The sequence below is a fragment of the Cannabis sativa genome, chromosome X (genome assembly GCF_029168945.1).
Source record: "Cannabis sativa cultivar Pink pepper isolate KNU-18-1 chromosome X, ASM2916894v1, whole genome shotgun sequence".
Taxonomy (NCBI): Eukaryota; Viridiplantae; Streptophyta; class Magnoliopsida; order Rosales; family Cannabaceae; genus Cannabis; species Cannabis sativa.
Window position 1 is genome coordinate 67264311 of NC_083610.1, and position 72089 is coordinate 67336399.

General features: G+C 31.7%; 2 protein-coding genes across 3 annotated transcripts in view; one reads left to right on the forward strand and one right to left on the reverse strand.

Moving 5' to 3' along the window:
• Positions 1-16207: 16207 nt before the first annotated feature.
• LOC115713775 (uncharacterized) lies at positions 16208-27650 on the forward strand. 2 transcript variants are annotated; one of them, XM_030642260.2, is made up of 39 exons: positions 16211-16483; positions 16729-16805; positions 17044-17143; positions 17273-17380; positions 17520-17636; positions 17869-18019; positions 18384-18631; positions 18733-18921; positions 19051-19127; positions 19232-19349; positions 19676-19759; positions 19885-19977; positions 20068-20169; positions 20330-20398; positions 20661-20756; positions 20936-21043; positions 21307-21420; positions 21538-21621; positions 21742-21870; positions 22237-22435; positions 22522-22662; positions 22797-22840; positions 23253-23336; positions 23435-23503; positions 23578-23654; positions 24155-24224; positions 24557-24706; positions 24798-24863; positions 24941-25085; positions 25198-25262; positions 25351-25416; positions 25589-25682; positions 25953-25989; positions 26099-26156; positions 26245-26355; positions 26470-26537; positions 26959-27025; positions 27128-27196; positions 27303-27650. In XM_030642260.2, exons 1-39 carry the CDS (start codon positions 16403-16405, stop codon positions 27393-27395), a joined length of 3918 nt encoding a protein of 1305 aa, XP_030498120.1. In that variant the 5' UTR covers positions 16211-16402; the 3' UTR covers positions 27396-27650. The 2 variants fall into 2 exon arrangements, 1 of the variants encoding a protein (XP_030498120.1); XR_009684762.1 differs by lacking the exons at positions 25589-25682; positions 26470-26537; positions 26959-27025; positions 27128-27196; positions 27303-27650 and having other exon boundaries at positions 16208-16483; positions 26245-26299.
• A 43577-nt stretch (positions 27651-71227) lies between these two features.
• The window catches only part of LOC115713788 (catalase-2), a 3274-nt gene continuing 2412 nt past the window's right edge, over positions 71228-72089 (reverse strand). Inside the window, exons 5-8 of the mRNA XM_030642272.2 lie at positions 72025-72089; positions 71800-71867; positions 71609-71702; positions 71228-71502 (exon numbers count right to left, since the gene is read on the reverse strand). The exon at positions 72025-72089 is cut by the window's right edge and continues 25 nt beyond it. Coding sequence (XP_030498132.1) covers positions 71443-71502; positions 71609-71702; positions 71800-71867; positions 72025-72089 — 287 coding nt within the window. The 3' untranslated portion in view covers positions 71228-71442. The remainder of the gene's footprint in view (positions 71503-71608; positions 71703-71799; positions 71868-72024) is intronic.

Here is a 72089-nt window from a genome sequence, read left to right on the forward strand (position 1 = left end):
CCTTAAATCTAACAATCTCAATAGTTCAGAGGAATTTTTAACGGCTAAAAAAGTTCAGGGGTCATGATTTGGTACATGTCAAAGTTTGGGAGGAAAAATTACTAATTAGCCTTATTTAAAATTTATTATATTATATTCATTTCAAATATATAATATTAATATATACACATATTCATATACAAAAATAATTATTAAAACTAAAATAATTAATAAAATATATTTAGAGCAACGAATAATATTCTATAAATGTCAAGCAATGAATAAAAAATTTTAAAGCAATTTTAAAATTAAAAAAAAATAAAAAATAAATTTACAGTATCCGTTGTAGCATGTTTTTAGTACAATTTTTTAAATTTTTTAAAATTTCTTTATTTTAAAAAAACTGTTACGAGTGATGGGTTAAATGCCAAGTGAAGATGCCAAGTAGGATGTGAATTGGGATTGCCACTTATGTACATGGCATGTATTTATTGTGATATATTTGGTGGGAATAATAAGATGATGGATATGTAGTGGTACAAATTCAAATGAGCATTGCTATTAGGTACCAGCAGTGCCTAGCATCTTCACGATATGTCGCGTTGTGATTGGCTAGCGATATTCCGTAAAAACTATTATATTAAATTATATGGAACCCAATACTTAATTTGATCAATAGCGATATTGACACATAAGAGGTGCTAGACACCACTAGTAACTTTTAGCATTTCTCAATTCAAATAATGTACTTAAAATATATTTATGGTTTGTTGTTTGTGGCACGCAATGAAAGAATTATTGAGCCAATCGTCTTAAAACTCTTCCAACAACAAACCAAAAACTCACACTCTGGTTGTGAAACCGACACGTACTGCCACACGGTCCCTTTGCTACTCACTAGAAAATATATGGACATAAAGGCATTTAAATTTTAGAATCCTTATTTTTAGAAATATGTAAAAAAAATAAAATAATAAAGAGTATTATAAGATTCAAATTCACACTATTTTAATGTATTATACACTCAACCAATCAAGTTATGAATATTTGTTGTTTATAATGCATTTAATTTTATTTAAATAAAAGTCTAATGCAATTTTTTATGGGAATTTTGATTTTATATGCTTAAATAATTAAAAAATTTTATTATTATACCAAAAACTTAAACCATAAAAAAACTATACTTTTTTTTTCAAAACCCCAAAAATACCCCCCTCACAATTCTCTCTCTCTGCATCATCTCTCTCTCTCTCTCTCTCTCTCTCTCTCTCTCTCTCTCTCTCTATCTCTCTCAGCCAACTCTCTCTCTCTCAACTCACAGTCGACCCCAACGCCACCCACGAACCCAAACCCCATCGGACCCAAACGGCACCCACTCTCGGACCCAAACGCCACCCACTCTCGGACCGAAACCCACTCTCTCTTCCTCTCTCTCTCAAATCGCAGAAAAAAAAAAAAAGTTTCACAGCCGATGGTCGGACCTTGGGGTCCGACCAATCGGACCCATCGGACCCCAAGGTCCGACCATCAGACCTCTCTCTTCCTCTCTCTGAAATCTGAAAAAAAAAAAAAAAAAAAAAAGTTTCACAGCCGATGGTCGGACCTTGGGGTCCAGATGGGGTGCGACCAATCGGACCCCAAGGTCCGACCATCGGACCTCTTTCTTCCTCTCTCTGAAATCTGAAGAAAAAAAAAATCCCACAGCCGAAGGTTTCGTGGGTGGCGTTTGGGTCCGAGAGTGGGTGGCGTTTGGGTCCGATGGGGTTTGGGTTCGTGGGTGGCGTTTGGGTCCGACTGTGAGTTGAGAGAGAGAGAGTTGGCTGAGAGAGATAGAGAGAGAGATAGAGATGATGCAGAGAGAGAGAGAATTGTGAGGGGGTTATTTTTGGGGTTTTGAAAAAAAAAAGTATAGTTTTTTTATGGTTTAAGTTTTTTGTATAATAATAAAATTTTTTAATTATTTAAGCATATAAAATCAAAATTCCCTTTTTTATTTTCTATTTTAGGTCTTTGAAAGGTGTAGACCTAAGCACGAGTTTAGTCCGCCTATACTTAAGATCGACCTTACTAGACACTCATGCAACTTACATGTATTTCAATTAAATTCATTTTTTATTGCAATAATTAATTTTGAATATAAACACTATTTTATCACCAAACATAAATTTAGTAATATGAAATAAGTATATTTTGCACTCTATATTTATTTATTTTTTTTTTATATTGGGATGGAGCTTTAAATATGGGATTTTCTTTTTGTGGAGAGAAATGTGAAACTACTAAAATATATGTGGGATTTATTTACTGGTGTAAGTAATAGGTAGTTATTACAGTTGGTTTTTTAACAGTTTTTCTGTTATGTTTTTCCCACTCTTGTACTCTTGTTTGACCTATATATAAAGGTCATTTTTCTTCTGTTATTTCTGTCAGAGGATTGAGAGAAACAGAGAGAGGTTTGAGTGTTGTAATAGAGCCTGAGATCATGAAACTCAGTAGCTCTCGAGTGACATATGTGGGTACTGTAGGAGCATGACTCCATGAAGTTTATACCTGTAATCTCTGTTCTCTGAGCTGATTCTAATAACAACAAGGCAAAGCCTCAAGGCAGTTCCTCCCAAGGATTAGATCCAAGTGTTAATTCACTTGTGATTGAACCTTGTAATACGGTTGTGTTCTCTCTTTTATTGCTGCTGGTTTATTGTTTGTCTTTCTGGTTTATGTCATCTGTTTTCTGGTTTTATTTTGATCTTGTTTATGTTCTTGAATGGTGATTGAATCACCACAAATGGTATCAGAGCACAGGTTGCATTTGAGGATTCAAGAACTGTAAAGATCAAGCTTGAAGAACATCAATGGCGACAGCAAGATTCGAGATCGATAAGTTCACCGGAGTTAATGATTTCGGTCTCTGGCGTATCAAAATGAAAGCACTGCTCGTGCAACAAGGCATTATCAATGCAATTCTGGAACCAGCTATCAAAGAAGGAAATGAAGAAAAGAAAGTCTCCCAAGAAATTGAAATGAAGGCTCATAGTGCAATCTTGCTGAGTTTAGGTGATGAGGTTCTTCGAGAGGTTGCTGATGAAGAAACTGCAGTGGGCTTATGGAATAAACTGGGATCAATTTACATGAAGAAGTCCTTAGCTAACAAACTTTATCTGAAAAAGAAACTCTACACCATGAAGATGGAGGAAACCAAAGAACTTAGAAGACATCTTGACGATTTCAATAAACTAATCTTGGACTTAAATAATATAGGTGTCAAGATCGATGAAGAAGATCAAGCTATACTCCTACTCAGTTCCCTGCCTAAGAACTACGAACACTTTGTAGACACTATACTGTATGGTAAAGACACACTTACCATGTCTGAAGTCAAGGCAGCTCTCAATTCAAAGGAGATACAGAAGAAGGTCGATGACAAAACTGAGATTGGTGGAGAAGGCTTATTTGCCCGTGGGAGATCAGATAAGAGGGATTTCAAGAAATCAAAGAATGGACACAAGTCCAATTTCAAGAACAGAAATACTGCTGGAAAGAAATGCTACTATTGCAAAAAGGAAGGCCATTTCAGAGATGATTGTTACTTGCTAAAGAACAAGCTTAAGAGAGACAAAAGTAGGGACAGAGGTGAAGCTGATGTTGCATCAAGTGGATATGATTCTGCAGATGTTCTTGTTGCATCTAGTGAGGATTCTGGTGGAGAATGGATACTAGACTCGGGCTGTTCCTTCCATATGACCCCAAACAAGAACTTGCTCTCTGATTTTGAAGATAATGCTGCTGGTACAGTACTCTTAGGGAACAACAAAGCATGTAAAATTCAAGGTATTGGCTCAATCAACATGAAAATGCATGATGGCATCATTCGATCAATTCAAGAGGTGAGGTATGTTCCTGATCTTAAGAGAAACTTATTGTCTATAGGAATGTTTGATAATAATGGCTATGCTGTCAAAATAGACAATGGCACACTAAACATCTCTAAAGGCTCTCTTGTAATAGCTAGAGGTAGACTCAAGAATGGATTATACTACTTGAATGGTACTGCAGTAACAGGGACAGCTTCACCAGCCATAAATAATGTCAAAAACAACATTGAGTTGTGGCATTTGAGACTTGGTCATGTCAGTGAGAGGGGGCTCACTGAACTTGACAAACAAGAGATGTTTCAAGGAGGTTTAAATGGGAAACTTGGCTTTTGTGAGGAATGTGTGTATGGGAAAAGCTGCAGGGTAAAATTTGCCACTAGTCATCACACAACCAAGGAGAAATTGGCCTATATTCATTCGGATTTATGGGGACCATCTAGAATCAAAACCCTTGGTGGTGCTAGTTATTTCATTAGCATCATAGATGATTTTTCTAGGAAAGTTTGGGTATTCCTATTGAAAAGCAAGGATGAGGCATTCAATGCCTTTGTCAATTGGAAAAAGCTGATAGAGAATCAAACCAAATGCAAAATCAGAAAACTAAGAACAGACAATGGTTGGGAGTATTGCTCTAATCAATTTGATGCATTTTGTAAGGAACATGGGATAGCTAGACATCTCACTGTTAGAGATACACCTCAGCAAAATGGTCTTGCTGAAAGAATGAATAGAACTCTCATTGAGAGAGTAAGGTGTATGTTGAAAGGTGCTGGTTTGGATAGGTCTTTTTGGGGAGAAGCTGTTAAGACAGCTTGTTATCTAATTAATAGGTGTCCTTCAGTCCCTTTGAGGTTTAAGACTCCACAAGAATTATGGACAGGTCATGTACCAAGAATTGACCATTTGAGGGTGTTTGGATGCTCTGCTTATGCTCACTACAGACAAGACAAATTACAACCTAGAGCACTAAAGTGCATGTTCCTAGGTTATCCTGATGGAGTCAAGGGATACAAGTTATGGTGTCTAGAACCAGGGCACAAGAAATGCATAATTAGTAGAGATGTGGTGTTCAATGAGGAGGAAATGGCCATGAAAAGAAGGGTTACTGCTGGTGCACCAGTAACCAGCAGCCTTAGTGATCAAATTAAGGTGGATTCAACCACTTCTGCCCCAGTTGAAACTACTGAAAGTAGTAATATGGACAGTTCAGATACTGACACTCATTCCAGCCTTAGTAACTACCAGCTTGCTCGAGACAGAGAAAGGAGAACAACCAAGGCACCTGACAAGTTTGGTTATGCTGAATTTACAGCCTATGCACTAAGTGTTGCTGAAGATATGGAGAGTGATGAACCTTCAAGTTACATGGAAGCCATTTCTGGTAAACATAAAGTTGCTTGGTTGCATGCTATAGAGGAGGAGAAACAGTCCTTAAAGAAAAACAAGACATGGACAGTGGTGAAGAGACCTGAAAACCAAAGAATAATCAAATGCAAGTGGCTGTTCAAACAAAAGGATGGTATACCTGGTAGTGAGGGACCAAGGTTTAAAGCAAGACTAGTTGCTAAGGGTTTCACTCAACTTGAAGGTGTGGATTACAATGATATATTCTCTCCTGTTGTCAAACAAACTACCATCAGAGTTGTGTTATCCATGGCTGCTAGATTTGATCTTGAGGTGGATCAAATGGATGTTAGAACTGCATTTTTGCATGGGAACCTAGAGGAGAAAATCTACATGGAGATACCTGAGGGCTATGATGAGAAACCTGATCAGGTATGTCTCTTAAACAAATCCCTTTATGGTTTAAAACAGGCTCCAAGACAATGGAACCTTAGATTTGATGAGTTTATGTTGAAAATTGGTTTTTCAAAGAGCAAATATGATACTTGTGTTTATTTCCACAATGGAATCTATCTACTATTGTATGTTGATGATATACTAATAGTAGGGAAAGAAAGATGTGAAATTGAAAAGTTAAAGTCTCAACTTAGTGTGGAATTTGAAATGAAGGACTTGGGGCCAGCAAAGAAAATTCTAGGAATAGAAATAAAGAGAAATAGACCTCACACCATAAGTCTATCACAAGGAAATTATCTCAAGAAGGTAATTGAGAAGCTTGGCATGAAAGAAGCCAAACCTGTGACAACTCCCCTTGCTCAACATTTTAAATTGTCACAAGATCAGTCCCCTCAAACTGAAATTGAGAGAAAACACATGGAAAGCATACCCTATGCTACTGGTGTAGGATGTCTTATGTATGCTATGGTGTGTACTAGACCCGATTTGGCTCATAGCATGAGTGTTGTGAGTAGATTTATTAGTGACCCTGGTGAAGAGCATTGGAAAGGGCTGAAATGGATATTGAGGTATCTAAAGGGCACTCTCAAAACAGGTCTTGTACTGGGAAATGACAATAAATTCAAGGACAATGTCTCTGGTTTTGTAGATGCCGACTATGCTGGGAATTTGGACACTAGGAGATCTTTGTCTGGTTTTGTTTTTACTGTGTTTGGAGGGTGTGTTAGCTGGAAAGCCAACCTACAAAAGGTTGTGGCCTTATCCTCTACTGAAGCCGAGTATATGGCTGCAACAGAGGCTGTGAAAGAAGCCATTTGGCTAAAAGGACTGACTTCAGAACTGGGTATTAATTCAGAAAACTTGTTTATTCATTGTGACAATCAAAGTGCAATCCATCTTATGAAGAATCCTATGTACCATGAAAGATCTAAACATATTGACATCAAGCTACACTTCATTAGAGATATCATTGCCAGCAAACAAGTCAAAGTAAAGAAGATAAGCACCCATGAAAATCCTGCTGATATGTTCACTAAAGCAGTCACTAGTGAGAAGTTCAGGTTATGCCTGAAGCTTCTAAATATTGAAGACTGCTGACCCTTCAATCATGAAGGAAAATCTTATTGATGGAACGGTTTTGCCTTAATTTTTTGTTGCTCAGAGATCTTACTTACCCAAGTAAACAAATCAGGTGGAATTTGTGGGATTTATTTACTGGTGTAAGTAATAGGTAGTTATTACAGTTGGTTTTTTAACAGTTTTTCTGTTATGTTTTTCCCACTCTTGTACTCTTGTTTGACCTATATATAAAGGTCATTTTTCTTCTGTTATTTCTGTCAGAGGATTGAGAGAAACAGAGAGAGGTTTGAGTGTTGTAATAGAGCCTGAGATCATGAAACTCAGTAGCTCTCGAGTGACATATGTGGGTACTGTAGGAGCATGACTCCATGAAGTTTATACCTGTAATCTCTGTTCTCTGAGCTGATTCTAATAACAACAAGGCAAAGCTTCAAGGCAGTTCCTCCCAAGGATTAGATCCAAGTGTTAATTCACTTGTGATTGAACCTTGTAATACGGTTGTGTTCTCTCTTTTATTGCTGCTGGTTTATTGTTTGTCTTTCTGGTTTATGTCATCTGTTTTCTGGTTTTATTTTGATCTTGTTTATGTTCTTGAATGGTGATTGAATCACCACAATATACCTATAATTACATATTTAAATTTGAACAATATAATAAAATTGTTATTTATAATTTCTGTACAGAATAATTTTAATTATAAGGCACCAGATAATTTTATAAAAAATATAAGATACTAGATAATTTTATTATTTCTTTTTATTGAATTTTTAAATTAATCACAACTATTTAATAACAATTTAATGACTAAAAATAAATGTAACAGTCATGACTACAAATTTGATATAATCATTTAAACCTTCTATATATATTTTTAATAAAAAATGCAATTCATTAAAATAAATCTACTGTTACAGAAAAATTAAAAAATCGTGGATAAACATCTGTTCATACACTCTCTTATACTAGTCACCGTGTGTGGGTAACACCATTCGCAAAACGCAAAATAACACTGCAAGAACCACCAACAACAATAACTAATAAAAAATTATATATATATATATATAAATATATTGTATATATTTATATATATATACTGGAATATGACCATAATATACATTGATATTTTTGGGCTGCTAATATCATCATAAGGTAATTGTTGTACCCCTAAAATTAGTTGAATATTAATTTTAACAAAGTGTGACTCGAAATTATTGGAAAAAAAAAAAAAACAACAACAACAACAAACAATTGTAAGTGTTTTGTAAATGTGGGCAAACTTTGATTTTATTAGTTTGTCATTGGAATTGTATGATGGTGATTGTTTTAGTCATTAGAAAACAAATAATTATTGCGTGATATTGAGTAGCACTACTATATTAGAAAACTAATTTTTTTGGTGTGATTTTTCCATGGTGTGTGTGTGAAAATGTATTGAAAAGTTTCAACTTGTCAGAACAAAATGAAGAAAGCATTTGAGTAAGTACTAATTAACACTAACATTAACATCACCAATACCAAATGGACCAAACCGTGTTGAATTAATTAAGTTGATCATCCACTTCTTCTTACTACCCTCGTGGCAAATAAGTAGTTCAGTGCGGTTGTTGTTCAACCATTAATGTTATTAATACATGTTCCACTACCTCATCCACACGATAATTCTATTTATATACACATTGTGACGTGATGTGAGAGCTCTATTTAATAGATGTGGTTGCGGACTCTCAATTTAAACTGAGGGGGACGTAATTGTAAGATATATTTGAATTCATGATTTTTATTCTATATGTAATTTAGTTTAACCATTACACCAAGATTAATATTATATTTATAAAAATTATCTTTTATTACAAATATATGTCGTAATTAACTAAAATGTATTTATAAAGGTGTTCATCCAATTTAATTTATACTTTTTTGCTCATAGTGCATCCGATTCGCACTAAGTACAGATTTCATTTTTTGAATCCAATTCAATCCGCACAATAGCTCAAATTCAATCTAATCCAATCCGCAAAAATACAGATTGGATCGGTTATTTTGGATTTGTTACTTTTTAATATTAAATTACTAATATCTATGAAAAAAAAATATTTTTTATCACATAACTAGCAACAAAATAAAATAAATTATAGTTATTTTATGTCTTCAATAACACATTAAAATAAATAAAATAGCAAATAACAAATTCAAAAGAATAAAAAAAATTGAATATATAAAGAAATATTTTATTTTATTTTAAATTGTATGTACAAAAAAATTATATATAAGAATAGAATATACATTTGATCTATTAAAATTTGAAATATAATTGTAGTATATGTATTAGACTTTTAAATTACTATTTTCTTTATATTAAAATATTGTTTGTATATATAATTTTTTAATTTTTTTATAAATATGTGTAGATTGGATTAGATCGGTTACTTTTACATGTCAATCAACATTCAATCTGCACAAGTGTGAATTTTGAATTTTCCAATCCAATCCAATCCGCACAAGTGCGGATATCCGCGCTTTACAAATTGGATTGGATTGGATTGGATCGTGCAAATTGAATTGAATCAGCTATTTTATGAACACCATTATGTTTATATAATTTTTTTTTTTTTCAAGGGAGGTGATTATCCTGTCTCGCTTCTATATGGGTCCGCTCCTGACTACGCCTATATATGAGATTTAAGATAAAATTAAATTTTAGGACCCTTATATAAATATATTAATTATTATCAAAATAATAATTTTAGTACTTTTGGTGTAGTGTGGTAAAAAATTTTGAAACTCGTAAAAGCTTTAAGGTCCAATACGCGATACAAAAATAATTAAATATTTAAATATTTACAAATAATAAAAAAATATAAATATATATTATATTAAATGTGACTGTATAATAAAAGTGTTGTTCTCTTTTTAGAATATTACAATTTAAATTTAAACTTACTATACATATCTTTGTTATCTTTTATCTTATATTAAATGTGTTTTATAACCTCTTAAAAAAAAATGTTTTATAACATAAAGGTTTTTTTAATATTGCAATTAAAATTTAAATCCATTACATATATTTAAAATATATATATATACATATTTCTATTTCTATTATCACTTTTTTACCCAAAAAAAAATGTTTTTATTATTATTTAAAAAAAAAAAAGTGTATGACATTTCAAAAACAATGAAAAGTATTATAAAATTAAAAGTATTACAGTAATTAAACTAAAATTATAATTAACAAAAAAAAAATTGAATTTTATTATGATTTATTTTTATAAATAACACGTAAATTAAATATTTTTTAATAAAAAATAATTTTTTATTGAATAACATCCAAAAAAAACTAATTATACAACTAAAAATATATATAATTAAAATAAAAATTAAGAATATAACTAAGTATAAGTACATTGCACATAATATTAAACTAATACATATGTGTATATATATTTATAATTTTAACATGTTGATTATTTTTAATTAATTTCTAAAAGTAAATGAATAGAGTTAAAAGACATAAATATATAAATTAATATTTATATTTTGATATATTATTAAAATGATGTGTTTATTATAAATTTTAATACGAATTTTTTAAAAAATATCAACATGTTTAAATTTTGTTTATGTTAAAATATGTTGATTATTATTACTATTAATGTTTATAATATTATTATTAATTTAATATGTTTATTATGATAATATTTTCAATATAATGTGTTTAATATTTATTGATATCGCTTTTAGCCAATGCCATTAAATCAATTAAAGTGATAAGAATAACTATATTAATAATTTAAGAACATAAACGACATACGAAATTTATAGAGGTTCGGCCCCTTAATTTGGTAATAGCCTACTCTCCTTTTTATTGTATTGCTTATGAAAGAATATTAAGATCACAAGGTCTCACCAAGTAAGTTTTTCAATATCTCTCTAAAAGGTTACAAGTATGTTGCAGAGTGTTTTCTCTTTGTAAAGTGCATAAAAAGTTGGCCCCCTCAATAGTAAATTAGCCTCACTATTTATATGGGAGAAGGAATACATTTAGTCTCAAAATAATAAGAGAAAGATCGGTGCAGATTTGAATATGAATCCCACGATTTTCTTATTTAGTTCAGTCAAATCTCATGAAAATAGAAATTTTATATTGGTCTTAATTTTGTGGAAACGGTTAAGGGAAGTATACTGAAATATTTTCAACGAATTCCTCAGGTTGGACATTCGCGTTACGCAGCTTGCTTGCATCGCTCGACGCGAGGTAAGATTTTAAGCGCGCTTGGGTGATAATCACTTTGAGCATTTATACTTCAATTTAATTCGGCATTGTCTTGCCTTGTCGGTACATCCTGGTGCAACACTCTGTCCAGTGTCAAACTTTCATGCCACGTGTCATCTTGCCAAGTGTCACATTATCCGTGCAAATTTCGGGATAATATTTTCTCCCCAAGTCCACGTGAGAACTTCTGGTCGTACGGGTACTTCCTGAACTTACACGTTGCATGGCTAGGTGACACGCATTTGTACCCACGTGCCTGCATGATGGGACGTTATTCCTACCCAAGGTGTGCAAATCTCTGTCTGTCCTTTCAAATTTCTACATTAACTGCTTTCCCTTGGAAACTGCACTTTGGAGATTGTGCACTGACAGTTACACAGATCCCCGTATAATGGACTCTTCACTTTTTGGGAGGGGAGGGGAAATCAACATTTTAAATTTAATGACCATTATACCCCTCAGTGACCTCATAAATAAGATCAAAAAAATACTCATTTGTAATTTTTTAGCCATTTGAAGATTTTCGGAGCAAGGAGAAAGAGTTGTTCTTGAGTAATCTACATTGTTCATCTATGATCGGATCGTTTTTGCCAAGAAGTTTTAGCCAACTAAAAAAGCACTGAGTAAGTAACTTTTCCTTGCACTTTTACAATTCCTTGTTTGTTGCTCTATGAACCATACTAGAATGCATGCTTGCTTTTATTTACTATAAAAATTTAGATTCTCAAATTTAGTTGATTGAAACTAATCCAAATGTTGACTATCAGGGTCGATTCGATTCGTGCTAAGTCTTTACGTGTGTTTTTTCTTCATCCTATTCTCTTGCATCTCTTTTTTGAGGTTTTAGAGTTTTTTTTATTATTATTTTGGGTTTTCAAAACCCTAGAATAATATTTCAATGAAATGGATATCGTTGGAAAGATAACTAAAAATTGATAACTTTGTGTGAAATTGTCTTTTTTTTATTATTTTTATTTATGTTTGTAATTTAAAATAAACAAATAATAATAATGATAAAATTATTCATCTTTTTAATTTATATGTAGACAATATTATATGAAAATAACAATAAGTAAATATTATAAAATTCCAAAATTTATTAATGTGGATCTCAGTCTCATACTTGCCATTGGAGGATCTTGACTGAGATAGTAAACTTAAAGAGTTCACAGTAAAATGAAATTACAAAATCATCAAATTAATTATTGCTAATATTATCTACTAGTATTATGAATACATGTAACTTAGATTCGAGTTACTAGTGTAGTAAGACACTTTAATGGAGGTTTCTATACATACAAGAGAATGTAGAATTGAACCAGTAATTTTGTTAATACTCATTTAAATACTTGATCATAGTATTAATGGAACACACCAACTGTTCCAATTCTCTCTCTCTCTCTCTATCTTTTTTACACGCTAACTTTTGTTTTAGCTTTTTATATATAAATATATATATATATATATATATATAATAAGTGTATATTTTATATAATTTTTTTTCTAACACTTTTTCATTCTCTCACAAAATTTTATTTATTATTATTTTTTTAAAAAAAATACAAACACTTATTATATTTCTTTTTCTTTTATTTACATTTTTTTATTATTCGCACTCAAACTATTTCATATTATTTTTTTTAATTAATCACATTTTATAAAAAAATCTTAATTAATTTCTTTTAACCTTTAAGTCTTTTACTTTCACATTTTTTCTCATAATTTTTTTAACAGTCTTTCTTTATCCTAAAAAAAAATTGAAAGCACTCTTCTTATATCTTTCTCTCTTTTACATGATTGATAAAAAAAAAGTGTTTTTTTTTTTATGTTTTGTAGTTTATTCGAAGTTAATTTATGAATGATTTGTATATTTTAACAAGGTTGGTGTCTTGATATTTTTCTATTGATTTATAACTGTCTTTTTGTTATTTTATAGTTGTTTTATAATTTTTTTAATGTTGTTATTTATTTGTTTAATAGTTGCCTTTTTGTTATTTTTATGTGTTTTTTTTACAATTGTTGTTTAATTTATGTACATTTTTATGGTATATATTTTTAGTTTATTCAACACAATTTTTTATTGTATATATGTGTGTATTTTTTTGTTATTTTTATGTTATTTTTAAGTGGTTTTCAAAATATTTTTTGTTCAATAGATATTTTTTGTTGTTTACTTATTCATGTGTATTTTTTTATGATGGATAATTTTAGTTTCTTCCTAACAATTTTTCTTTGGTTGTATGTGTATTTTTTGTAGTTTAGATGTAATATTTCAGAAATTATAATTATATTTAACTGGACATATTTTATGATTATATGGATAGTGGAGTAAGATTATAATCTTACTTAAGCTAATTATGAGTTGATTAGTGTAAAATTTAGTAAATGAATAAAATAAAGCGTAATTCATTAATTACGAAGGTTTTATCGGATTATGGGGGTATTATAAATACCATTTTCAAAATAAAATATTTTCGGGTTCGGTAGCTGTGAAAACTCGACAGAGTGGTCAGAAATGTCACGACAATATAAGATGAGTTGTATTGGTTTATACCGAACTAGTTAAAATATGTTAGATGTCGGTTAAGTCGGGAAGCAAAACAAATAACCAAAGTACCCCTAGGTTTTTTATTTTAGACTTAAGTGTTTAAGGAGGGGTAATTTAATCTTTTCACTAGGTTAAGGTTTTATCTTATATGGATCTATTTTCTAAGCTGAAGTAGAATTTATAAAAAGTTTATAATTATTTAATTTAATTGTTAATATAGGAAATAAGAGATAGAATCCAAATTAAGAAAAAAAATCATACAAAAACCTTTCTAAAGACTCTCTTTACCCTTCGAACCCTAGGAGCAGTTGGTGAATCAAGAGAAGTTTCATCACGATTCAAGGGATTCTAGTTGGATAAACTAGTTTTATGGGCAGTACAAGTCTAAATGTAAGTTCTTTACTCTTTGATTTTCTAAGGTTTGGGTCTGTGTGATTGCTGGAGTTTAGACATGTTTTTAGGTTTAAATTGATGATGGTTTAAGCTTGGATTGAATGGATTTTAGGGCTGTTAGGTTTGAGTTGGGTAAATTGAGTTTAAGAACTCAATTTTCATTCAACTATGGTGTTTTGGCTGTTTTGATGAATTGCTAAGTATTGATTGATTGTACACATTGTTTTTATGTTGTTGAATTATTCTGAGAAGTTTGAACATGTTTGATGGAGTTTTGGATCGGTTTTGGTGAAGAAAACCAGAATTTTCTTACATGCCAAAACTGGTCAACCGGTTCTACAGGTCACTGGTGAACCGGTCGACCGGTTGGCTAGCAGGAGAAAATCCCAATTTTCTTCGAGTCTGGTTTTTTGCTTGGGGTGTTTTCTAAAACCTAGTTTAGGGTATTTTAGAGATGTCTAAGCTATTTTTAAGCCAGTAGGGGTTATGGTTGTCCGATTATGAAATTAGGGTTTAATTTGGAGTTCGATTAAGTTGTTGATCAAGTTTTGTTGTCATGACATAGGACCCGAGATTATCGAGTTTTGTTCCACTCAAGTCGGTGCGCACACCTGATTGTTGAATTGAGGTAAGAAAGTTAATTGCACCGCTAAGCATGTTAAGTGAGGAACAATTATCATCGTTTGTGACTCGATTATGATCGAGATAAAGATACGGTCATTACTGTTATTGAGAATGGGTAATTACTTGCCTGAAACTGTAGATAAGTTTCTTACTTATCGGTTGCTTTATCGGGCAACAATAGGGACATATGTAGCTCGTGTGTGACGAGTGGTAAGGATGCTTTATGAGGCATCAAGAACAGTTTGTCTTATTAGACAAATAGTTATTCATGTAATGCGTGATTATGTACTGTGTAACCATTTATTGTGAATGATGGAATTGTATGCTATGCACTCTTATGATATCTCGTGTTATATAATGTTTGTTCTTTATTTGCTTTCTTGCAGAGTCATTGTGACTCATGGATGCTTCGTGGTGCAGGTAAAGGGAAGGAGAAAGTGGACCAACTATAAGTTAGAGGTCTCTTGGCGATGTACATATCAACTGCGATGTCTCGGCTTCTAGTGGACAGGGTCTACCCTTTTGATTATGTTTGTAAATATAACCCTATTTTGTAATACTGGTCTTGAGACATTTTGTAAAAGTTCATAAACAAGGGATCCCCAAACCTAGCAGTATTTTGATTATGAAATCAAATTTTAGTTTAATCTAAAAGTTTTAATTACGCCACACTTTTCTTAAACTAATAGGTTAATGATAAAATTATTTATAAAAGCACACACATGGCGTCTTTGTGGGACAGGACTTTATATTAGATATATATATTTAATTTATTTTTTGACACATATTATTAAAATACAATGATTAGATTTTTTTGATTTATTTTTTAATTAACACAATGTGCTATGGTAAATATTAACATATTAATTATATATTACCCATTATATTATATACCTCATCTTAAAATCATATGGTTTATTATTTTTATTATTAATGTAATTATTTTATTTAATTTTTAAAAATAAATTATCATTTTAACTGTCACTAACTTAAAAAAAAATTTAAGTACGAAATTATAACAACAATTTCTATGAAAAAAAAATAATGTAGTAGTAAAAAAAAAAGATAAATTAATTTATCAAAACTAAATAAAAAAATCGTAATACAAAAACATATTGAAGAATTAATATTATTTTGCATATTACAATTAGGTTATTGTTTTGTTATTTTTCGTTACTTTGTAGTTATTATTTAATTATTTTAGAGTTGTTTTCATGTTATTTTAGAGTTATTTTTTTTATTTTATTAAAATATAATATTTTTTTAATTTTAAAACTTTAACACAATATTTTTTTTTAAATTTATTAGAGTATAAAATGTGAAAAAAAAAAAAAAACTTATTTTGTGACAGTAAAAATATAAAAATGACTCCAAAAAAAAATATATTCTTATAACAATCCAATTTATTTTTAGATTAGTGTTAATTTTTTTACATATATCTTGTTGTGACAGTCTGACAAACTGCTAAGCGTTAGAAAACAAACTGCATTGAATTTACGAAACTGTCCCTTCTGCTTCCACGCCGAAAAAATGATTAAAGAGAAATAGTATGATTATCGGACAAACTGGCCGAAAGCAAGGATAAATTGGTAATTGCGTTAACATATTGAAATCCCCTCTTCGAGAAAGGGAATTTTTTCTGTTTACACCTTCGCCAACGGGTATTGGAGACTCTTATTGTGACTGAGTAACTATAAATACGGATTCTCAACCGTAGAAGACATTGGTCATTGGACTCTCTCTCTATAAAGGTCGCACCAGCTAACTTTTGCTTTGCTTACTTTCTCTCTCTAGTTCTTCTTCTTCTTCTTCTTCTACTTTTCAACGCCATTGATGACCGGAGCGGGAGCTTCATCAACGAAGAGGAGAATGAGGAATCGTTTAGGGCTTTTCCTTTCTATTTTTGTATTTCAGGCATGCTTTTTCTGTTTTCCCTCACCATCACCATTATTCCATTTCTTTCTCTCTGTAGCTAGTTATTACTGGCTTCATTTTTTAAAAAAAGAGTTCTCTAAATTCAGTTTCAGAGAGGATAAAACTGAAGATATTTTTTTCTGAAAGAAAATATATCGAAATCTTATTTGTTTAATAAAGAATCTTTATTCTGGATCTTTCTTCTAAGTAAATTGTACTGAATTGTTGAATATTTATATAAACAGGTCTTATATATTGAAAGTTCAGCAAACGCCGAGAGGTCAGAAATGCGGTTACTTTTGACACCTAATGCTGTTACAGGGTAACTCCTTCCTTTAATTTCATTTCCTTTCTGCTCTCTGACTTGATTTATCGCTCACTATTTTGTTTCTTCGCTTTATTAGTTGATTATATTCAGTATTAAAGAAAATATGACTGAAAAAAGCTTTTTGTTTCAGTATATTCCCTTCTTTGATGAAAATTAATTTAGTATTGTGGAAAAAATTATCTTAATCTGATTATTATTATTATTTTAATTATTTTTTAACGTTGCCGTTTAGAGAGAGGCATTCAGAAGGGTATTGTGCTATGTATGACATTTGTGGAAAACGTAGTGATGGCAAAGTATTAAATTGTCCTCGTGGTTCCCCATCTGTCAAGGTATTTATTTATACATATATTTTGTAGAAATATATATCTATATATATTTGTATATGCATAAATATATATTTTTTTACTATTAATTAAAATGGTTAAAAGTTTTACTTATCAATATTTTTAATATTACAGCCAGATGATTTGCTCTCGTCCAAGATCCAAAGCTTATGTCCTACCATTACTGGTAATGTTTGTTGTACAGAATCTCAGTTTGACACCTTACGGACTCAAGTTCAGCAGGTAAGATTCATTCTCTCATCTATTCAAAATTAATACTAATATTGTATTGTTACTTAATAATGAGTTCTTTCTTTTGTGTATTTTATTTTGTTGTGTGATTTGTATATATGATCATATGTATGCATAATGTATCGTACAGGCGATTCCTTTTCTTGTTGGTTGTCCAGCATGCTTGAGAAACTTTCTGAATTTGTTCTGTGAGCTCACCTGCTCTCCAAATCAAAGTCTATTTATCAATGTTACTTCTATATCCAAGGTCTGCAGTTTCTTCCTGTCTTTAATACATTTTATTATTGCTTTTATAATGTTTTTGAACCAGCTTCATGCATGCAAACCTGCAGTCTTTTGTTTAATTTCTTTTATTATTATTGGCAAATCCTTCTGAAATCCCAAAGAACATTTTCGATAACATTAATAAGAGTTTTAGTGAACATACTTTTTAAGTTCTACTACGAATATTAAAATTAGTTTTTTTTTCCCATTTTCAGGCTAGTAACAATTTGACCGTGGATGGGATTGATTTTTATATAACTGATGCTTTTGGTGAAGGGTTGTATGAATCCTGCAAAGATGTGAAGTTTGGTACCATGAATTCTCGTGCTCTAGAGTTTATAGGCGCTGGAGCTCAAAATTTTATAGGTAAACTCTGACCCTTTTGAAGATTACTTGCTAGAACTGCATCCCCGCAAATAAGTTTATCTTTTTTCGCTCTCTTCTAGTGCCATATTCAGTCTCTTTATCTTCTATGATGTTTCAAAATTAAAATTTGTATTGAAAGGGGTAAAGCCAGTTGCTAAAGTACCTTCATAAGTATTTTTGTAACTTACCTGTGCTGCCAAAGTTAATATTGTATATGGTCTCAAATTGGGATGACTTTTTGGAAGGCATCTTTTGATGGACGATTCTTTTAGTTTGTGACAGCTTTAAGCTATTCTCCTTTGGTCTTTGCAGTATTGAGTTTGAGTCCTTTTTTTTTTTAATACTTAACCTATGATATTTTCAGAGTGGTTCGCTTTTATCGGTAGACGAGCACCTGCTAATGTACCAGGTTCACCGTATGCCATAGCATTTCAGTCAAATATTTCTGAGTCATCTGGAATGAAACCTATGAATGTATCTACTTATTCGTGTGGTGATATATCACTGGGATGTTCATGTGGTGATTGTCCTGCATCTCCAGTCTGTTCTAATTCAGCTCCTCCTCCTTCCCATAAAGAAGGCTCCTGTTCAGTGCAACTTGGATCTGTCAAAGTGAATATATCTCCTCTACCTTCATATTTGAAAAACTCTTGTAGTTACGTTAGTTTGCACACCACTGATACAGTTTTTTTAATTTTTTTCCTATGATGCAGGCCAAGTGTATTGACATTGCTGTAGCTATCTTATATATAATTCTAGTTTCTGCATTTCTGGGATGGCGCTTGTTTTATTTGAATGGACAAAAGAAACCTGCCTCTAGAACTAAACCACTGTGGAATACTATGGAAGGTGGTGAACTCCATTCTGTAAACCGACAGAAGGAAGAGAATCCATCGATTCAGGTGCACATACTGATATTTCTTCTCCATTTTTTGTGTACTTTGTTTAGATAGAGTTTCGCTTACTTATTACTTGTTTGTCCTGTTTCTCTCTGTATAGTATAATCTAACCAATGGAATTTTTTTAATTAGATGCTTGAAGATGCTTCTCAAAGTAGAAATGGAGTGCAACTTTCTCTCGTTCAAGGTTACATGTCCAATTTTTTCAGGTCACTGTCTCTGTCATCATTCAATCATAATGATTTCTATATGCCCAGCTTTTGAATGAATTCACAAGAATGATTTTGGATGACTTCTAACACCATATTTCCAGGTTGTACGGAACATGGGTTGCAAAAAATCCAATCATAGTTTTGTGCTCATCTTTGGCAATAGTTCTTGTTCTCTGTTTGGGTCTAGTTCGTTTCAAGGTGGAGACACGTCCTGAAAAGGTTTGTTGTAGTACCAGTAGCTTTATTTTCTATGCACTTTTTCAATATCAAATAATATTCATGTAGCACTTGATAGATAGAGACTTAACTTAAATGACATTATTGGAGTTTGAGAATCACTTATGTAGTAACACATTTCGATAGTTGCTTATGCTTATATTGACAAGGCTTCTGAGGTCTCCTGCTTAATCTTATTCCTCATGTATATGGGCTATTATATTTTAACTTGACAAATTTGTGCATGTACTTGTTGTACTAAACCTTATATAATATTGGTTAATGTATTTTTTCATGCCTTTTCAACATTGCTGTATTTTCTGTTTCAGCTGTGGGTAGGGCCAGGGAGTAAAGCAGCTGAGGAGAAGCAGTTTTTTGATAACCATCTAGCTCCTTTTTACCGAATCGAACAGGTTCTAGAAAGCAATCTTTTTATGTGTTTCATTAAGTTGGTTGCTTAATATTATACACTGCCACATCCTCAAGAAGCAAGAAATTGTAATTTTCCATGATCTTAACACTTTATGTTCTTTCTCAGCTTATATTAGCAACTATTCCTGATGCTGATGGCAAGTCGCCAAGTATTGTGACTGAGGCAAACATCAACTTACTTTTTGAAATTCAGAAGAAGGTATGTGTTTATCCACCTAGTATGATATCTTACGTAATCTATTTTTCATGGTTTTTAGCTGGCAAATTTTATAGATTAGTTGTATGCCAGGTAGATGGACTCCGTGCTAATTTTTCTGGATCACCAGTATCTCTTGCTGATATTTGCATGAAGCCACTGGACCAAGATTGTGCTACTCAAAGTGTGCTACAGGTAGAATTTTTGCTTGGCTTATTTGAAATTTGATTTTGAATTCTAGGTTAGATAAAAGTCAGAAATGCTATATTTATTTCTAAAAAGAAAAAATCATTTTTATGCTGTTCTTTTTCTCTCTCATAATTAATAAATTTCCCCTTATAATTCTTGGTGACAGTATTTCAAAATGGATCCTGACAATTATGACAATTTTGGTGGAGTTGAGCACCTCAAATACTGCTTTGAGGTACTTTCTACTTTCTACCATCTCCATGTACATGACGTGTATTGAGATATGATGGACATTTTTTGTTTTAACTTTTGGATACATCAAAATGTTTTTCTTTCTTCCAAATAAGTTGCAAAATTCTGGAATAATCATTGATACAGAAGTTTAATTCTATTTAAAGCATTTCGGATTTGTTGAAGGCTTTACTAGTTTCCCAGCAAGAGTATGCTGATGCTCCTTGACTGGCATATCTAATTTTATTTGTTTAATGTTTTTTCAGCACTACTCCTCTGCTGATAAATGTATGAGTGCATTTAAAGCACCACTCGATCCTAGCACTGCATTAGGAGGTTTTTCAGGAAGCAACTATTCCGAGGTAATTTTTTCCTGCTTGTTTACTTTTTAAGATTTTTAAGCTTTTAAGTGGTAAGACATCCCCAAGTACTTGGAAAAGAAGAACACTGGCACATTGAGTTATGAAATCATCTAGTTTTTTATATAATTTTTTCTTGCTTTAAGTCGTGAATGATCATTTTCATTTTTAATTTATGACAGGCTTCAGCATTTATGGTAACATACCCTGTAAACAATGCTGTGGATAAAAGAGGGAATTTATCTGAAAAGGCAGTAGCATGGGAAAAGGCTTATATCCAGATGGCAAAGGTTTGTTATTTTCCTTCAGTCATTCCATTTGTTGAATTATTTTCACAATGTTGAATTTCATACAAAATATGTAGCATTCTTTATCGATCCATATATTATTTATAAATTCTACAATTGCAAATTAGCTTAGTCTGGTCTTCTATTATAAATTGCTCTACACCTGAAATGGCCTATATTTGTGGCACCAGTCATTTGTCTTTTATAAGAAGGTGGCACCTTTTCAGAATTTTCATTTCACTTATTATCTATCTTGTCTATGATAGGATGAATTGCTGCAAATGGTGCAATCTAAAAATTTAACGCTGTCCTTTTCATCGGAAAGTTCAATTGAAGAGGAACTGAAAAGAGAGAGCACCACAGATGCCATCACTATTGTGGTGAGTGTTTTTTCTGCATTTTATGCTAAATTTATTGTCTTGTAACATGATGTTGTTTTATTGGAATGTACTTTTCAAGTAATTTCTATTCCTTGATGCTGCCTTTTATTGCTATAGATAAGCTACCTTGTGATGTTCGCTTATATTTCTCTTACTTTGGGTGACACTCCTCGACTATCTTCTTTTTACATTTCCTCCAAGGTATGCTAGTCACATTCATAAAACCATAGTTCAACTTTGATCTTTCCTTTTAGTAAACAACTCATTCTATTGGTTAATTTTACGGTAAATTGTTGCTATAAAATTGCGAGATTATGGCAGGTGTTGCTTGGTCTCTCTGGAGTTGTGCTTGTCATGCTTTCTGTTCTTGGATCAGTTGGATTTTTCAGTGCTATTGGAGTAAAATCTACTCTCATCATTATGGAAGTTATCCCATTTCTTGTTCTAGCTGTAAGTTGTTTTCATGGTATCAAATTAGATTCTTGTGAATCTTTTAATAGTTTTCTGATGTACTGTGTGTATATGTGTTTCTTTTGTTTTTTTCTTGCTTCTGGATTCATATCCTACTTGATTCACAAAGTAAATATCATTTTTTCAAAAATAAATCCATAGGGCAAGTACCTCTATGTCATGAGAAGTTGTATAATTTACTTTATTTGTGTCTTTGTTTATGGAGCTTGTGAACTAAATATGATTGTTTTTGAGCTTTCAGTGATTTTAAACATTTTTACCTTATCACCTGTTCAGAAATACCCATTTTCTTTGTAATCTATTCTATTCTAGCCTGTAATATTTTGAACTTGATCTCCGTAACAGGTTGGAGTCGATAATATGTGTATATTGGTACATGCGGTTAAACGTCAACCTTTGGAGTTGCCTTTAGAAGAGAGAATAAGCAATGCACTTGTGGAAGTTGGGCCATCCATAACACTGGCTAGCGTAGCAGAGGTTTTAGCATTTGCTGTTGGAAGTTTCATTCCTATGCCAGCATGCCGTGTGTTCTCCATGTTTGCAGGTCCGAACTGTCACTTTTAAACAAATAAAAGTGACATTATTTGTCTTCATGACGAAACTGACATTATTTGGTTGTTCTTTTTGCAGCATTAGCAGTTCTTCTGGATTTTCTTTTGCAAGTTACTGCATTTGTTGCTTTGATAGCTTTCGACTTTTTGCGAACTGAGGATAAGAGAGTTGATTGCTTCCCATGTATGAAAGTGGCATCATATGCCAATGCTGACAAAGGTATCATAAAATGCTTCCTCCTCTTCTTCTTCCTTCTAACACTTTAGGACAGTATATCCTTTTTTAGCTTTTCCTTTCTGTTGTCTTCTCAGATTTATATGATATCTGATTCAAAAATGCCTTCTGGAATTTAGGTATTGGTCAGAGAAAATCGGGTTTGCTGGCTCGTTATATGAAGGTGCTTACTCTAATAAGTACTATAAAGTTGGTTGAATTTCCAATATATTTATGCTGTATCTTTATTGCTTTCTTTACCCAATGTTAAGATTCGTTTTATTTGACGATCAACAAACCGATTAGCACATGTTGTTGCTAGGCTTTCTAGGTCTTTACTGATCGTAGCATTTGTGTGACTAACGCTCCAGCTATTTTGCTGGATATTTTATATTTCGAATTCTGAATTTAATGAAGTTTATTTCATAAAAAAAATTGACTTTTAAATGTTTCTTCTATTCACTTATGGATCACACATTATTACATATGGTAAAATGTACAAGATAATAATTTACGTGCCTTTTATAACAGTTCCACAATTACTGTCGTTTGTTAATTTCATTTTCAATCTTGCTGTGCTGCATTTGCTTTTTCAGGAGATCCATGCACCTATTCTGAGTCTTTGGGGAGTCAAGATAGTTGTCATTTCCATTTTTGTTGGGTTTACACTGGCTAGCATAGTGAGTTATTCTGTATTTTGCTCATATCTTCTTGCTTTTATGGATGCTATTTTTTGTGTTTGTTCTGCTTCTCAACTTGTTCTTTTCCTTAACTACAGGCATTATGCACAAGGATTGAACCTGGTTTGGAACAAACAGTTGTTCTTCCCCAAGATTCTTACCTTCAGGTCTAGCTCAGGGCCATTATGTCAATTAGCAGCTTATTGTTCAATGTCATAATGCCTTATTCTATTACTTGCAGGGTTATTTCAATAATGTTTCAGAATATCTCAGAATTGGACCTCCTCTGTATTTTGTTGTGAAGAATTATAACTACAGGTAATCAATTTTTGTCTTGACCTTTTTGGCGTTTACAATGCTTCAGATAGCTTTATCTCACCAATTCATTAAATTGTGAATCAAGTTATTTTTAAAAAATGAGAAAATATTTACCCTGTTAGTAGTTGACAAAGCTCTACCAAAATACAGCTCATTAGTACTTTTACTATGGACACAGTCATAATTTTAAGCATCCGAAATTCATGCAATATAATCAAACAATGATGACAGCCTTTGTAGAAAGTATCAATATACATCTAGTACCAAGAAACCATAACTTCAGCATCGTTCTTTTTTCTTTCTGGAATTTAATTTGGTAGGCTTTGGATGAACTTTGGCATGGATAGACTTCCTACAGATAACCACATAGACTGTTATTAACTATGGTTATTAGAATATATGTAAAGATCATGACTATTACGAAATGGAGGGATGTCGCTATCTCTCCGTAGTGGTATTTTCATGCTGAAAGGTTCTTTTCTTTTGCTTTTCTTTTTCAGTGCAGAATCAAGACATACAAATCAGCTATGCTCTATTAGTAAATGTGATTCAGACTCCCTTTTGAATGAGGTACAACCTTTTCTTGGTGTCTTTTTGTCATTGCTTACGTATATCCTTCATCTCAGTGTATTTTTATTTAGCAAACATCAATATAGTATTTGGTGAGCATCAATAGTTTTTGGGTAATTGGTTGAAATATACTCTTTATAATGTCACTTTATTCAATTCTATTTTTGATATATCCCGAGTACGTGGCTGATGTTAAAGATTCAAAACTCATTAAAATTTATGCGAAATGCTTTCCAAAAATGACAAATGACTTTAATTTGGTTAAGCATTCTTTATCTTTTCTTCTTAGTTGATATTATGTCAGGTAAATGATTTTTGTTTTGCTTGTGTAGATTGCAAAAGCATCATCAACTCCAGAAGCAAGTTACATTGCTAAGCCAGCTGCTTCATGGCTTGATGATTTTCTTGTGTGGATATCCCCAGAAGCATTTGGATGCTGTCGGAAGTTTACCAACAGTACTTACTGTCCCCCCGATGATCAGGTCATTAACAAAGCTTTACCTTTTTTCTAGTCTCGCGATCTTCCTTTCATTTTATGTTAATCCCTTTCATACTGATAATTATTTGATTCAGCCTCCTTGCTGTTCTTCCAATGGAGGACTTTGTAGCCTGGGAGGGGTATGCAAAGATTGTACAACGGTAAGATTTATATTTAATCCTGCCAATCACTTTTAGATACATGTGTTTCTTCTCACAACTGATTTTTGCCAATCCAGTGCTTCCGCCATTCGGATCTGCAGAACGATCGTCCATCTACCACACAATTCAAGGAGAAACTTCCATGGTTCCTAGATGCTCTACCATCTGCTGCCTGTGCTAAAGGTGGCCATGGGGCTTACACTACCAGTGTGGAACTGAAAGGTTAGTAGGATTATTGGGTACTTCATTATTTTTGGACGCAGCAAAATATTATTGAATTATTTAATTCAAATTCAGAATATTTATAATTGAATTATTCCTTCTGGTCAATCAGATTATGATACTGGTATAATTCAAGCATCATCATTCCGTACATATCATACACCTTTGAACAAGCAGGTGTGCTCTTAATTAGGATTTTATATACTGTTCCTTTCTGTCACGATATCAAAGGAAGACTGATTGTATACAATGATTTTATTTGAAGAGTGACTACGTAAATTCATTGAGGGCTGCACGAGACTTCAGCTCAAGAGTTTCCGATTCTCTAAAGGTATTCTGACAATCTTCTTGGCCTTGCTGGCTCTAATATACATAATTTGACTGAAAAAGTTTTTTTTTTTTCTTTTCCAGTACAAGAGTGTTACCACCACCCCTTCCCACAAGTGACGATTATCGTTCTTGTAATTTATATTGTGAAACTGATTGTTTCTTAATTTGTGCAGATAGAGATATTTCCATATTCGGTGTTTTATATGTTTTTCGAGCAATACCTTGATATTTGGAAAACCGCATTAATCAACCTTTCAATAGCTATTGGTTAGTACTTTAAGAAACTCAATTAGCATAGTGTCATGTATAGGCCACTGTTTAGCTTTAGCTTGTTATTTTTAGATTAGTTTCCAGGGATTGATTCACTTCTGCTGCTTTTTGGAGACATATGGCAGATTATATAAAAGATAATTGTTAATTGATTTATTTCTGTAATTGCTACTATTGTTATGTAGGTGGATAGGCATAACAAGAATGCATGTTTACATTTTATTAATTGTTAATTAATTTTTTGTTTTTATACCCATGATTCAACAGGTGCGGTATTTATCGTTTGCTTAGTAATTACATGCAGGTCAGTATGTTTATTACTTTAGCTTTTTAGTACGTACGGTAACCCTGTTTCCCTTTTAATTAATAAATTTATTTTCCTGACTGGATTTCTGGTTCCATTTGGTTAATAGTTTCTGGAGTTCAGCAATCATCTTATTGGTGTTAGTAATGATTGTTGTGGATCTCATGGTATATTAATTCTCTCCCAAATCATTTTTTCTTTTTAAGTAGCCTGAAATCAGCTTTTTATATCTCCTGACGATGCAATGATCTGCAGGGTGTAATGGCGATTCTTGGGATCCAATTAAATGCAATCTCTGTTGTGAATCTTGTAATGTCAGTTGGGATTGCGGTTGAGTTTTGTGTTCACATGACCCATGCATTCTCGGTCAGTATCATTCATATTTACTAACGCCACTTTTATAAAGATAAAGAAGGATTTGATTAATTTGTCCATCGTTTCGGTCGGTAATTCTTTATAATATCATAATATATATAACAGGTAAGCAATGGAGATAATAATCAACGTATTAAGGAGGCTCTTGGTACAATGGGAGCCTCTGTTCTCAGGTACATTTTCAACCTAAGCCTAAAACTGCACTTGAATACTTTACACTCTAGGTTTACACCAATACCATCATGCTAAAGATATATGTGTAAATCCTTTACAACCCAAAACTCCAACCAATCAAAGTAAACACAATTATTTATAATAGTTTGTACTCATCAACGAACTCAATCCACTATGAAGAAGTCAGAATTTCAATATTAGAAACAAAGAACCTCACACCACACTTGTACTCTCAGCAATATAAAAAACAAGTTCTCTCACAAGTACAGTAGCTATGTAATGCGCACAATTCGCACTGTCTTGCTCTCTCTGTGTAACTCGAAATGGTCTAAAGACAAAATGAACGTTAATGTCTCCTGAGAGGACTTCAGTTGACGGTATATAATGAGAGTATTTTTTGTGTTTTGATATGTGATACAGTGGAATAACATTAACAAAGCTTGTTGGGGTCATTGTTCTTTGCTTTTCAAGGACCGAAGTTTTTGTGGTACTTAAATCTCTCTTGCTCTTATTTATCCACATTACACTTCACAAGGATTAATTGACCATGTCTGTCTATGAATATATTTTATGTATGTATAAATTGCAGGTATATTACTTTCAAATGTATCTTGCTTTGGTTCTTCTTGGCTTCTTACATGGCCTTGTATTTCTACCGGTAAGCTCATAAAAAGGGAGTTATTATTAATCATAGCATTTATCTAATTACCAAAATCCGTTTTTCTATAGAACTAATTATCTTATATTTATATGTGTTTATACAGGTAATTCTAAGCATATGTGGTCCACCTTCAAGATGTATGATAATTGAGCCACAAGAAGTTCGACACTCTACAGCCTCATCACAACAACAATAAGATGAAAGATCTTTTAATTTCTCCTTTTTTTTTTTGTAGGTTAAATGAAATTTTCTTTTATTTGAATAGCGTGTAAATGTTTTACTCATGATAAAAAGTAAATCAAATAGAAGAGTGGGGGAAAACGTTAATTTTATTATTATATTTTCCTGGTTGTCTATAACTCTACACTTGGCTAATAGCCCAAACTTTTATTACCCCTATATTTTTTACGTTTAAAAAGAAGGAAAAGAAAAAGATAACTATTTTGGATCATGTTTATGCGAGTCAAATCTTCTCTTGAAGGATTGTGATTCAATTACTGATTGAGCCGATCTTAGGCCAAGGACCTATTCATCTTGGAGGCTAAATATACATATTTTATGGGATATTGGCAGTTAAATTATTTGAACTTTAAATTTGTTAACACTTAATCATAAAATTTGATTTTTTGAAGGTAAAATTACCTAAATTTCCATTCTGTTTTATTCTGCACCTCTCTATCTAAAAATCACAGTGTACACATGACAAATTTTTATTGGTCCACTTAATATTAATTTTAAAAAATAATTATAAATATTTAAAAAATTAAAAAAATTAAAAAATATTTTTTTTTCTTTTTCTTCTTGTTTCTTCTTCTTCTTTCTTTCTTAAACTTTCTGTAACCCCAATCTCTCAGCCCTCCCTCCTAGGCCCTCTCTTTCTCTCTCTCTCTCTCTCTCTCTCTCCCGTTTCACCAACCAATACCTCGCCGGAGTTGAAGCACCCAAGCCCTCGCTAGAGCAATTTTCCCTCTCTTTCTCTCTTTCGATCTTCTCCTTCCTAGACCCTCTCTTTCTCTTTCTCGTCTCTTCTCTCTCTCTCTCTCTCTCTCTCTCTCTCTCTCTCTCTCTCTCTCTCTCTCTCTCCGTGGTGGTCACCGGAGGTCTCTAGCTCTTCCCTTTCATTTTCCTTTTCTTTTATTCTTCTTTTTCTTCTTCTTCTTTGAACTGAACGAAAAAAAAAAACAGAGGGGGGTCGGAGAAAGATCAAAGGAGAGAGGGAGAAGAGGGCAGATCGGGGGTTGAAATTTTTTGGGTTGTGGGGTTCAGTTCTATGGCCCGTCTAGCATGGAGTGGTAGGAGAAGGCCGACATTGTGCACCGTGAGAGAGAGTGTGTGAGAGGGGGTCAGAAAAGGTTGGGTCGTGGGGTAAGCGACTGGGTGCTAGGGTTTTTTTAGTTAAGAAGAAGAAAAGAAAAGTGAAATAAAAAAGAAAAGAAAAAAGAAAAGAAAATACTTTTTTTATTTTTAAAAATATTTTAATAATTACTATTACGCGGGCCACTAAAAATTTGTCACGTGTACAAGTGTATACGTGGGCACTTAACTGTGATTTTTGGACGGAGAGGTACAGAGCAAAACGGAATGAGAGTTTAGGTAGTTTTGCCCCCAAAAAATCAATTTTTGTGGTTAAGTGTTAAAAATTTAAAATTCAGGTGATTTAGCCGCTAATATTCCTATTTTTTTAATAATTTTTAAAAATACAATTTATTCTTATAATGACTCATTTTTTTTTTCTTAAGACCCATTTCAATCTAGAGCCCTTGATTACTGAAATCATAAATAAAAGGGATTATTTCACAAATATACAAAAATAACAAAAAATTTACAAAAATACGGTTTTACGTAATTTTATACATTTTTACGATTTTTTTGATTTTATTTATAAAAAATACGATTTTTTTTATGTTGTATTCATGTTAATTTGTTATTGATTTTGTTATCTGTATGTTGTTTTTTATTGTTGTTTTGATATTATTTACATGTTACTTTTAAGTAGTTTTCTTATTATTTTCGTGTTGTTTTTATGGAAAACCGTAAAAATGTAAGAAAAAATTTTAAACGTAAAAATATAATTTTTCTTACAAAAAATGTTATTTTATGTAATTATCCCTAAATAAAACAAACAATCGGCCCTTCTAAATATTATATGATTTTCTGTTGTTTGAATAAAGTTTATTTTGTTCTTAATATTGCTATATGTTAATAAAATAAATAAATATATTACTTGATGCTTATCACAGTTAACTTCTAGCGCTTAGATATTGTGTTATATTTCCTCTAAATGTAAGGTATTCAAAAGTTGTTCTTGTTATAAAAAGTTAGACGTCATCCGGAAGGGTGATCTCAGAAGCTTAGCTTGTCCATCTGAAGTGAGTCTCGTGCAATGATAGATGTTGTTTGGAAGGGAGTTCCCGGAAGTCTCTTGTTCTCTTTGGAAAGAGTTTCTTGGAAAAGCTAGTCTTCTTCCAGAAAGGAGCTCCAGATTGTAACACCCTACTAGTTTAGGCGTGTTAACATAATTTTAACTTAATCAGGCAAAATTTTTGTTGCGAATCAATGAGTTTATTAAAAAATGTAATTAATTAAAACTTTATTTAATTATTTATATATACCAAAATAACATATATATATATATGAAAAACCAGGATCCCATTTACAAAATATTTATAAAAGTTTCTTAGTGCATAGTACAAAAATTGTCGCCTAGCGACTATACAAAATACGTCCAGCTGTCCCAAAGACTGTACGCTCCAGGCCTAACTGCCCCGACATGTACAATCTTCATTCGCTCGCTCTTACGGCTGCTCAACCTTAGCCTTGCCCTTACTTACACATGTAAACTATATCTGTGAGTCAACAAACTCAGTAAGAAAAGCATAAACAATAACATAACTACAACTAGAATTATAATCAGGCGCCCATACACCCAACCATAATCTTATCCTTGTGTCTGACACGGTACTGAGTCAAGAACGTTCGTACGGCAATACTATTGACCATAATATAGTCTATACTCGGTGCGCTAGTAATATTCTAGTCGTACCGATGTAATACTGTCAAGTAGTACAGCCCTATCGACTATAATATCAGCCTATTCTTGGTACGCTAGTGATAATTGGTGAAAAGTACACATTTCTTGATCTTAAAGTATAAAATAAATTAAGTTTAAATTAATATTTTCACAAAATTAATGAAATATATTTTTATATTAAAAAAAAAATTATTTGAATTTAATTTATTTTTATTTTGTAAGAATTAAAGTGTTGTTGAAGAAAAGAAAAAGAGATATGAAACTAGCAAAACTGAAAGAAGAATTAAGGAAAAAAGAGGCAGCCCAAAAAGAAAAGAAGAAAAGAAAAAGTGAAAATTACATGAAATATGAGATTTCATACAAAAGTTAGAAAAATATGGCATTTATAGGTTTGTCACTCTTCTATGGCATTTTTTCACATTTAAGATTTTTTATAGTATTTGATATGCCATATTTTTATGGGCCAAGATGCAAAATGGTCCTAAATCTAACAATTAAGTTAATAAATGTCCATTTTTTTAAAAAAATAACAAAATGTCCTTTTAGTTAAAAATTTGATGATAAAATTACAATTATAACCTTGAATAATTAAGTGTTTGGTATAGTTATTTTACACAATAGTATATCGTTTTATGTGCAATAATATATTAAAAAAACTGAAAGGTAGTATATATATATTTTGAAATAACTGAAAGGTAGTATATTAGTTTAAGATTGTAGTATATTATTTTAATGTACTATGATATATAATGAACGAAAGACGGAAATTAAAAAATATGGAATATTAGTTTAAGTTTGAAGTATAGTTATATTTCATTAGGAAATATTGTCTTTATGTTCATTAGTATATCATGAAGGAAAGAAAAAGAAAAAAAAATATGTGGAATATTAAATTAAGTTTTTAGTATATATATATATTCCACTATATTGGTGGTATATTAATTTTTCACTATAGTATTTATGCTTATGATTGCAGAATATAGTTTTTATATGCTATTATATATCGTGGAAAAAAATCATTTAATAGTATATTAGTTTAAGTTTATGGTGTTAGACAATTTATATGTATAAACTGAAATATATGTATGTGTATATAAAATGCGGAATTAAACAAATATATACACTATATAACTTAAGGATCGAAATACCTCCAGCCATTGATTCTTGAGCTTCAAACCCACATAAGCTTTGATCTGCAAAGGAAATTGACTACCATGGGTAATCGGGCTTCCTCGCTCTCTCAACTCTCTTTAGATGGAATTTCTTTGTTATGAACGAGAATGAGTGAGGAGCTCGGGGACCGAGACCCTATATTTATAGGTGAGATACTCCATCAAGTATTCGTGCCACATTAATTGTCAGAATATTTTGACAATTAATTCAGGAAATCAAATCAGGTAATGAATATAGAAATCTGACCATATATAGAATATTACGTAATTGATTCTGTCCAGATTCAATGAATATAAAATATTCATTTATCAGAATCAATAATATTATTTTATTTCCTTAATTAGAAATATTCTAATATTCTCCCACTTGGTCAGCATTTAAACTAAAACATTCAAACCCAAACGTTCCTCATTATATAACAAACATACGAATCATAGCGACATGTCCTCATTATAAGTCGAGTATTATCTTCCATGTATTACGATATATTTATTATATAACAATGTACTTTATGTGGCAATGTACTTAAGTGAATAAACCCTAACCCTTATGTTTATTCAGGTCCTCTTACGATAATTTTCTCAGATGAAATTAAGGTGCACATAAATATGAGAAAATATCGAAATTAGAGTTTCATTAAATAATTTTTGGTTGTACAAATAAAAAAACTGCATATGGGTTAACTGAATCCCATATTTATTTTATGATCCTTGAATTTGTGTTGCGGTATGCCTTTAGTCAAGGATCTATGCGATCAACCAACTCAGTTTGCGTGATTAATGACCACTTATCACGCCTTTTTATGGCTAAATACTTAATGTCGATATGCTAGCTTCGACCAGTACTCTTAGAGTTATTAGCCATAAATATTGTAGCTGAATTTATCGCAAAATTTTCTTAATGGCCTAATGAAACTGTAATTCTGAACTCTAGGCCTACTATGAAACTCTATAATACATCATACGAGATGTATCCTCAAAACAATAAATGAATCTGACTTCTATAGTGGAAATAACAATCAAGATTCTTTACAATATAACTTACTGGTAATCTTAAGGACATAATAAAATATTGATTTACGTGAATCAATACAACCAGTGAAGTATGTTAGAATCTAATTGGTTAACTATATTTCCAGATGGTCAATTCATCTTAAAATATGTATGAATATAATTTTTAGTATCTTAAAGATACCTCATCACTTTGTATGAAAAATAAAGTGGTCTTAACTTTAGTTATTCTGATACTACTTAACGATCCTGAAACAAATGTAATGCAAAGTCTTATTCAGACTCTTAGGCATACATTAGGCTTCTAAAATAGAAGCAAATGAATGTTCTTAATTTATTCTCACTCCAGATCATTTTTCAGATGCTGGTTCGAGTTGAATTTATCACACTTAAAGATAAAAGTTATATCTGATGAATAATACATAATTTTATTTAATCAGAGATGTTGTGGCTACTCTCTAATTAATTAAAATTATATATATTATTTATATTCCTTATCTCAAAATAATAATTTAAGATATGAATGATTTCAACTTATATAGAAAACTTTTATCATCATTTGCAAGTAACATATTGTCGACGTATAAAACAAATATTACTCCCACTAACTTTTTGGTATATAATTATTTCCATAATTATATTTTCAAACCTAAAGAAAAGATGATATAATACCAATTTGTGAGATGTTTGTTTTAATCTATAGGTAGACACTTTAAGCTTGCATATGTTCACCACTATTAGAGGAAAATCTTTATGGCAGTCTATATACCTTCTCCTCTAGTTCACTATTTGGAATTGATTAATGAATTAAAACAAGCAACAAATGTCAAGGTCTATAATAGAATCTTTTATAAAAACAATTGAGAATGTAAATCTCATTTGTTATTGATTCTTAGTTCAAAATGAACTTCTTAGCAATGAATATTCTTTTATATCTTTATGTTTCTCAATGTTTCCTAATGAATATTATTGGTGAAAAAACTTATGCTTAATTAATGTTCTCCACCCCATTAGGCAACTTTACTAAAGATAAACTTTATTGCTATTTAAGATATTCATTTCTTCATTCATGGCATATTGTACTACAACTTCAATTCTTTATCATTCTATAATTTAATTTGTGTCTCAAATTAATATTGTAGTTGAACTCTTATTGTACAAAATGTGATCACTAGAATACATTGATCTTACTGTTCTAATAAGTCATCTTAAGGATGGACCAACAAACTCTTAAAAGAGCAAATGGTTCAATAGCATGTTATTTTATAAATTGTAAGCAATTACTAAATAACATAACTTATTAGAATTTTACCAATGACTTATAGATTATTAATGATTAGTTATGAATTCTCAATAACCATTAACCTTAAGGGTTGTTGTGAATCATAATTAATCTAACACTTGAGGTGGAAGTTTGAGAAAATATGAATGATCTTTCTCGGAAACTAGGTTCCTAGATTGATCACTCCCACTGATCAAGTCAATTCTTAATTCCACAATTCTAGTGTTGTGAGATGGATAATAAAATATGTAACCTTTAAACCTTATAGCTTTTCAAATGAAATATGCTCATTTATGGTTTAGGGCCCAGATCTTTTCTTTGACAATTGTACTCTAACTATATATGGGTATTTATAAAATGTGTACATGTCATCAAGTCGGTTTTCAACCTTATTACAACTCAAAATATGTTTGAGAAACAACTTTGGTTAGAACACGATTCGATATGTACACCCCATTGTTGAGTATCAATAGACAAAGATTTAGGAAAGATTGGAGTTTGCTATGTAGGCTCCACCCCATGTCCAAAAATGCTTAGTTTCTTAAATCTGTTACACACTATAATTTGGGTGTACCAAGCATATGTATCGGGCAATGAACCCATGCTTTTAAAGAAACTTTGCAAATAGACTGGGAGTTTATCCATACTCATGAATTTTAATGTAGTATTCTCCATTTTATATTTGATCTCACTATCTTAATATGCAAAATGCACTATTTCTCTACTTAAGATTTAAATGTCTTTGAAACATATAAATCTATACTTTCGTAGAAATATAATTTATGTGAGTAATCATTAAAAAAGAGATGCAAAATTTGAGTCCATGTCTTCAAAATTAATTGACTTGTATGATTTCTAATATGATAGAATTCTAATATGCACCGATTTTGACTTGTTGGAATACATATTCTTAATGAATTTCACACAAGTTCTAAATAAAGTTAGTAAAATCAAGTGTAATGAAGATCCCCACCATTTACTAATATTTATTCTATTTATGGAGATATGTTCCATAATTTTTGGTGCTATAATGTAGAAGAATTCTTATTAATAACACATTTCTTATTGTCAGATTGAACTTGCATATCTTTATGAGTGACATCATTTGTAGTAAAGACCTCTAAATGTGTCTAAATCAAGTTTCAATAGAATCTTGGAACATAAAGATCTTTGCCAATTTTAAAACAAAGCCACTACTATATTGCTTGTTCCTTAAACTTCTAAATGTGAGAACTTATCTTGTCTGTGGATAAGATTTGCTCACAGTTACTGACTTTCTTAGGTTTATTTGTAAACCTTGCAAGAAATTATGAATGTGGAATAACAATCTAAAATAATCCACTATGTGTTAATAATCACATTAACTATATTAGAATGAATTCATACACAATAAATTAAATTTTATTGGTGATAATAAAGTGTGATTTATTTTTCTTAATTATACAGTAAAAACTGTATATGCTAGATGCAGTTATCAGAATAAATTTTGAAAATTTCTACTGTTATGGAAGAAATTTTCTACTAGTATGGAAGAAATTTATGAATAGTGATGTAATAAAATTACATATATAGTTTTGAGGTTTAAATGAATCATGTTTTTACCAATGAATAAACATGCTTAAATATGAAATCTTATTAAACAAAAATTGCCTGTGGGCTAAATTTCTAATTTAATAAGATTAGATTTAGATGTAGATTATGATAGATTTACACAATTTATGAAAAACTTAAAGTTTAATATTTCTATCTCAATGAAAAGTATGAAACACTTAATTATTTATAAATGTTTCAAAATTTTATACTTTTTGATAAAATTATTAAATTAAATCTACATAATTCCCTGTGGGATAAATTAAGAGAATTTAATTTAACATATTAATTATGTAAAAATAATAAAATCCATGTAGGGTAAGATTATTATGTTCACATAATTCATGTCCATCATGTGATCTTGATCCACTTAATATATATAATTTTATATAATTAAGGATGCTGTGGCTACTCCCTAATTATTTAAAATTATGTGGTTCACTAGACACCAAAGTATAAACTGAAGATTAAAATTTTACTAAATCCAAAATTGCCTGTGGGCTTAATTTTAAATTTAATAAAATTAGATGAACTTTATGATAGATTTAATTAAACAATTAGTTTAGGAAAATGACGGTTTATTATCTATTTTTAATTAAATTTGTGATAACACTATTAAATTAAATTCCCATAACTCCCTGTGGGGTAAATTAAGAGAACTTAATTTAACATATTATCCTAATTAATTATACAAATATAATAAAATCCCTGTGGGGTAAAATTATTATACCTATATAATTAATTACAAGTTATGTCCATTAAGGTGAATTTTAATTAATATATAATTTTATACAAATAAGGATGCTGTGGCTACTCCCTAAATATATAAAATTATATTTTCACTTTAACATTAGGTATTGGGCTCTACCTAAAAGTAATTTCGTTATTAACATAGTAGACAATCACTGAGATTAATGCTCCTAGTGTGGTCGTCCGAAGATCATTAAAAACCGTTCTAGATATGAGCATTTGTCCCAAATTCATGTTTTCTTATGTCAAACCACAAAATTACTTACATTTTATTCATATTTTATTCATTTTAGGAAGTTTTATGAAACTTAATTGCTAAATAAAATATTCAACCTATCTTAATGTTTGAATATTTCTAAATATATCTAGCACTATAAAAGGAATTTATGTATAGCATTTAAATCATACAGATCTAAATTAATTGCATTAAACATAAATTTGTTAAATAAATACAAATTAATACAATTAATGTATGATAATTAATTAAATGCTAATTCCTTAATATGAAATTAATGGCAGATTTTTCAAAATTAATTTAGAAAATAAATTGCATAAATTTGGTAATATATAATTAAATGCACAATTATACAAATTAGCACAATTATTACATGCCTAAATAAATCATGTAATAAATTACCAAATTAAACAAATTTCCATTTTCAATTTATACTAGATATATGTATTAAATAAAAATGGAAAATTGACTAAATGAAATTTATGGACTAAATTAACACAAAATAGGAAAATAATTAATATTCCAAATAAATAAAAAAAAAATAAGAAATTCGGAATTTTCCCCCTTTTTTTTTTTTTGAAAAATGCACTGCACAAACGACATGTCGTTTTTTGCAAAACGCAAAACGACACGTCGTTTTACAAACTAAAGGGCTGATCTCAAAATTGAAAAACGACATGTCGTTTTCCATAGGGGAAAAACGACATGTCGTTTGAGAAAACGACAGCAGCACGAACTTGAAAACGACACGTCGTTTTTCAAAAATAAAAAACGACATGTCGTTTGATCAAACGACATCAGCCAAAAACACTGAAAAATGACATGTCGTTTGTGGAAAACGACACGTCGTTTGGGTCGTCTCCTTCAGCCAATCCGGGTCATTTTGACCCGTTTTTCTGCACGTGGGTCCGACGGACCCGACCCAAACCCGATCGGTGAAGAGAATTTTGACAACCAAATTACGTGTTTTTAATCCCGAAATGATCCAAATGAAAAAATAAAGAGATCTATGTGGATTTTATGCATCTAAAACACGTAAAAGTCGATTTTAATTCCAATGAAGATGAGTTGGGTCCAAAGGTGTTCTTCAAAAAAAAATTTCTAGATTTTGATGTTTATTCAAATCTTTTTCATGCACGAAATCACTCTATAATTTTATATGAATGTGATATTGCAATAAAGATTTAAAATATACACCCAAAATATATATATATATAAATGTATATATATATATTTTTTTTTTCTTAACGAAGAACGAAACTTAAAACTTTATGTATATATACATATATACGTATACAATATATATCACATAAAATTATCAATCCAATATGAAATATATATAATCATACATAAATATATAAATATATATATGAAAGATGTATATATATGAATAACTTTTATGTATATGGATATATATGTATGTAAGTATAAATATATATATATATATGAACTGAATATGAATGTATATATATAAACTGAATGTATATATAAACAGAATGTATATGAATATATATATAAACTGAATGTATATAGGTATATACGTATGAAAATGTATATATATAATGTGAATATATATATGAATGTGAATGTATATACGAACCCGAAAATAAATATATAATATATATATATGAACACCGTATATACGTATATATATATTAAACTCAAACTAAATCAAGGCAGAGATATATAATTCGCTCTGATACCAACTGTTACACAATTTATATGTATAAACTGAAATGTATGTATGTGTATATAAAATGCGGAATTAAACAAATATATACACTATATAACTTAAGGATCGAAATACCTCCAGCCATTGATTCTTGAGCTTCAAACCCACATAAGCTTTGATCTGCAAAGGAAATTGACTACCATGGGTAATCGGGCTTCCTCGCTCTCTCAACTCTCTTTAGATGGAATTTGCTGTTATGAACAGAATGAGTGAGGAGCTCGGGGACCGAGACCCTATATTTATAGGTGAGATACTCCATCAGTATCTGTGCCACATTAATTGTCAGAATATTTTGACAATTAATTCAGGAAATCAAATCAGGTAATAAATATAGAAATCTGACCATATATAGAATATTACGTAATTGATTCTGTCCAGATTCAATGAATATAAAATATTCATTTATCAGAATCAATAATATTATTTTATTTCCTTAATTAGAAATATTCTAATATATGGTATATTTATATTGGTCTAAGGTATATCGTTTGTATGTGATATGTATATCGTGAATGATATAAAGAAAAAAAAAACTATTAAATATTAATTTAAGTATAAGGTATAGTTATATTTGACTGAAGTATATTGATTTTATGTTCATTGGTATTTCATGAAGGAAAGAACAAGAAAAAAAAAACTTGTGGAATATTAAATTAAGTTTTTTGTATAATTTTTTTTTCACTATGCTGGTGGTATATTAATTTTTGACTATGGTATATCTGCTTATGATTGAGGTATATAGTTTTTGTATGATACTGTATATTGTGGAAAACAATTCATTTAATAATATATGAAATTCCGTATTTTAATATTCCCAGTTTGATTATTTAATTAAATGATTAATTAAATGCGGAATAATAACACTGGTACTGAAAACAGTTTTCTGTAGTTACAGAATGCAACTCCGTAACTCCAGAGAAACCCAGAAAAACAAACAGTGCATAAAAGTAAAAACACACAAGATTTTTGTACGTGGTTTCAACAATCCTTTCAGATTGTTACTAGTCCACGGGGCCACGCCCAGAGATAAGATTCATTAGATCGGTATCAAAAATACAAAGTAATTGACTTATGCATAAATAGACTCCCTCTTATTATATGCCGCAAGCTTGATGTATTCCACCTACTAACCGAATCTTGATAAAACTCCAAGTGCTCGAACTCCCTTCGATCACCTTGAAGAGTGCTTGAATCCTCCCGATTCAAGGCTTAAAGGCTATCTCCCGAAAGCCTATACAACCATCTCCCGAAGGTTGTGTGCTTGTATCCTCCCGATGCAAGACTTCAAAAGCAATCTCCCGAAAGCTTGTAAATACCCTTCTCCCGAAGGTGCACTGATGTTCTTCTTCGTTGTAGACTTGAATACAGACTCAAGACAATACAAACAACAAATAAACAGAGTAAGAGTAGAACAACTCTTCTCTACAAATCAAAGACTCTCTTTTCTAAAGATATGAATGAAATTCAAAGATACAAGAGAGGTACCAAGAGAGGTACTAAACAAAGACACTCTTTCCTTAAGATATGAAAGCAATTCTAAGTGTATGAAAGAGATCCAAAACCTAGCAGCTATAAGATGTATTTATAATGAATATACATCTCATAGACAGCTTACATTCGGTCTGAACAAGACCTCAACCCACTAGAAACTTCCCTAAAATAATTCTTCAATCAGTCCAGGAATTTCCGTTTCTGTACCTACAGAATCGTGGGCAGTAACTACAACTTTCCTTTTATAGAAAAGGAAAGTTTAGCTCCGGTTTTCTCTTCAAGAAACCTGATCTTAGAAAATGGGAAACTCAACACAAGATCAGAATAACAGCTGGTTAGCAAAGAATCAATGTGTAATCAAAACTTACCATTTTTACCTCAATTTCCATAAATAGGAAAGCTAGACAACTTTCCTTTCAAGTTTGATTTACACAAATATGGAAACCATATCAATTATATGCCAGCCGAAATATACATTAAATAATAAAATATTTTTGTCAATTAAATATGCCAAAAATGGAATTAACAATCTCCCCCTTTGGCACTTTGATTGACAAAACATTTTATTATGAGAAAACCTGCATCAAGTGTTAGAAACCAAAGCAAATAGCTTTTTAAAGATACAAGAGTATAGAAAATACTCCCCCTGCATGAAAGCTCTCTAACACATAAAACATAGAACTTTTTTTGGACGGAAAAGCTTGCAAACCGAAGAACACAACTTTTTAAATGGAAAAGTGTTAAACCACAAACAACTTTTTAAACGGAAAAGTGTTAAACCACAAACAAGCAACTCCCCCTAAAACCAAGGGTCCAGAGTTGTAACAAAAAGTTCAATGAATCCAAAAAATATGACTACTCCCCCTTTTTGTCTATCAAGGAGCCAAAGATAACAAAAACAAACATGAACAAAGTCATAAATTCAAATAAACAATAATAAAAAGCAAAAGATAAAAGATTGAACCACTTATTCATCATCATTGGGTCGGAAGTATTTCATGATGCTGTCCATCTTCCTAAGAAGCAAGGCCTGACTGGTCTCCATTCTTCCCAAACGCAAGTTGAATTCTGCCATTTCTGTAGGAGCAGAAGTGGAAGCAGATCCAGCAGCAGGATCATTTGTAAGACCAGGGGAAGCAGACCGAGCCTTTCTTTGAGCAGCTTTTCCTTGAGGAGGCTTCTCAGGAATTTTGAAAGTGGTTCCAACAGCAGGCATCTCAATTGATTCATTCTCAAGAATCAATTCCTCTTGATCAGATAAAATTTTATAGATTAAGTGAGGAAAAATGAGATTGAGCCTAGGTTTCTTACCCTTTCGAAGAGAGACAATTTGCTCCCAAATCATGTCAGCCAAATCAATTTTAGCACCAATTGAAACTTTATATAAAAAGAAAGCAAGTTCATTTGAGACATTTACCGGATTGGAGCAAGGAAACCAATTGGATAGGGCAAACCTCATGAGAGCAGCATGTTGATAGGTGAGTTGAGACATATGCATGGTGTCGGAGAGTTCAATTTCATTATCACCAGAGAGATAACCGAACACCTTTTGACGATCAAACTCCACATCAGTTGGCTCAATTCCCATAGGCAAATTGAGAGCCTCAGCAACATCCTTCACAGTGAAGGAATACCAGTGTCCTCTGACAAAAACTTTGCCAAACATGAAAGAGTCCTCATCGAGAAACTCTTCAGTGATGTTAGCATAAAATTCCTTCACAATTCTATCCACATACCCATCAAAACCGATCAAGGTATCTACCCATTGTCTTTCTTTCAACATGTTATACACTCCAAAAGGCTTATGAGCAATAACATTAAAATTTTTCTCCACAGTAAAATTCCTATTCTCATAGAATTTCATATCTCTAGCATGATCATTATAACAAAAATAATGAGAGTGAGGCTTGAAGTTATCAAGAGAAATACCAGAGGGCCTCTTTCTTTTCTGTGGAAGAACAGGATTAGAGACAATGGGCCTTTTTCCTTTGTCCTTCTTTGGAACAGCAGGAGGCACTGGAGCAGATTCTGTAGTGACAGGTTCAGTTTCTGGTTCTTCACTCTCGGATCCAGAATCATCAACAACAGGAAGATCTTTGGGCACAAATTCTTCACTTGAATCGGACAAGCCCTCTGAATCATGATCCTCCTCACTTTCTTCTGGTTCAGAATCCGAGGAAGAGACCGAAGGGGGATTCTCCTTGAGATTTTTGCCCTTTGAAGATGAAGAAACCACCTTTTTCCCTTTGGAAGCAATTTTAGGTTTAACCACTTGAGGCTTTGAAGGAGTGGAAACCTTGGACCTTGTTCGAGAACTCACCGTGGGCAAAGTCACCAAAGCTTGATCGACATTAGGAGCACCATTCGAAGAAGAGGACTTCGACAATGTGTGATCGGATGAATGGGATTCATCATGATCACCCAACCCAGGTGTTGGAGAAGCAATAGGCGAGGCACCAACAAGAGGAGATGAAAATTTTGCCACTGATTTTCGAGCTTGGGTCTTCGATTTCTTGGCAGACTTCGTCGGAGCAGAGGACGAACCGGGGAAGCCCGGTTCTTTTGGAAGCGAGCGGCGCGAGCGGGAGACACGGTGAAGCGAAGCAGAGCCACGAATGGGCTTCTTGGATGGTTGGGCATTCTTAGTTTTGGCCATTTTTTCTTTGAAACCCTAGAACACAAACCCTCTTACTTTGAACAATGTTAGACTTTTGAGAGAAAACAATAAAAAGAGAAGAGAGAGATGTGATCGTGGGATAATGGGGAGTTGAGAATATATAACTTCCAATTTTAAATGCCCAAATTTAAAAAAAAAAAAAACTGAAAAGGAAGGTAACTTCCTTACCTTTGACCCACGTGTGGAGAGGAAAAAAGGAAACCAAAAAACATTTTTCAAAATTTGGTCAATGTTTCCTTAAATGAAAAAGGAAACCAACAATCCCCACAAAGTCTAAGAATTTAAAGGCCCTTACCAAAACCGAAATTGCCACCAAAAAGGAAACCAACAAATAATTAATTATTTAATTACAAGTTTCCTATACACACCAAAAAGACCAAATCTCCACAAATAAAGGAAACATTCTAAAATAAATACAATTAAAACATGTTTCCATAAAATAAAAAAAATAAAAGAAAAAAATATAAACAAGGATTCGAAAATGAATTCGAAAAAAATATGCCCCCCTTTTTCTTTTATTTTTTCAGAAAATGCCCCCCAAAGAAAAAATTGCAAATAAGGAACAAGAGAACACACCAAGACACAAAAGCACTAATCACCACTTAAGAGCAAAAATTGTGTCTAAGAACATAATGAAACATAACAAAAAATAACAAAATTTTTAACAAAGCTCACTTGACAACTCGATCACGAACCTTTTTTTTTTTTTGTTTTATTTATTTTTTATTTATTTTTTATTTTTTTTTATTTTTTGATTAAAAGACAGAAAAATAAAATAACCTTGATATTTTTGCAACTAGAATTCACAATGTCCATTTGTCTTTGTCCCTGATGAAAAAATCAAACTCATAAGAATAATCAGAAATTATTTTATCAAACTAATGAAGTAATAGAATGAGGTCATACCGGTTCACAGGAAAAATTGACTCCATCACCAAGAATATTAAAGCACATCAAACAGTATGTAATAGCTTTATAACACCATTTTCGAGAATAAACAAATTTTACCACAAACTGTGTCAAGCATTAGTGTGTGAAAGTGTAAGCAGGGAACATTGCCCAATTTGTCAAAAAGACTTTTTCTGATAAATTGTACCCATAGGAGACGCTGTCACACTACCTCAATGGTAGCCCTTTTCAATGGTAGCGTATCTTCTACATAACTCCTAATTACATAGTTCCAACTTACTCAGAGATGGCTTTCACACATTGAGATAGGTAGCTCTATTCATCCAATGGAGCTTGAACACACAGTTTTTGAACAACATCATTCGAAAATGGTAGCTTACATAACACTGTTTGATGAACCTGAATATTCCTGTGAGGAGTGGACAATTTTCCTGACAAACCTGTATGACATCATAATATTACAACATTAGCAATAAAATAATGACTGAAATTCTTATAAGGTTGAAATTTTCTTCTAGGACAAAGACAAGACATTATGAACTCTAAGACAACTCAAATATCAAGGACTATGGAAAAATGAAAGCATTAAACAGTACAAACCCCTAAGGATTTCCTTAGAGAAATAAATCGGACCGAGTCAAGAGCTTTAGTAAAAATATCTGCAATTTGTTTGCTAGTTTCAACATATTCTAAGACAAGAATTTTATTTTCCACAAGCTCTCTAATAAAGTGATGACGAATGTCTATGTGCTTAGTGCGAGAGTGTTGAACAGGATTCTTAGAAATGTTTATAGCACTAGTGTTATCACAAAAAATGGTTAAAGTTTTCAAATCAAACCCATAATCTGCCATCATTTGTTTCATCCATAACAATTGGGTACAACAACTACCCGCAGCAATGTACTCAGCCTCTGCTGTGGACAGAGAGATTGAGTTTTGCTTCTTGCTATGCCATGAAACCAAATTGTTTCCAAGATAGAAACATCCACCACTAGTACTTTTTCTATCATCAGCATTACCTGCCCAATCAGCATCACTAAAGCAAACAAGGTTAGAATTAGTGTCTTTTGAAAACCAAATCCCAAAGTCAATAGTGCTATTTACATAGCGAATTATTCTTTTCACAGCAGAAAGATGGGATTCCATGGGATTAGCCTGATAACGTGCACAAACACCAACACTATAGCAAATATCAGGACGACTAGCAGTAAGATAAAGCAAACTTCCTATCATACTTCGATACAAAGTTTGATCTACCTTTACTCCTTGTTCATCTTTGCTTAATTTCAAAGTTGTGCTCATGGGAGTGTTGGTATGTTTGGCTTTTTCAAGGCCAAATTTTTTCACCAAATTCTTTGCATACTTGCTTTGAGTGACAAAAGTTCCCTCATCTGATTGCTTCACTTGAAGACCGAGAAAATAAGTGAGTTCACCTACCATACTCATTTCGAACTCCTTTTGCATTTGGGAAACAAAAACCTGCACTTCAGAGTTAGAAGTAGAGCCAAACACAATATCATCAACATATATTTGAGCAACAATCACATCAGAATTAATGTTTTTGATGAAAAGTGTTTTATCAACATTTCCTCTCTTGTAATCATGAGAAAGCAAGAATTCAGTTAGACGCTCATACCAAGCACGTGGTGCTTGTTTTAGACCATACAATGCCTTGTCTAACTTATAAACATGATCAGGAAAATGTGGATCCTCAAACCCTTTAGGTTGTTCCACATACACTTCTTCTTTTAACAGCCCATTCAAAAAAGCAGATTTGACATCCATTTGATACAATTTAATACCAAGAATGCAAGCTATGGAAAGAAGTAACCTGATCGATTCCAGTCTAGCTACTGGAGCAATGTTTCATCAAAGTCAATACCCTCAACTTGAGTGTATCCTTGGGCAACCAACCTTGCCTTGTTTCGAATGATAGTGCCAAACTCATCACTCTTATTTTTGAAGATCCACTTGGTTCCAATGATGTTCACAAACGGTGGTCTTGGAATCATTTTCCAGACTTTGTTTCGAACAAACTGATGAAGCTCATCCTGCATAGCTAAAAACCAATCTTCATCCATTAAAGCTTCTTTTACAGATTTAGGTTCTAAAGAAGAAATAAAACATAAAAATTGAATTATATTGGCATATTTTCTTCTTGTAACCATGCTCTCATCCAAGTTTCCAAGGATGAGATCTGAAGGATGATTCTTTTTAACCCTGGAGGATGGTTCCCTCTGTATTGGATCAGTGATTGAATTTAAAGGATACTCGGATTCTTTTGTTGTTGGATTTTTTAACAGCAACAGATTCTGCACGGTAACCTCGACGACGCACGAAGCTTCGTCGGGTTCCTTTTCCTCAGCGAGCGAGGTTTTTCAAGCAAATCTTCAATCTTTGTTCTTCGTGGAAAACTCGGAAAAATCTTTTAGATCATCAACAACAACATTAGCGGATTCCATAACGAGTTTGGGTTCTCATGTTATACACACGATATGCCCTACTATTTGTGGAATATCCTAAGAAAACACCTTCATCACTTTTAGAATCAAATTTACCAATGTAATCACGATCTCGTAAAATATAACACTTACATCCGAACACATGAAAGTGACTTACATTTGGTTTCTTACCTTTCCAGATTTCATATGGTGTTTTGTGAGTACATGGGCGCAAGAATACTCTGTTGATGGTATAGCAAGCAGTGTTAATGGCTTCGGCCCAAAGGCGCTTTGTGAGCTTCTTGCTATTCAACATTACTCTAGCCATTTCTGCTAGAGTACGATTCTTTCTTTCAACCACTCCATTTTGTGGAGGAGTTTTAGGAGCAGAAAATTCATGAGAAATACCGTTAGCTTTACAAAATTCATCATATACGGTATTTTCAAATTCCTTACCATGATCACTCCTAATCCTAACAATTTTGCCAATGTTACAATCTTTTTCAACTCGTAATTTCAAACACAGAGTTTGGAAAGCTTCAAAAGTATCGATTTTTCTCTCAAAAAATCCACCCATGAGAATCGAGAAAAATCATCAACACAAACAAAAATATATCTTTTACCATTTAAGCTTTCTACCTGGATTGGACCCATTAAGTCCATGTGCAAGAGTTCGAGAACTATCGAAGTATTCACATATGGGACACTCTTGTGAGAAATTTTCAGTTGCTTACCTAACTGGCATGGACCACATTTTCCCAATGACTCTTTACCTAATTTAGGTAATCCTCGAACAATCCCTGAAACAGATAATTTTTTCAGATTTTTAAAGTGAATGTGACCAAGTTTTTCATGCCATAGGTCAGTAACATTTTCAATGACAGAATGACAAGTGGCTTGCGTAGTGAGAGTATAACAATTATCACTAGATCGCAGCCCTTGTAACACAATTTCATCAAGAATATTATATACATAGCAATGATTGCTATCAAAGCTCACAGTATAACCACGATCACAAATCGACTAATGCTAAGTAGATTAGCTTTTAGTCCTTCAACCAACATGACATTCTTTAGTCTAGGAAGCCACTTCGAACTTGAGAGTTCCCATTCCTATGACTTTACCAGTAAGACCGTTACCAAATGTAACTTCTCCACAGTGCATTGGTCTTATGTTCACAAGAAATTCTTTTTCACCTGTCATGTGTTTGGAACAACCACTATCAAAATACCACATGTTAGAAGCAACAGTTTTAAAACAAGTAGAACCTACCAAGCATTTGTTTTTGACAACCCATTTTTGTTTTTGTAAAACATGTTTATTTCCAATGTAATTAGATTTAAACATGTTATGCATGGTTATGCATTTAGGTCGAATGTGACCTTTTACTCCACAAAAATGGCAAATAGGAATGAAACGTCTTCCTTTCCCTTTGAAGTTGTCAAACTTACCGTGCTGCTTCTTTTCTGTAACAACAGAGTGCTTTGCTGTCGAGACAGAGACCTGCGAGGTAGAAACAGTTCTTCCGAAACAAAACTATTAGTGGTATTAGACACGGAGTTGATTTGGAACATAACCTAGCCCAGCATGATTGGTTTGGCCAGATTTTTGAATTTTTTCAAAGATGGTGGAACCTGGATTTAACATTTTAACATTCTTTTTAATGTTATCAATTTCCTTGGTTAAAGAAATAATTTTTGACTCTTTTAAAGACAATTCAGATTCACAACATTTGAGTTTATCTTCCAACTCATTAATGTTGTTACACAAAATTTTATTATCTTTAACCAGGGAGCGATTTTCAGCACTAGTTTCCAACCACTTACCAAACATTACCTTGTAGGATTCAATCATGGAATCCTCATCAATTTCTGACTCATCTGATTCGGATTCGGATTCTTCCTTGTTGTCATTGATCAGGATATTGTTCAAGCAAATGCTTTTTCCTTTTTCCTGCAAATTTCTTGACAAAACACTTGTTAGGACAACTTTTTCTTTTTCATCCTCACTACTCTCAGAATCATCACTCCAAGTAACATTCAATCCCTTTTTATTTTTCTTTAAGGTATTAGCACATTCAGATTGAGTGTGACCAAAACCTTCACATTCTCTGCATTTAATACCTTTTTTATAGTCAGATGGAAAAGGTTTAGAGGGAATGTTACCAGAAATGTTACCTTTTGGGTTCTTTGAAAAGAACTTTTTATTTCCACCAGATTTCAAGAATTTTTGGAAATTTTTTGCCAATAGAACCATTTCATCATCATTTTCATCATCAGAAACAATATTTTCAGAAGCATTAAAGGCAATACCTTTGCTTTTCTCATTCGAGAGATTTTGCTTACTCTTTTTCTTGATTTGTTGATTCAACTCAAAGGTTCTTAAAGATCCCATGAGTTCCTCAACCTTCATTTTGCCAAAATCTTTCGCCTCTTCCATTGCAAGCAATTTAGTATCAAACCTGTCAGGAAGAACTCGAACAATTTTTCGAACCAAGACAGATTCATCTAGTTTTTCTCCCAAGGCAAAAAACTCATTAGAGATGTCAGATAATCTTTCATAGAATTCATTTAAAGTTTCAGTATCTGACATTCTCAATTCATCAAATCTAGTTTGAAGCATGGTAAATCGTGATCTCTTTACATCAGCAGTACCTTCAAATTGAATTTGAAGGATTTCCCATGCTTCTTTTGCAGATTCACAAGATGATATTAATTTAATAAAACCTTCACCAACACCATTAAAAATAGCATGTAAAGCCTTATTATTATAACCGAACGAGTTTTTCATCTTCAGTGGTCCAACTGAGTTCAGATTTTACCTGAGTATTACCTTTTTCATCATTTTCAGTAGGTTGAGACCAACCTGTAAGAATAGCTCTCCATGCTTTCTCATCTTGCGATTTGATGAAGGCTCTCATCCTGACCTTCCAATAAGGATAATTTGACTCATTCAATAGAGGAGGTCTAGAGATGGAACTTCCTTCTGCAAACAAAGACATCTCACACAAAACAAGTTAAACGGAATAACCTCAAGATCTCACTAAGAATTTAGTGACTTGCTCTGATACCAATTGAAATTCCGTATTTTAATATTCCCAGTTTGATTATTTAATTAAATGATTAATTAAATGCGGAATAATAACAACGGTGCGAAAACGAGTTTTCGTAGTTACGTAATGCAACTCCGTAACTCCGGAGAAACCCGGAAAAACAAACAGTGCATAAAAGTAAAAACACACAAGATTTTTGTACGTGGTTTCAACAATCCTTTCAGATTGTTACTAGTCCACGGGGCCACGCCCAGAGATAAGATTCATTAGATCGGTATCAAAAATACAAAGTAATTGACTTATGCATAAATAGACTTCCTCTTATTATATGCCGCAAGCTTGATGTATTCCACCTACTAACCGAATCTTGATAAAACTCCAAGTGCTCGAACTCCCTTCGATCACCTTGAAGAGTGCTTGAATCCTCCCGATTCAAGGCTTAAAGGCTATCTCCCGAAAGCCTATACAACCATCTCCCGAAGGTTGTGTGCTTGTATCCTCCCGATGCAAGACTTCAAAAGCAATCTCCCGAAAGCTTGTAAATACCCTTCTCCCGAAGGTGCACTGATGTTCTTCTTCGTTGTAGACTTGAATACAGACTCAAGACAATACAAACAACAAATAAACAGAGTAAGAGTAGAACAACTCTTCTCTACAAATCAAAGACTCTCTTTTCTAAAGATATGAATGAAATTCAAAGATACAAGAGAGGTACCAAGAGAGGTACTAAACAAAGACACTCTTTCCTTAAGATATGAAAGCAATTCTAAGTGTATGAAAGAGATCCAAAACCTAGCAGCTATAAGATGTATTTATAATGAATATACATCTCATAGACAGCTTACATTCGGTCTGAACAAGACCTCAACCCACTAGAAACTTCCCTAAAATAATTCTTCAATCAGTCCAGAATTTCGTTTCTGTACCTCCAGAATCGTGGGCAGTAACTACAACTTTCCTTTTATAGAAAAGGAAAGTTTAGCTCCGGTTTTCTCTTCAAGAAACCTGATCTTAGAAAATGGGAAACTCAACACAAGATCAGAATAACAGCTGGTTAGCAAAGAATCAATGTGTAATCAAAACTTACCATTTTTACCTCAATTTCCATAAATAGGAAAGCTAGACAACTTTCCTTTCAAGTTTGATTTACACAAATATGGAAACCATATCAATTATATGCCAGCCGAAATATACATTAAATAATAAAATATTTTTGTCAATTAAATATGCCAAAAATGGAATTAACAATATATTAGTTTAAGTTTGTGATATATGTATATTGGTTTAAGGTATATTGTTTGTATATCATACGATATATTAATAAAAAAATTAATTATATGGTTAAATAACATATTAGGCAACAACAACAACAGCAAAATATAAAAGAATAAAATAAATAATACCTTTTATATAATAAAAAAATAGTTGACAAAAATTCAGTAGAGAGGTTTTGATTTATTGTTTTTCATAATTTCTATTAAAGGAATAAAACACATAATACCTTTTAAATAATGAAGGGTATTTTAGGTATTAAAAAATTAAAAAAGGACATTTGCTTAATTATTTTAAAAAAAAATGACATTAACTATTTATAGAGTTAAAAATAGGGCAATTTACTTACATTTCTCTATTTTTATAAACTTATTATCCAAACCCATATTTTATGTTTTTATTTTTAGCTTAATTAGTTTTATTTTTTTTTATTTATTTTACATTTACATTTTAGGGTTTCTTTCTATTTGGGAAATTTACACCAAATACTACATTTTTTTTTCAAACATTACATTTTTAATTTGACAAGAACATTTTACTTTTATACTTTTCTTAATTATTTTTTTACTGTTTTTTACATATTGAAGCTTCAAAAAGTTTTTTTTTTGTCTTTTTTTATATATTTTTTAGTCAATGTTGGCTCTCTTTTTTCTTTTCAATTTTTAAGTCAATTGATACTTTTTTTTTCTTTCTTTCTCTTATCTCTCTCTATTTTTTTTTCTAATTTCTATTTGTCTCTCTCTCTCTCACTCTCTCTTTTTTTTTCTCAAACTAATTTTTTTCTCTTAATATATATAATAAGTGTACATTTTTATATTTCATTTTTTTTTACAAAAATTAAACTTGGTTTTTTTTTTTTAATTTAAACTACTATTTTTTTTTTGGTTAAAAACTAATTATTCCATTAAAAATAGCAGAAAAAAAAAACCAGTTTCATCAACATCATCCTGGAAAAAAAAACAATATAAAAATCATAATGTAAAAAGAATCTAAACTTTAAAAACTAGTTTCATCAACATTGAAGAAACTAATAATTTCATTTAAAGAATAAAAAAAAAATAGTTTCATCAACAAGATAATGAAAAAAAATTACAATTTAAAAACGATACTAACTTTAAAAACCAGTTTCATCAATATTAAAAAAAACGAATTATTTCATTAAAAGAGACAAAAAAAAAATATTTTCATCAATAACATAATAAAAAATACACAATGCCTAATAATTAAACTTTTACAAACGATACTAAATTTAAAAACCAGTTTCGAACATATAAATTTTATATTAATACCTAATAATCAAACTTCTAACTTCATTCTTTATTTTGGCATTTAATTTTTTATTTGCTTGCTCAAAAATTAGAGTTAATTTAAACATACAATATGCAACAAATATAACAAAGAGAATCATAAATTAAAATCAAAGAGAAGAAAAGAAACAAAAAAAATTAAAGAGACAAAAATGCAATAAAAACCATAAAAGAATAACAAAAAAAACAGTGGAATGTGAGAAACCAGTTAGTAAAACAACCAAAATAAAAACAAACAAATAAAAATCAGTTTCTTGAAATAAATTAATAAAAAATTGAATAAAACTCAATTATGAACAACAATAAAAAAAAGGGTTGAGATGCAAAATGGCCCTAAATTTGGTAACTAAGTTAGTAAATGTCCACTTTTTAAAAAAATTAAGAAAATTGTCAAATTTAATAAATTAGCTAATAAAAATTATAAAAATAGATTTATCACATATTTTTTTTTTAAAATATATATATAATAACAAAATTAAGTTACATAATTTTTTTTAGTATTGCATATTATTATATTGTAACAAAAATAAATAAATATATTAGATCATTTAAATATATACAGCAGTATTAGATATATCGTAGTACAGAAAATTAATATACCGTAGTAACAAAATTATATACCACAAAGAAATTATAACAATACTAAATTAATACTCAATATATATATATATATCATGCTAACAAAATTATATATATCACCATTAAAATATGAATACATACCAAAAAATTTATATACAATAAAATAGAAACTAAATATCATATTAAATATAAATAATATATTATAGACAACAAAAATCATATACCATACAATAAAACGTATATACCTACAATAAAAAATAAAATAAAATAATATAATATTATTAAAAAAAAATTATATATATCATATTAACAAAATTATATATCACCTTTATGTATACTAAAATAAAAACTAAACATGCATTATGTAAAATAAAATGATATACTATACAATAAAACTTATATACCATATAGCATAAAATATATACCTTACAATAAAAATATATATAATAATAACAACAAATTAAAATAAAAATATATAGGATGCTAATAAAATTATATATCATGTCAACAAAAGTACAATAGAAAATAAAACTTAAATATTATTTAAAAAAAAATTATATACCGTATGACAAAAAATACACATACCATACACCAAAATATATATACAAAAAATAATAATAAAAAAATATAAATTACTAATACATATATATATATGTATGTATACTATGCTAACCAAATTATATACCACAATTAAAATATATATATACCATAACCATTGTATATAATAAAATAAAAACTAATAAAATATTATTTAAAATAAATAATCATACAATCAAAAAATATAAAAAATAATAATTAAATATATGTAGCATGGCAATAAAATTATATACATACATTAAAATATTTTTATTATGCTAATAAAATTATATACCACTATTATACATATCATAATAAAAAATAAATATCATCTAAGAATAATAATATACCATACAACAAAATAGAAATATACCGTACAACAAAATCTATATACCAACAACCCAAAACAACTCATAAAAAATTAAAAAAATTGACATAACTTTAAAATAAAAAAGATTTTAACAAAACTAATATAGATATACCATAATGTTTAAATAATTTGCTTCTAATTCTAAAAAAAAATTAAAAAAAAAAAATTGAAATAAGGACATTTACTAACATAGTCTTATGATTTAGGGCCATTTACTATTTTTTTTTGAAAAGAGGACATAAACTAACATACTCCTATGATTTGGGGCCATTTACTATAATTTCCCTAAAAAAAAATCAGTTATAAAAACTAGTTACTTAAAAAAACCAGTTATGAGAATAATAAAATAATATGTGTGTCAGAAACTGATTAATTAAAATAAAATGAAAATTGTTGTTCAAATATCATACAACAATAAAACTGGTTGTATACAAACTAAAAAATATACAATAATATCATAAAAATGGAGCAACCCCATTACTGAACAGTTAAAACCTGTGAAACCAGTTTTGACATGTGATAACCAGTTTTGACGCTATAAAAAATCATAATAAAATACAAATGTTAATAATAAAGTTAATTGAAACCAGTTTCATCAGACAATCAATTAAAATACACACACACACACACAAAAATACAAAAAAAAAAATACTAATCACAAATATAATCAAAACAACACATAATGCATACCAATAATTTAATAACAAATATAAGTGTAAGTTTCGAACCTATAAACAAAATAATAAAAAAGTAACTTGAAAAAAAATTCTAATAACATAATGAAACTATTTTTTTATTCTTTTAATGAAATTATTAGTTTTTTCAATGTTGATGAAACTGATTTTTAAAGTTTATATTATTTTTAGATTATAATTTTTTATATTGTTTTTTTTTTTTCAGGATGATATTGATGAAATTGATTTTTTTTTTCTGCTGCTTTTAATAAAATAATTAATTTTTAACGAAAAAACAAAGAAAAAAAAATAGTAGTTTAAATAATTAAAAAAACAAGTTTAATTTCTGTAAAAAAAATAATATCTATAGTTGAGATCATTTTTTATTTATTTTAGTGTTTTATTTGTTTTTAAAAAAAAAATTAAAAATAAATAAAAAGAAATACAAATTTAAAGTTTTTTTATGGCATTCCTCATGACTTTTTCCCATATTTGTAAGTTTTTTTAAAAAATATCATATTTAGTGTAATAAAATTTTTATGCCATATATATCAAAACTTATCTTTATTTTCTCATATTTTTGTAAATAGCCCAAAAAAAAGATGCAGCCCAAAAGAGCTTAAGGCCCAATGTGCCTTCAGCCCAGCAGGAGTCCACGTCAACGCCACATGGCCTCTCCCGATTCGTCCACGGAATCTAACTAGCGCCCCCTTGGCGCTTCTCCTCTCCAGCCATGCTGCCTCCTTTTCTTATTCCATCAGCTCTCTCTCCTCTCTCCATGTGTGCGCCACACGGGGCTTCACCATTTGCCAGCCACCTATCAGCCTCATGCATGAGACTTCTCCTCTCCTTCACGCCAACTCATCCCATGCCTACATAAAATACATAAAAGATAAATCAAATCACATCTAATTTAAGGTAAATACCATTTTGGACTTTCTGTTTTACAAAAGTTATTAATTAGACCCTGTGTTTTATTAAATGATAAAATGGACCCTCTATTTTCTAAAATTGTACAAATATGACCCTGAATTGAATTTTTGTCAAAATAAAGTTTAATTATAATCCAATTTATGACAAAACTGTTTACATTTTTTTTGTATCTGTTCGTATTAAGCATTATCTTCAAGTTAGTTGTATTAAAAAAAAGTTGTTAAAAATTAAGCTCAGAGTCCTATTTTTATTATTTCAGAAAATACAGGGTCCATTTTGTCATTTAACAAAACACAGGGTCCAATCTGTAACTTTTGCAAAACACAGGGTCCAAAATAGTATTTCCATCAATCAACAACAATAAAATAATAATAATGATAATAAAAAATGCTTATATATGCATCACATTATTATTATTATTATTATTATTATTATTATTATTATTATTATTATTACCTTGTAACCCTAAATTATGTATATTTTACATTTTAGTCTTTTTTGAGACTTTATAAATTGGAGCTTATTTTTATTATTTTGGTGTATAATTTTTTGAGTAAAGAAACTATAATAAAATTTCTCTGCACTTTTCTTTTTATCTTTTCTCTTTAGAAATTTTATCAAAATGATTAGTATAATGGTCTAATCTTCCTTGGAAGGTTAGAGATGATTCCATATGCAAAATGAGGTTATTTTGTATCTTTGATTCACATGTAATATTTATTTGAGTAATGCAAGTTTTTATTTCACTTTTATTTTTATGTTCTTCTTCCATCTATACTATCTATGCTATTATATACTAAATATATATAGACTTAGTCATGCTCTTTCTATATATTTTTATTTAGTGATTATAGTAATAGTAGTATTGCTCATTTCTATCTTTTATGTTCATTTTTATTTACTTTTTGTTAAATGATATATAGGTTTAGTCATGCTCTCCCTATGTGTCTAAAAATTAATAAAAGTAATATTAATGTTCATTTATTTCACTATCACCACCATGTCCATCTCTATCTTTTTGTCATTATTTTTACTAAAAATATATAGGATTAGTCATGCTCTTTCTATGTGTTACTATTTAGTAAAAATAATGTTGATGTTTAGTTTTATGTTTAATCTTTTATTGCATTATTGCTTGATGTATAATGTCATTTCTAGGTTCTACATAAGATTAAATTATTTCTTTTATTTTCAAGAACTTGTATACTCAAAAATATAATGAACTTTAATGTTATATTTTTTGTGTCAACTTTGTAAATCAAATGTACGAAATAGCTAAATAAGCATATGGATGATTTTTGAAGCATTTCTCTCTTTTACTAGTGATTACACATTTATTTGCTTTCTTTTAATATTTATTACCAAAACACAAAAAAAAAAAAAAAAGAAAAGAAATCCTCAAACTCATTGATTACTATTGTCACTCTTTATTAACCTTTTGTGTTTATTTTTCTACTAATGCTTTTGTCCATAATCACCTCCCTGTGAAATCGACCGCCTGATCTATACTACAACTACCGCTAGTGGAAGTCACATTTTGGGTGTTAAACAGCTAGTCATACTCTAGTCGTACCAATGTGATACTGTCAAATAGTACTTAAGCCAGCATACATTAATACATTTATTAATATCCAATATAATACTAAATATACTGATACCGCTATTATAATGTAATTTAATAGGCTTAACTAACATGTACGCTAAACATGTAAGCACATATGCATATCATTATACTAATCTTACCTCGTTTTTGAATTCAAGTATGCCAACCAACTTGAGTGGAACGGATGCTCGACGGTTTACAGGCCCCTAAATCACATTATTTGCAAAACTAATGAGTGACACGCTGTTGGAAATTATTTTACCAGGATCTTAGATTTACTCACAAGTATGTTGATTAACACCCTAAATATGAACTTCTAAAACGATTACGAAATAAACACATATAAAGTTTAGTAAACCTTACATTGGGTGCAGCGGAATAATATGACTCCTTCCGTTCAGATCTCTAACCCTTGTATCCTTTCTGTCGCAGAGTATTATCAAGATCTGAACCTGGATCTCTTTCTCTCCTTCTTTAGTGCTGAAACTCCTTCTTGCTGAAAGTCTTTCTTCATGATCTTCCTCACTATGATTGAGGTATCACTTGCTGTGTGTGGGCACATACTCTAATCACTAAGTATTTCGAAATCTCAAGGAGGAAGAGTGTAATGACCGTTCTAGTAATGTGGATTAGAAAAGGCAATTAGCACTAATTTTTATTATTTTATTATTATTTGTGAATTAATTTTAAATGTGGACCCCAATATTTAGAAATAAATATTAGAGTTATAATTTCTCAATTCCGGAGATTTTATTAAACTCTAGGGGTATTATTTAGCTTATATGTGAAATATGTTAATTTTGTAATTTTGCTCGGCGACAACGGAAAATGCGATGGATGGCTAGATTGATCACATGGGTAAGTTTAGAACCCTATTTTATAGTGGGAAATAATTTAGAAAAAATAATTATCGGGATTGAGCGGGGTTATGGAAATTGACCATTTTACCCCTAGCTTTAGAAATACCCTAGTTTTAAGTCTAAGGGCATTTTAGATATTTTGTTTAATGGTGGATTAGGTGGTTGTCCCTCTAGTTGACACCTAGCAAATGATTTTTCAGCAATGAATTAATTGAGGAAAAACCATTTCATTTGAGGAAAAAACAAAGGAAAAACCAAAATTCAAGAGAAGCTCTTTCTTCTCTCTTTCTCTCTTCGAAGGCAGCAAGGGCAAGGGATTTTGGGAGCTGAATTCTTGTGTTTTCAGCAAAGGATTCAAGAGGAATCAAGGCAAGGTAACCCTAGTTCTTCTCCCCTTAAGTTTTTGAAGTTTTAGTTTAGTTTCACTATGAATTTCTAGGTTTAGTGGCTGTTGGGTTTTGAATTGCTTAGGGTTTGAATTCTGGGGTTAGGTTGAGTTGATTTGAGTCCCTAGCTATTGTTTTTGATGCTTGAGAATGGTTTTAAGCAAGCTTGAGTTTTGAAACTCAAGCTTTGAGCTTTAATGGCATAATTTGAATTATTGGTTTGTTCTGTGATTTGTTGGTTGGAAATGGATGTTTATGCATTGTATAGGTATACTGGAGAGTTTGGTAAGGTTTGGGATTGATTTGAATTAAGGGGGATGATTTTTGGTTCCCAGCAGTAGAAGAATTCGGTTCTGGGAGGCCAGTACCAACCGGTCGACTGGTTGGTGACCCAGAACCGGGATGCCGGTTGGGAACCGGTCTGCCTGTTGGGGGAATTTCCAGAACCCTAGTTTTGGCCAATTTTGAGATATTTAGGGTATTGCCGTGAGGTTTATCGATAGGGAAACTTTTAGTTTCAAGTTTAAAGTCCCGGAAAGTGATTTAGCGAATCACTCATCTGTATTACTATTATTGTGATTAGGGCATCCATCTAGCACATGAATTCCGTTCAGGTCGGCCAGCACACTTGAATTCGGAAAACAGGTAAGAACTGTGTATAATGTATGATGTGATTATCTGAATGTGTGTATATGTGTTTATATATGCATGCTTGAATTATGTTAAACACTACCAACATTATAGAGTGTATTGGTACAGTGATTGTTGTGATTGTGAGTACGATACAGTGATACCAACACAAGCATGGGAAAATGCTAAGGTGTGTGGTACATCACTCAGTGTTACTCAGTGATCGGGATAAACCCTACCAACACTCGTACAGTGAGGTACGATGTGTATGTGGTATAGTGGTTGTACCCTGGTATTGAACGTTCATACTCATCTGTTAAGCTCTGTAAATAGGTGTATGGGCGCCTATTTACAGGTCGGAAATTATATGGTATGTTATATGCATTTCTTGCGAGTACGGTGACTCACGGTTCTGCTTCCATGTGTAGGTAAAGGAAAGGCGAAGGCTGAACAGGAATGAACCTGAGCTCGGGTGAGATTGTACATGTCAAGCGGCGCGACCTGGAGTGTTCGGTCTCGGGACATCTGGGAGTTATATTTTGAAAGTCGTTGTGCGACCTGGAAGTTATATATTTTGAAATGTAAAGTTGAAACAGTAAATTTTTAAAAGTTTGAAATCGGGATCCCGAGATTTGTAAATATTATATTATATTACAAAGTTTAATATTTAAAGCAAAAGTTTTAATTTGACACGTTTTTCGAGAAATTTCTTTGATTAGCAAAGATTGCACAATAATTGAAAAAGCACTGTAGCGTGCCTTAGCATTAGGGCGTTACAAAGAGAGAGAGAGAGAGAGAGTGGGCGGCTAGGGTTTTAGAGAGAGAAGGCTCAGGTTTTTCTCTGAATGAAAAGTGTAATTTTCCTGAAGCCTTCACTATCTATTTATAGCATTCCACTAGGGTTAGGTTTGAATTATTTGGCATTAAAAAAAATGAAAATATCAGATGATAAATGCTATAAAAGTGGCCGGCCCTTGGCAATATGGAATTGGGCCTCACTTTTTGCAATTTTGCAGTTTTATCATTTTTGCATCTGATTTTCTCAAAAACGCCAATTTTCTAATTCAACCATTTAAGTGCCAATTCTAACAATTTAATAATTATAAATAATTATTAAATAATATTGTCATTTATCATATTTATTAATTGAACCATACAAAGTATCATAATTAACAAATATGCCCCTAAAACTCTTTCTTTACAATTAAGCCCTTACTTAGTGAAAAATTCACAAATAGACATAGTCTAAATTGAGAATTATAATTGATTAATCAAAACCAATTATATGAGTCTTACAAGCAATATTATCTCAACTAGTGGGGGGGCCATGGGTCTATATAACCGAGCTTCCAATAAGCAGATCAAGAATTTATAACCTAAATTCACTGACTTATTAATTCTTCGTTGAATCCACGCATAGAACTTAGAATTGCACTCTCAGTATATAGAATGCTCTATATGTTCCACCATATAGACACATCATTAGTTATCCATTGTTATAATCCTAATTTGATCAATGATCCTCTATATGAATGATCTACACTGTAAAGGGATTAGATTACCGTTACACCCTACTATGTATTTTATCCTTAAAACACTTAACCCCGTATAAATGATATTTCAGCTTATGTGAAATGAGTACTCCACCATTTATTTTCGTTTGGTCAAGCTCGAAGGAGATCATCCTTTACTTACTATTCGCCAGATAGAAGCTATAGATTCCATGTTTATGTTAGCGCTCCCACTCAATTGCACTACCGTGTTCCCAAAATGTACGTATCACCCTGACCCAAAAGTAGGCTTAACTAACAAATCAAAGAACACGAATAGCCTCTTGAGATTGAGCCTAATCATAACAGGATTACGATCATTTGATCTAGGATCAACTAGGCGATATTGACTTGAATAGATATTACGGTAAGTTTAATAAATCTAAGTCAAAGTTCAATATCGGTCCCTTCCGATGCATACTCCATGCATCCAACTCCGAAGCTTTACTTTAACCAATGCTGCGGAAAGAACATAGCATTTCTCCAAATGCAAGTAAACTCTGTTGTAGATTATCATATCAGTAAAACCCTGTGTCTGATAAATCTAAGAAACTTTATTCACATAGTCATGTTTACTTTCCAATATGTTGACAACACAATAAACAGGATCAAGTATGTGAAAAGGGTTTTAGATGAATTCATACATTATGTACATATAATCATGAAATAAATCATGTGAACCATGCAACATTAAATGTTATTTCTGATCTATATTAATAAGTAAATCTGATTATATTGAAATGAGTTTTATTTAGGGCATAAAACCCAACACACGCTAAATCACTTTTCGGGGTCTTAAACTTGAAACTAAAAGTTTCTCTATCGATGGATAACATGGCAATACCCTAAATATTGCAAAAATAGAAAAAACTAGGGTTCCCTAAAATGCCCCAACCGGTAGACCGGTTACCCAACCGGAATTCGGTTACGTGGAGTTTCTTGGGGACCAACCGGAAGTTCGGTTCCTACAAGTCCCTTACGAATCGGAATTTCGGTTCGGTCTGGCTCCACCAGAAACTACCTACACACTTCAATTCAAACCCAAACCTCACAATAACTTCTAGATCACCTAATTATACCATAACAAACATAATTCATACAATAAAACCAACAAATATCCTCAGAATCAAATATCACCATTAAAGAGCAAAGCTTGAGCTCTAAAGCTCAAACCTTGCTCAACATAAACACTAAGCATAAAACCATACTTAAAACATCATAAATAACCTTAAAATAACCTCTGAAAATATAATCCATACATAAACAAACTCACAACACCTAAACCAAAGAAAATCATGTAAAGAACCTAACTTTGAGCCTAAGAAAACAAAAAGAAGGGAGCTTTGATGTTACCTTGGGTTGAAACACTATGATCTTGCTAGAAAACCTTGACTTGAGCTAAAGAAAACCCTAAATTGCTGCTAGTTACAATGGAGGTCGAGAAAGAGAAAGATTGAAGAGAGAGAAAAAGTGTTTTATGTGGTTTATTCCTAATTTAGGTTAAAGGAAAATAAATCAAAACTTATCTAATATCAATCCTATAGAATAACTTGGATTATTCTACCTAATCATCCCATTAAAGGACAAAATAAACTAAATGGCAAAAGACCATTTTGCCCCTATTTACACCAAAGAGCATCCTTGCCCCCAAGGGATATTTTGGTCATTTCTAAAATTTCAAATATTCCCGATATTCCTAATGTCTAACTAAGTTGCCCCGCTATCACTAAAATACTAAAATGTGATACTATTGGCCAAACGTCGCGTTCCAATATTGTCAGGCACAAACTATGAAAAACATAAATTTCATATATGGCATAAATAATACACCCTGAATTCAAATAAATCCATAAAATCATAAATCATAATTAATAATCTAGTTTCAAAATTAAACCATAATTAACTAGCTAATTTCCATAATAAAACTAAGTGGTCTTTACAGTTATCCCCCCCGTTAAAAGGATTTTATCCTCAAAATCTAACTTTGAACAACTGCGGATGCGAGCCCTAAAGTCAGACTCTAACTCCCAGGTGGCTTCCTCCACCTTAATGTTTCTCTAGAGTACCTTGACCAAAGCTATGGTCTTGTTCCGAAGGACTTTATCTTTTCCGTCGAAGATCTGAACAGGTTGTTCTTCGTACTATAGATGTGGTTGAAGTTCAAGATTCTCATAACTCTGTACATGAGTGGGATCTAAAATGTATTTCCATAACATAGAGACATGAAACACATTGTGAACTGCTGAAAGTGCTGGAGGTAAGGCTAGGCGATATGCTACAAGTCCAACCCTCTCGAGAATCTCGAAAGGCCCTGTGAACCTAGGGCATAACTTGCCCCTTTTCCCGAAACATCTGATCCCCTTCATCGGAGACACCCGTAGGAATACATGATCTCCTACCAAAAATTCTACATTTCTACGCTTTGGATCTGCATAATTGTTTTGCCTACTCTGAAAGGCAAGCATTCTGGCCTTAATCTTTTCCATAGCCTCATTAGTCTGTTGCACTGATTCCAGACCTAAGTATTTCCTTTCGCCAGTTTCATCCCAGTGAATTAGAGATCTTCACTTTCTGCCATATAACATCTCGTAGGGAGCCATCCCTGTAGTACTCTGATAGCTATTGTTGTATGAAAACTCTATCAGTGGCAGGTACTTTCTCCAGGAGCCTTCGAAATCTATCACACAGGCACGTAACATATCCTCAAGTATTTGAATTGTCCTTTCTGATTGTCCATCAGTCTGAGGATGGAAGGTTGTACTGAACTTCAGTTTGGTACCCATAGCCTGTTGAAGACTCTACCAAAATTTGTCGGATCTCTATCCGATATAATGGATTTCGGAGCCCCATGTAACCTCACTATCTCTTTCACGTATAACTCTGTGTATTGATCCATTGTAACAGTTGTTTTTACCGGCAAAAAATGTGAAAACTTCGTAAATCGATCTACCACAACCCAAATAGAATCGTACATGTTAGTTAAGCCTGTTAGATTACATTATAATAGTGGTATCAGTATATTTAGTATTATATTGGATATCGATAAATGTATGCTAGCTTAAGTAGTATTTGACAGTATCACATCAGTACGACTAAAGCATGACTAGCGTACCGAGTATATGCTGATATTATGGTCGATAGTATTGTACTACTTGACAGTATCACATCAGCACGACTAGAATATGACTAGTGCACCGAGTGTAGGCTAATATTATGGTCAATAGTACTGTTGTACGAACGTTCTTGACTCAGTACTGTGTCGGACACGAGGATAAGATTATGGTTGGGTGTATGGGCGCCTGATTATAATTTGGGTTATAGTTATGTTATTGTCTATGCTTTTCTTACTAAGTTTGTTGACTCAAAGATATTGTTTGCATGTGTAGGTAAGGGCAAGGCTAAGGTTGAGCAACTATGAGAGCGAACGGATGAAGATTGTACATGTCGGGACAGTTAGGCCTGGAGCATACGGTTTTTGGAACAGCTGGACGTATTTTTGTATAGTCGCTAGGCGATAATTTTTGTACTATGCACTAAGAAACTTTAATAAATATTTTATAAATGGGATCCTAATTATATATATGTTATTTTGGTATTTATAATTAATTAATAAAGTTTTAATTAATCACGTTTTTCAATAAACTTGTTGATTAGCAACAAGCTGCACAATTAAGTTAAAATCATGTTAACACGCCTAAACTAGTAGGGTCTTACAATTTGGTATCAGAGTCTTGACCCAGTCAGAAGTGTGGTCGACGAGGACGTCGGACCTCGTAAGGGGGTGTGATTTTGACAGTCAATAGTCCTGTGATCCGTAAGGGAAAACACTGGGTAAGCTGTGCAATCCCACATCGCCTGGGGAAGGTCAAGTGGGATGATTCTGGGGCTGTGTAGGTATGGGACTACACAGTTGAAGAGAGCTTAAATGGATTGATTGGTAGTACCTATATCAATAAGGTGCATCTTGTTTTTCGGTAGCCCATCACGAAAGAACTCCACGGTTAAGCGTGCTTGACCTGGGGTAAATTCAGGATGGGTGACCTCCTGGAAAGTTTTTCCAGGAAGCATGCGAGTGAGGACAAAGCAAACTGGAAACACTCGTGTTGGTCTGTAGGGCTATTCGTCAGTCCAAGAAGCAGCTGTTGGAAATATTTTACCAAGATCTAGATTTACTACCATGTATGTTTCATTAACATCCTAATATGAATTTCTAAAACAATGAAATAAACACATGTAAAGTTTAAGAAACCTTACATTGATTGCAGCAGAATATAATGACTCCTTCCGTTCAGATCTCTAGCCCTTGATTCCTTTCTGTAGTAGAGCATTATCGAGATCTGAACATGGATCTCTTTCTCTCTTTCTTGTTGATTGGATTCTTCACAGTCTTACATACTATGATTGAGGACCAACTTGATGTGTGTGGGCACTTACTCAATCACTAATGGCTGAATATTATTTGGTAAGAAAGGCTAAGTGTTTCGAAATTGAAGAGGAAGAAGAAGAAGGAAGAGGTCTCATCAGAAGCTAGGTTATTAGCTTTGGAGGCATTAGTTGGATAATGAGACCATAGCTTTCCTTTTATACTATTCTTCAATAGGGTTAGGGTTGAATTATTAGGAATAAAAAATTGATAAAAATAGAGTAAAATACACCCCTAATGGCCGGCCACATAGTGGGCCTTACATTAGTTTGGGCTTTGTCATTTTTCTCAACTATTTTATCTATTTTTCATAAATACTATTTTTTGTAACTTCAACCCTATAAATTCCAAAACTATTTATTTAATAATTAAAATAACTATCAAATAAAATTGCCATTTATAATATTTATTAATTAGACTCCATAAAGTCTCTTAATTAACAAATAAACCCTAAAACACTATTTCTTCACAATCAAGCCATATCTTAGTGAAAAATTCATAAACTAGACATAGTCTAATTTTAGAATTATAATTGATTAACTAGAATCAATTAATTGAGTCTTACAAGCAGTTTGTCTCAACTAGTATGTGGACCATGGGCCTATATATCCGAGCTTCCAATAAGCAGACCTAGAATTTACCAAGTAAATCCACTAACTTATTAATTTCTCATTGCATCCACTCATAGAACTCGGAATTGCACTCTCAATCATATAGAACGCTCTATATGGTCCTCGATATAGATACGCTATTAATTATCCATTGTTATAATTCCAATAATCAATGATCCTCTATAGATGATCTACATTGCATATGGATAAAATTACCGTTACACCCTTTCAATGTATTTTATCCTTAAAATACTTGGCTACCTATAAATGATATTATAGTGAACTAATATAGTCACTAAAATGAGCGCTCTATCATTTATCTCTATTTAGCAAGCTCGAAGGAAATCATCGTTTCACTTCTATGTCTGGATAGAAGCTATAGATTCCATATCTATGATCAGCCTTCCCACTCAATTGCACTATCATGTTCCCAAAATGTACGCATCACCCTGACCAAAAAGTAGGCTTAACTAACAAATCAAAGAACATGAATAACACTCTTGAGATCGAACCTAATCATGTCAAGATTAAGATCATTTAATCTAGGATCAACTAGGTGATATTGAATTGAATAGATATTACGGTAAATTTATCATATATAATCAAAGTTCAATATCGGTCCCTTCCAATGTATACTCCATACATCTAATACTGGTAAACTTTGCCAATACCCTGGAAAGGACATAATACTTATCCAAGGTGTAAGTATACCTATCGCTGATTATCATGCCAGTATAAATCCAGTGAGCTGACAAATCAAGGAATTAAACTCTTTGAACATATAATCATGATTATATTCCACTGTGTTGACAACACTATAATCATGAACAAATACATATGTTCTGGACTTAATAGAATTTATAATATAATCATGAAATAAATCATGTGAACCATGCAACATAAAATGTGATTTCTGGTCTTTATTAATTAGTAAATCTGATTATATTGAAATGGGTTTTATTTAGGGCACAAAACCCAACAACAGCCAGAGTGGTGTACTCGTGTATAAGAGCCATGAGTCCCTGGGTGTAAGGGCCCAATGGAGGCTTGAAGCGGGGACGTTACAAATGGTATCAGAACCTTGACCCAGCTAGAAGTGTTGTCGACGAGGACGTCGAACCTCGTAAGGGAGGTGATTGGGACAGTCAGTAGTCCCATGATCTGTAAGGGGAAATACCAGGTAAGCTGTGCAATCCCACATCGCCTGGGGAAGGTCAAGTGTGATGATTCTGAGACTGTGTAGGTATGGGACTACACAGTTGAAATGGGCTTAAATGAATTGATTGGTACTTGTAACGTCCTATTCCATAGGGATGCCATGTGTGTGATTTTATAAACTAATTTAATAATAATAGATTAATTAATTATTAAAAACTGTGACAATATTAAAAACCTTACTAAAATAAAAGACTGAAAACGAACATTATAACAACATAAAAAGCGTGTTTCGGGGATCCTTGTTATAAAACGTTTTAAAAAAAAACTGTATACGACGACGCCTCAAAAACATATAAACAAAAATACACAATAGATACAGCCCAAGACAACTCCTGACAACTCGGCACGCAGGCCGGTGGAGTCAATATGTACATTGCTGGAGAAGGCAGTCACCTCATGGCAGCTCTAACTTTTCCTTGCTCTTACCTGCACCACATAGCACCCATGAGTCACAAGGACTCATAAAGAAAAACAATAATAATGATTATATAGTTTATTATTCAAATATTATCATTTATACACAATCAGAATCAAACCATTACGCAGTGTTCATAAGATGAAATCTAAATCACTACTAACATCTGCCATAAATAAGCATCAGTATACAAATATCTAGTAATACAAAACTATTATACCAATAATAGGAATCATATTTATTTGAAAATATAATTATACATATATGTTACCTCATAAAGTAACCATCTTCATTACATCACATTGCCTAATCAGGCAAGTCAATGCTTTAGTATGAAAATCCTGTATTGCTTTGCCTAATCAGGCAAGCCCGTGTCATAGCCTGGCACCCATGTATCGCATAACTGCATCACCTAATCAGGTGAGCTCGTGCCAAAAACTTGCACCCATATATTATATAATTGCACCACCTAAATAGGTGAGCCCATGCCATAATCTGGCACCAATATATCCCATCATCTAATCAGACGAGCCCGTACCTACGCTCGGTACTTATCATATGTCACTGACGGCCGTACCTACACCCAATATGTCGCTAGGAAAATTGCATCACCTAATCAGGTGAGCTCATACCTATGCTTGGTACTCATCATATATCATTGACGCCCATACTTACGCCTAATACGTCACTAAGAAAATTGTATCACCTAATCAGGTGAGATCGTACCTACGCTCGGTACTCATCATATATCACAGACGCCCGTACTTACGACCAATACGTCGCTGGGAAAATTGCATCACCTAATCAGGTGAGCCCATATATCACATGCATAATATCATCACATTATCGATACTTAACCAATCAATCTTTTCATTATATAAAAATATTAACTATATCTCAATATTAATCAATTCATTGCAATACTAATTGTATTACATACAGCGTACTATGCAGTACAATATACTTTTTTTTTACCTCAAGTTTTGGTTCAGGTATGTTGGCCGACCAACTTGTAGTACGATCGATGATCCTGGGCCCTAAGTCATAACAATAATAGAGTAATAAGTGTTTATCCCAAAACACTGCTTAACAGTTGCAAATGACGACCTAAGGTTTCCTACCAAACCCCATAGCTCAAATACATTAAAATAAAACTTATATTTTAGCTCTAAAACATACACCATATGGTAGATCTCGTCGCAAGCTTTGAAACAGTATATAGAACATCCAAAACTGACACCCGAGTGAAAAGTTGTGGCAAAAATACGATTCTTGAGTTCCCGAGGTTGCCCGAAACGGTAAACCGATTGGCCAGAACCGGTTGACCGGTTTCAAAATCGGTTGACCGGTTTTTTCAAAAGGTAAAAATGTGATTTTTTAAGTTTATGTATTCACTGAAACGCTACCGAAAGCTATCCAAACTATCCCAAACTTTATAGGGCACATATATACTATACATACTACCATACTTACACAATAAAATCTAAAATCAAGCCCTCGATTGGCAAACGCCACTAATGTTCGGACTTAAGCTATAAGAAGTTCCAAACTCAATTTCTAACCCAAAATCCTCAATTTCAGTAAGAAAATATCAAAACTAGTCTCATGACTACCCGAGAATAATCCTATAAGGTCAGAACTTTCATAACTATTCTAATTCACAAAAACTCCTATACGAAACTAATTGTTTTAAACTTAAAATGAAATTAAATCTTACCTTAATCTTTTCTGCTAGGAGAATTTACTATCCTGCTACTACCAGAGCTTAGATCGCTATGTTTTGAATTGAAAATAAAAAAAAAAGATATAGGAGGAGAAAAAAATTGACGAAGGACGAGGGTTTCGTTTTCGTTCGTTCTTTTGTTTATAAACGTATAACCTATATAATATATTTACCTTAATCAGTTTTAAATTTTATATATAAAAAATAAAATATTATAGTAATAATATTAATAATATAATAATAATAGAATGCTCTATATGTTCCACGATATAGATACGCTATTAGTTATCCATTGTTATAATCCCAATAATCAATGATCCTCTATAGATGATTTACATTGTATAGGGATTAATTTATCGTTACCTCCCTTCAATGTATTTTATCCTTAAAACACTTAGCCACCTATAAATGATATTTCAGTGAACTAACATAATCACTGAAATGAGTACTCAACCATTTATCTCTGTTTAGCCAAGCTCGAAGGAAATCATCATTTCACTTCTATGTCCAGATAGAAGCTATAGATTCCATATCTATGATTAGCGCTCCCACTCAATTGCACTACCATGTTCCCAAAATGTACGTATCACCTTGACCAAAAAGTAGGCTTAACTAACAAATCAAAGAACATGAATAATACTTTTGAGATCGAACCTAACCATGTCAGGATTACGATCATTTGATCTAGGATCAACAAGGTGATATTGAATTGAATAGATATTACAGTAAATTTATCATATCTAATCCAAGTTCAATATCGGTCCCTTCCAATGCATAACAAATCAAAACATGAATAATACTTTTGAGATCGAACCTAACCATGTCAGGATTACGATCATTTGATCTAGGATCAACAAGGTGATATTGAATTGAATAGATATTACAGTAAATTTATCATATCTAATCCAAGTTCAATATCGGTCCCTTCCAATGCATACTCCATGCATCCAACCCAAGCTTTACTTTAACCAATGCCATGGAAAGGACATAACACTTATCCAAGGTGCAGGTAAACAATGTTGTAGATTATTATATCAGTTAAACCCTGTGTACTGATAAATCTAGGAATATATAATTAATCACACAATCTTGATTACTTTCCACTGTGCTGACGACACAATAAATAAGAATATCAATGTGATAAGGGTTTGGATGAATTTATAAATCAAATAAACATATAAATATGATAACATGAACCAAATGACACACTAAATAAGTGATGAAAATACTTCTGTCTCTTTATTGATAATTAAATGATAAAGATTACATTGAAATAGAGTTTTATTTAGGGCACAAAGCCCAACATAGTCAAGGAAAAAAGTAGGATCAAAAGAAGTTAGCACTAGTCGCGCATATGTCAATTATATGTGATAACTAAGTGCATCTCTCCTGCAATTATATATAAAGCAGCATCTTTATATATATCTTGTCCGAAAGACAAATACACAACAATTCATCAAGAACTCGTAAGTTCTGTTGTCAGTACATGAATACGCAACTACACGACCAAGGTAATCGCAGGTGTTCTACCTACAAGATAGCCCCGAAATTATCTTTGATCCAAAAACCTTATAAACAAATAAACACCAAAGAGCTTGTGAGCTGGTATGTTTGGAAGATGAACGACCGATATGCAACTTCCCTAGTCGCATACGTTCAGACAATTAATCAAGAATAATTAAAACTGCTCTTTCATTTATTCTTTAAACGTTTTCTTTCTTAATTGAATGTAATTAATGTAATAACGGTCCTATCTAACTAGTTATGTAATCCAAAAAGACACATGTTTTCTATATAAGGGGTGAACCAATTTGAATAAGGGACCGAAAAATATTCTTTCTAAAATGGACTAAACAGACCAAGCTCAGACTGAACCTCTATAATTCACTATCTCATTTATATTGTTTTTATTTGCATACTCGTACGAGTATTCACCACTATAGGTGAATAATCACAATTCTGCAAAAGAGTATTCTTGTTTATTTTGAATACTTGCATTTTTTGATGTTGTCTATTTTTCTCCGTAGTAAATTATTACCCATAACATTGCACCTAATAGACAAAGTAAAAATAGATTAAATAAAACATATATATATATATATGAAACATTTCTTAATGGATATTACCCATTGATGGGTACTAAATAAATTTAACTATAAATATTAATTTTAAAAATATTAAACCAATAGATTTTGGTCTAATAGCGAATAATAAAAGAGAAATTTAAATTTTTATGTTTAATTTAGCTACTTAATTAAATAAAATATAAAAAAATACTTCTTTTTACACTATATCAAAAATATGTTTATATAAAAAATATTTAAGTCAAACTCAACTTTTTGTATCTTTTTTTGCCGAAAAAAATCTTTTTTATTATTTTTTTTTCAGCTGATGGAACAATCCCGACCCATATGATGTAAAAATGAAAAAAAAAATCTAATTAAATAGAAAAATTAATTATAAAAACTCAAAATTTTCTAATAGTACCCATTCATGGGCAATATCCATTAAAAGTGCATATATATATATATATATATATATATATAAATTTTTCATTAATTTGCCTAAGTTTGCTTGACATAAAATTTCTGTTAATTGTCAATGTCTTACCTAGTTACCTTATTTTTCTTTATTTTCAGGATTTATTCATAGAAACTGTGAAGAAATATAGTATTGACAATGACAATTGAGGTAGGATCAAACTTACATATGCTTATGTTCTTTGGGAGACATTGCGGTAAAATAACCACAAACCCACAAAAACCAGCCATCAAATATCGAGTGTAATGCAGATCTATCCAAAACAACAGCTCCACAAAGACCAACCCCCAACACAACTACTTTTAGCCAACAACCAAACACAATAGAACCATTTAAAATTTATGTAGTACACTCTAAAAAGCTGTTCTTACATACTGTTTCGTCATTTTTTTTTAAAAAAATTAGTCTAATTTTCTTAATGAGCACGTGCATTAGAATTATTTAAACCATTTGTAAATATAAATTTTATAAAAAATTCTTAATAATTTACAGTAGCAAAAATTAAATTTAAACAATTACTACCACATATTAAGAAAAAAATAGTATATATAAATCTTATTTTTAAAATTGTAAACACAAAATTTTTTTAAAAAATTTACACGATCATAAAAAAAAAAAAAAATAACTAAAAACTCATCCATATACCGAAACAGATAGAGGGTACTGAAACACCCAAAAGCATATATATATACAAAAAAATCAAATTCAAAAACCAACCACAAAATATGAAAAATGATGAGAACATTATAAAATGAAATCACAAGAACATGAAACAGAAAATCACACAATCAACACTGCCAAGGAGTATAACCCAAGTAGCTATAAAACCACCCGTAATAGAGAGCAGCTGGACAAACCTCATCCCTCCCCATGATTATTTGAACTCAGCTATTCTGCACATCGTTATAAGCAAATAACATGTTATATGTTAAAGCATCCAAGGCCCCAACATATCACAAACAAGAAAAATAGAAGATAAGAAGCTATTAAAAGGTCATTGATTCATTATTATTATTATTATACTGATAAACACACAGTATATGAAAGTTTCAAGTGTATAAATATATATATAGCACAATTTAAACTATTATCCATATGGTTCTCCCACATTCTAAATGACCCAAATCCGCTCTCGTTTACTTCCATTCTTGTGCAGTTTTCGAAACTCAAAAACTAGAGCAATGGCCTCTCATTCATCCTCAGATGCTTGGCCTCACATTGAGCCGAGATGCTAGCTTCTGACCAAGAGACTTGTCCGCCTACAAACAAATTATGCAATATCAGAACCTTATCACCCACTACAACACCATGTTCTATTCAAATCAACATATCTTAGATAAACAAAAGCTGTAGACATGGACTGACCTGAGACCAGTATGAGATCCAAATGCCGCGGATCTCATGGGTGACACGTGGGTCAGATAACGCATCAATCCATCGTTTGATGAATCGTTCTTGCCTGAAAAAATCAAGGTGTGAAAGCCAAGTCAAGATTAGTGCCTGCAATAAGATTGAGAAATTTTGATTTTACTTTGCAGAAAATAGAGGATAAGTACCTGTCTGGTGTAAAGGATCGGTATCTCTCTCCAGGTTGCTTGAAGTTGTTCTCCTTCTCGATAATGCACTACACTCACCAAATAAATACACACATTATGGCAAAAGGAAAGGCAATTAACATCCCATAAAGTACATATGTTAAAATTTAAGCTGAAATAACTATACTGTGAAATACAAGGAGGAAAAAAAGCACAGGTATAATTTATTAAGAAAATAAAACTGACCCTTTCTCGCTTTCCAGTGCAAATGGCAGGAGGGGCGGGGTACCTCTCTGCATGACCAACAGGAT

Coding starts and splice junctions, on each gene's coding strand:
- LOC115713775 (XM_030642260.2), top strand. CDS start 16,403: ATGACCGGAGCGGGAGCTTCATCAACGAAGAGGAGAATGAGGAATCGT. Junction 20,170..20,329: donor CTACTCAAAGTGTGCTACAG/GTAGAATTTTTG, acceptor TCTTGGTGACAG/TATTTCAAAATGGATCCTGA. Junction 21,044..21,306: donor CTTATATCCAGATGGCAAAG/GTTTGTTATTTT, acceptor TGTCTATGATAG/GATGAATTGCTGCAAATGGT.